The sequence below is a fragment of the Xenopus laevis genome, chromosome 8L (assembly GCF_017654675.1).
Source record: "Xenopus laevis strain J_2021 chromosome 8L, Xenopus_laevis_v10.1, whole genome shotgun sequence".
Lineage (NCBI taxonomy): Eukaryota > Metazoa > Chordata > Amphibia > Anura > Pipidae > Xenopus > Xenopus laevis.
In genome coordinates, this window is record NC_054385.1 from 123,194,706 (window position 1) to 123,266,794 (window position 72,089).

The 72,089-nt window shown below is 39.6% G+C and overlaps 3 protein-coding genes across 5 annotated transcripts; all 3 read left to right on the top strand.

The window, feature by feature from the left end:
• Positions 1 to 448: 448 nt before the first annotated feature.
• Positions 449 to 16,167, top strand: LOC108699117 (high affinity immunoglobulin gamma Fc receptor I). Of its 3 annotated transcripts, none has more exons than XM_041573539.1 (9): positions 449 to 520; positions 3,011 to 3,031; positions 3,719 to 3,979; positions 5,271 to 5,552; positions 8,238 to 8,513; positions 8,976 to 9,251; positions 9,798 to 10,073; positions 13,072 to 13,356; positions 15,553 to 16,167. In XM_041573539.1, the coding sequence occupies exons 1-9, from the start codon at positions 466 to 468 to the stop codon at positions 15,645 to 15,647; spliced, it is 1,827 nt and encodes a 608-aa protein (XP_041429473.1). In that variant the 5' UTR covers positions 449 to 465; the 3' UTR covers positions 15,648 to 16,167. The 3 variants fall into 3 exon arrangements, with proteins under 3 accessions (XP_041429473.1, XP_041429474.1, XP_018086466.2); XM_041573540.1 differs by having other exon boundaries at positions 3,719 to 3,949; XM_018230977.2 differs by lacking the exons at positions 13,072 to 13,356; positions 15,553 to 16,167 and adding an exon at positions 11,277 to 11,488.
• A 6,912-nt stretch (positions 16,168 to 23,079) lies between these two features.
• On the top strand, positions 23,080 to 26,669 carry LOC108699586 (Fc receptor-like protein 4). Its single transcript, XM_018231669.2, has 3 exons — positions 23,080 to 23,489; positions 25,042 to 25,314; positions 26,361 to 26,669. The coding sequence occupies exons 1-3, from the start codon at positions 23,276 to 23,278 to the stop codon at positions 26,522 to 26,524; spliced, it is 651 nt and encodes a 216-aa protein (XP_018087158.2). The 5' UTR covers positions 23,080 to 23,275; the 3' UTR covers positions 26,525 to 26,669.
• A 17,782-nt stretch (positions 26,670 to 44,451) lies between these two features.
• On the top strand, positions 44,452 to 56,122 carry XB17329856.L (Fc receptor-like protein 4 L homeolog). Its single transcript, XM_018231670.2, has 6 exons — positions 44,452 to 44,560; positions 47,801 to 47,845; positions 49,451 to 49,726; positions 50,199 to 50,519; positions 53,122 to 53,403; positions 55,729 to 56,122. The coding sequence occupies exons 3-6, from the start codon at positions 49,510 to 49,512 to the stop codon at positions 55,854 to 55,856; spliced, it is 948 nt and encodes a 315-aa protein (XP_018087159.1). The 5' UTR covers positions 44,452 to 44,560; positions 47,801 to 47,845; positions 49,451 to 49,509; the 3' UTR covers positions 55,857 to 56,122.
• The last annotated feature ends 15,967 nt before the right edge of the window (positions 56,123 to 72,089 follow it).

Genomic DNA, 72,089 nt, shown 5'->3' on the forward strand with positions numbered 1-72,089 from the left:
AATGAAATGCTAGGCAACTTACCGATATACATTCATTAAAAATGATCAGTTATATAGATGTAAGTTATTAGTAAAAACAATTGCATTTGACTAACTCCTGCTTGTTACATTATAAATAATTTTGCAAAAGTCTGAGTTCCCCATTAAAGACCGGTCTGCTAATCAGCTGCTTTGTTGTACATTGTATCGATACATATACACATAACTTTAAAACCATGGAAAATATGTCATGAATGTATATTGCAAAGTTGCTCAGAATTGTTTTCCTTTGGGGTTGACTTGCCCTTTAAAGGTATATGTGCCTAAACGTGCTCCATTCAGTAACTGGGAAGACTTATAGTAACAACATGAAACAGAAATAAATGCAACGGTCAAATAAAACAATAGTTACGTAATGATGTTCTCAGAAAGAGGAAGAAGGTGAGATTGAAATAAGGACGTGAAGACATTTATTCTGCAGTCACAATGTCAGCTCTGGACCCCATTAAGCTCCCGGCTCTGGTCTATGTGATCCTATTCCGTAAGTACCCGGCTGCTCAGATTTTCTGTACGTCCTTCCTACTGACGCTTCTTGTACCCACAATATGTCCAGTCTATTCAACTTCTGTCTCATTTCTACTGTCTCATTCTGCACCTCTAGCTGATCCTCCCCAGTAACAGCACCCAGCTCTCTTGTATTGGGGCTTTCTAAAAGGTAAAGGCAGTTTCCCTCAACCACCTCTGTTACTGCTGAATGTATTTTACCCTCCTGTCATGGTAGCAGCCATTCAAGCACAGGATACACAGTAGATAACAGATAAGTACTACTATAGTTTATATAAACAAACTGCTGTGTAGCCATGGGGGCAGCCATTCAAGCACAGGATACACAGTAGATAATCTGTTCTGAAGAATCCCATTGAATACTACAGAGCTTATCTGTTATCTGCTGTGTATCCTTTGCCTTTTCTCCCTTTTCAGCTTTGAATGGCTGCCCCCATGGCTACACAGCAGCTTGTTTATATAAACTATAGTAGTACTTATCTGTTATCTACTGTGTATCCTGTGCTTGAATGGCTGCCCCCATGGCTACACAGCAGCTTGTTTATATAAACTATAGTAGTACTTATCTGTTATCTACTGTGTATCCTGTGCTTGAATGGCTGCCCCCATGGCTACACAGCAGCTTGTTTGTCTAAACAATAATAGTGTTTCTGAAGCAAACACACAGTTTTACCAGTGCAGGGCAATAGTAAATTAGCAAACCATTCCCTGCAGGCGGCTTTATCCAATGTATGGCACACAAGGTCCTGTTGAATTACAATCCCCAAATCTGACAGTCACCATATTGTTTCACTGTTGCCACTTTGCCCTACTGCTGCCAACTTTCTGTATTGCTTTATGCTTATCCTACTGTACCTGCTTGTCCTTCTACTGTTTCTACTAACTTTAGTTACTCCTCATAATTAAGTCTGTACATTGAAAAATGATGGATCTAAATGAGCTTATTGCTTTCTATGTTCCTTTGACTGAGTTATTAGAAAAATACCTTTCCCAAATAAACTGTATCTAGTAGGGATGCACCGAATCCAGGATTCGGTTCGGGATTTGGCCAGGATTCAGATTCCGGCCGAATCCTTCCGCCCGGCCGAACCGAATCCTAATTTGCATATGCAAATTAGGGATTGTGAGGGAAATCCCGTGACTTTTTGTCACAAAACAAGGAAGTAAAAAATGTTTTCCCCTTCCCACAGATTCAGTACGGTATTCGCCTGAATCTTTCGTGAAGGATTCGGGGTTCAGCCGAATCCAAAATAGTGGATTAGGTGCATCCCTAGTATCTAGTAAAGGGATATGAGACACTGGCTATTGGTGCCCATTGTACAAACACTGTTTCAGAAGGTTTTCATGTAGGAAGGAAACTGACTCTTCACTTGTTACACGGGATGTTTCACTGAAATCTCTGATTCAGGCTATGAAAGAAACATATTTAATAAACAGGCTGCTCAGTGGCACCAGAATGCACTTAATTCAGTACCAATGCACAATTCAGTAACAAACGTTGTTATTAAAGGGGAAGTATACACCCATATTCAACACGGGCTCAGTAAATTGTAGGTATGTACTTTTCTGATATGGCTGAATCCTAAATCCTTCATCCAGGATTCGGCCGAATCACGACCGTATCCGAACTCCTGCAATTGTACAGATTCAGTTGCTCAGATTCAGTTCGACAAGAAGCTTGGATTGAGACGAGTCGGAATCCTGCTGGAGAAGGATCGATTTCCAAACTGAATCCTGGATTTGGTGCATCGCTAGTCTGTCTGAAGTGCATTGCCTCATTTTCATTAGTACACTGAGGATCATTATCAGTTTATTCTGGATCCCGGCTCTTTGGTGTGTTGGATCAAGTGTGAACCCTGTATTTAATCAGATTGCCCTTTATAGTTACTGTAAGACAAATGCAACCATTTATAGAAATGAAGGGGGGGAGTCAGTGAGAGGTAGGAAGATCTTTTTATTTGGCTTATGATGCCAATATATTCTACTGTATGAACATACAGATGTAAAACAATTTATAGGAGAAGGAAAGCTATCAAGGCAGTTTATTACCAATAGATTAGCCACAATAGTGCAAACTAGAATGCTTTAGAACGTCTCTCTGTTTGTTTAATATAGCAGCTGCCATATTAGCTTGGTGTGACTTCACTTCCTGTCTGAGTCTCTTCCTGCTCACTCATAGCTCTGGGCTCAGATCACAACAGGGAGGGGGAGGAAGGAGGAGAGGTGCAAACTGAGCATGCTCAAGCCCTAGCCCTGGAGGTTTAAGTTGAAAACAGGAAGTCTGATACAGAAGCCCATGAGTACACAATAGAAGGAAAGAAATGCTGTATTTCTTTTGACAGAGGACTCCGAGCAGCATTACTTTGAGGGTTTACTGTATTTATATACAGTAGACCTTTCTGATAAAGCTTACTTACTTTTAACCTTTCTTTCTCCTTTAATTATCTTTATTTTCTCTAATCTGCAGTTGGGGTCATTAGCATTTCAGGTAAGAACTTTTTTTCATCATCTGTGTTGTATGAGTCATTAAGGGGTTATTTATCAATGGTCAAGTTATTCTTTCCAAGAAAAAGTTTTTAATGGTATTTTTTAATCAAAATCATTTTTTTGGGGGTTTAAAAAAAAACCTTGAATTTTTCGAGATTTATTATATCCCGGAGTAGGAAATCCAGTAGCTTGAATCTGAAAATCCACCATCTAAAACCTGTCGAGGTCATGTAGAAGTCAATGACAGAGGTCCCTTGAACCATTTGAAGTTAATAGCCTTCATGATGTTCAAGTTTATTTCGGTGGGTTTCGCTGGAAAACTCAATCAATTCGAGCGTTTTGAGTTTTTTTTCTGCCAAAAACTCGATCAATTCTAGGGTTTCTCACCTCAAATTCACTGAATTCAAGATTTTTACATTCGAGTTTTTTCTTAAAGTTGTGAGTTTATTTGGGGTTTAAAAAAGCTCACAAAGATCTAAAACTTGACCTTTGATAAATAACCCCCCAGGTGTTGCTCACTGCTGCCATATTTTTTTATATTTTCTGTTTGACTAAGCAAATTATGGTTCAGATTCAAACCAGCATGCACCTAAATCTTTTGTGTTTGCATTACTGATGATGGAGATGGTTGTGGTACCTCCCTAAATAAGTGTTTGGGAAAGATTGAGCACCTTCCTTTGCTTTATAGGATTTGCAGTTGGATCTCATGTGACCGTCACACCGCTGCGGCCCAGGGTACTCGCAGGAGAAAATGTCACTCTGACGTGCCATGGGGTTGCCAGTGTCCAAGTCAAGCAGAGTTATTTCTGGTACAAGGACGAGGAGAAGTTAAATAGATATGAACAGAACTTCACAATGAATGAAGCTACAAGAGAAGACAGTGGGAGATACCAGTGCCAAACGAGTACCAGCAACATAAGTGAGGTGGTCTCTCTGAACGTTACCGATGGTAAATTCCCCAGCATGGCCAATAGCAGATTAATATAAGGGAAGTTGGAGAAATTGATCGATGAGACCACAGTTGCTACTCAAATATGAAATTAAAAAAACAGAGAGTTTAAAGGAGAAGAAAAGATACCGAGAGTTTATTGCCAATAGATTAGCCACAATGGTGAAAGCTAGAACACTATATTTATTATGAAGAATACTTTACCATACCCGGGTAAACAGCTCTAGAAATTCTCTCTCTTTGTTTAATATAGCAGCTGCCATATTAGCTTTCTGCCTGAGTCTCATCTTGCTCACTCGTAGTTCTGGGCTCAGATTACAGCAGATTAGAGAGGAGGGAGAGGAGCAAACTGAGCATGCTCAGATTACAGCAGAGAAGGGGGGAGGGAGAGGAGCAAACTGAGCATGCTCAAGCCCTAGCCCTGGAGGTTTAAGCTGAAAACAGGAAGTCTGATACAGAAGCCCATGAGTACACAATAGATGGAAAGAAATGTGGTGTTTCTTTTGACAGAGGACTCAGATCAGCATTACTTTGATCTATTTATCTAGACCCTTCTTATAAAGTTTACTTAGTTTTAACCTTTCCTTCTCCTTTAAGGCAAGGAGAGCTAAAGTGAGCTACAAAGGCCTCCATCATGGCACTGTGGAATTATGGCCAACGGTGCACCGACAATCTTATGTTTAATAGCACAGATACATTGCATTATATTTTTATTACTTTAAAACACTTTCATTTTTTTGATGTTACTGTTCCTTTAAAGGGTTTGTTCACCTTTAACTTTTAGTAGGACTAGACATCGATATTCCGAGACAATTTGTAATTGGTTTTGATTTTTTTTTATTATTTGTGGTTTTTCCAGTTATTTCGTTTTTTGTTCAGCAGCTCTGCAGTTTGCAATATCAGCAGCTATCTGGTTGCTAGGGTCGTCTTTAGCTTAGCAACCAGGCTGAATGTTAGGCTGAAATATGAATAGGAGAGAGAGTGAATAGAACGATAAGTTATAAAAAGTAATAATAATAATAATAATAAAATTGTAAGCTTATAGAGCAATAGTTTTTTGGCTCCCGATGTCAGTGATCCCCATGTGAAAGCTGGAAAGATGTAGAAGAGGGAGGCAAATAATTAAAAGCAACTATAAAAAAATAAATAATAAAGACCAATTGCAAAGTTGCTCTAAATGGGGCATTCTATGACATACTAAAAGTTAACAGAAAATGTGAACTATCCAATTAAATCAAAAGATATTGGAACGTGTTTTTTTCCCTCTAATAATGTTTATTTTCTCTCCCAGAGCCATTCTCTCTTCCAAAAATTAAAGTGACCCCAGATCCACCATTAGAAGGATATGATGTGACCATAATGTGTGACACCAACCTCAGTCTGGTGCTGGGTCCTACGGAGCTGCAGTTTGCTTTCTACCTTAAAGGCAAAATTGTACGTGGCTTTAACACTTCCGACCAATACAAAATCCCCGTGGCTCAGCTGTGGGACTCCGGAGATTACAGTTGTGAAGTGAAAACATCAGACAGCGTCTGGAGGAAATTAAGCAATGAGACATTTATTGAGATAGAGGGTGATTATATCCAATATTACTGTTCCATGGCAAAGCAAATGCAAGATACAGATGTGAGTTGTGGCATGCATAAAATAATAAAGAAGATCACATTTACTCCAGAACTCCCCAGGTTTTGGAAAGCACACCCAAACATGTCTTAATGGGGTCATTTGCCTTTAAATGAACTTAATATAGATATACTGTAGGTGTGTGAGTCAGGTAGATTGCCTTTAAATAAACTTAATATAGCTATAGGTATGCTAGTGGCGTAGTTTGCCTTTATATAAACTTAATATAGCTACAGGTATGTAAGTGGGCTAGTTTTCTTTTAAATGAAATTAATAAAGCTATAGGTATGTTAGTGGGGTAGTTTGCCTTTAAATGAATTTAATATAGCTACAGGTATGTTAGTGGGGTAGTTTGCCTTTAAATTAACTTAATATAGCTACAGATATGTTAGTGGGGTAGTTTGCCTTTAAATTAACTTAATATAGCTACAGGTATGTTAGTGGGGTAGTTTGCCTTTAAATTAACTTAATATAGCTACAGGTATGTTAGTGGGGTAGTTTGCCTTTAAATTAACTTAATATAGCTACAGGTATGTTAGTGGGGTAGTTTGCCTTTAAATTAACTTAATATAGCTATAGGCATGGTAGTGGGGTAGTTTGCCTTTAAATTAAATTAATATAGCTATAGGCATGTTAGTGGGGTAGTTTGCCTTTAAATAAACTTAATATAGCTACAGGTATGTTAGTGGGTAGTTTGCCTTTAAATAAACTTAATATAGCTACAGGTATGTTAGTGGGGTAGTTTGCCTTTAAATTAACTTAATATAGATAAATGCTATCTGGTTGTCAGGGTCACTGACCCCCAGCAACCAAAAAGAAAACATATTGATAGAGCTCATTTTAATGGTTATTTGTATGTTTTGTATCACTTATATTCCTTTCTGGTCTCTGTCCTTTTTATTTAGTATTTTGGCAATGTTGCACTTTGTAATTGCTCCAAACATTGTCCATTTCATTAACCCCTAATTCTCTTACCTGTCTGGTTCTTGTCATGTGACCCACCTCCTTGTTGTTGAGTGTGGAACATATTTGTCCACATTAAGCCACAATAGCAGCATCTTATAAATACGGAAGTCATTTTTATTGCAAAAGAGATGTTATTAGGCAAGACTGTTAAAATTCTTTGAGCTCTAGAGGAAATTAGTTTTTTTATTTCACAATGTGTATGGCTTTAGAAATATTAAAGGAGAACTAAATCTTAAAAATGAATATGGCTCCAAATGCCATATTTTATATACTGAACTTATTGCACGAGGCTAAAGTTTCAGCTTGTCAATAGCAGCAATGATCCAGGACTTCAAACTTGTCACAGGGGGTCACCATCTTGGAAAGTGTCTGTGACACTCACATGCTCAGTGGGCTCTGATTGGCTGTTGAGAAGCTAAGCTTAGGGCTCGTCACTAATTATCCAGCACAAAATGAGCTTCCCTGGCTGTAATATAAGCTGATGCTACAGGTTTGCTGATTATTAAATTCTGATGCTAATTGCACTGGTTTCTGTGCTGCCATGTAGTAATTATGTGTATTAATTACTAATCAGCCTTATATTGTGACATTTCTATTCTATGTGTACTGTATATTGTGAGTGGATCCCTAAGCTCAATAAGTGACAGCAGCACAGAGCATGTGCAGTGAATCAGCAGAAAAGAAGATGGGGAGCTACTGGGGCATCTTTGGAGACACAGATCTTTATTGCTAAAGGGCTGTGGTTGCCTTGGGCTGGTACAGAAGCACAAAACATCATGTACAACATTTCTAGCTACTTCTTTAGTTAGGCTTTAGTTCTCCTTTAAATGAGAAGCAGAGCAAATCTGTTACATTTGGCCCATTTATTTGTATCCCACCTCTCTCCAGAACCACTGAGTCCCAAGGCCACATTTAGAGACCACTTTGCCGCAATGTTTGCTTATCCAGCAGAGTGTTTTGCTTCTCCAAAATATTAGCGCTTTGTTTATAAGGGGTGGGGGTGGCACATGGCCCCCTTTTGGATGTCCTCCATACTTGTACATGGTTCAGCTAACTATATGAAAAATATTAAGCACAGAGCTGCCTTACATCCCTGGTTTGCACCTCCAGCTCAAGTTCTGTGCCTGCGGGTAGACTTTTTGGATGTGGATTGATGGGTCTTATCTATAGCAGATTTTACTCCTTTGCCCTTGTGCAACTGCATGGAGCAGAGGGAGCCTGTGACCATGATGTGACCATGGATGTTACTCTGGCCTGTCTAAGAAAGTGAGGGAGCCGGGAGGCTGAACACTTTACAAACAGGAGTACTGTGAGTACAGGAGTGAGCCCAAACTTGTTTTGTTTTTGCTGGTTGTCTACAAGGGGCCAAGTCAAGTGAGGGACCTCTTCAAGTTTGTGAGGGTTGTGCCCAGTGGGCAGGAGTTTATATTATTATTTTTGTTTTGTGCTGAAATGGTCAGACCTGGGCTGGAATGTACAGTGTATGTTGGAAACTTGAAAAAATAAACCCGTGTTTACTCTGAGGAGCTGCAGTGCCATTGTCTTATTGCTTCTCTTTTCCTATGATGCTTGCCTGCCTACCATTTACTAATTCCCTTAGAATATACTTGCGCAAGCTACCAGTCACTATATATATATGTCTATATGTAAGGATTGTGTCTTGTTCCAGAACTGTTCTCCTACCCAGGGATAAACTTCAGTCCACATCAAGTGACCGAAGGTGAAGTCCTGATGGTGATGTGCGACGCCAGCCCTTTCGCCAAGCCTACGGAGCTGCTGTTTGAGTTCTACGCCAATGGAAAGAGAGTGCGGGAATTCAGCCCTTTAAATTCATATACAGTTCAAGAAGTTCAGTTGGAGGATTCCGGACCCTATTTGTGTGTGGCCAAAACTGTGACCGGTAGTGTACAGAAGATGGGCACCGCCTCATTTATAGCTATACAAGGTGAGAATACAAATGTACACATACTGCACTATTGACTGGGGAGTGCCCTGTTTAACTTACCTATGGGAGGGAAACAATTGAATGTCTTTTGAATGTTAGTTCTTAAGAACATTCTTCACACCAGAAACGACTGGGGTTTTTCTTGAGCTGCATAGGCGATACCCTCATTCATCCAAATACTGAAAGATGTGGAGCCTTTATTGGCCAACGTATGTGGCCACATCTGTCATTGGCCAAAAAGGCTAGATCTGACCCAAGCGGACAGTTACAGCTACTGACTAGCCAAGTGAATGTCTAGTTTTCACTTGCCATCAATCAGCTTTGACCTTAGACAAGTCACTTTTTGTATTTGTGGATGTCAACGAATATATATACAAAATATTAGGTGGAGGTCATATCAATGATCCATTGTACATTATATAACATAAGGAGTTCTGTACATTGAGTTTTTTTTTCTACTAGAGCTCTTTCCTACTCCATCAATATCAGTCAGTCCAAGGGAGGTGCTAGAGGGTTCCATCATGACAGTTTCTTGTGACATTAACTCTAAGTGGAGAGGACCAGGGAACCCAAGCTATATTTTCTACAAAGATGGGCGCCTTGTACAGAGTCTCTCGGGACAAAGGGGATACAAAGTGACTGCTGCACAGCTGCACAATGCTGGAAGCTATGAATGTGAAGCAAAATACCCCAGTGGGGAGGCGAAAATGAGCAAACATTTAAAAATTAACGTCCAAGGTGAGCATTGAACTGTAACTGCACATCCTGCTTCTCCTTTAAAGATGTAAATTGTTGGTGTTGTCTTTTCATGATCTTTAAGGTTAAGTCAGACCCACCAAGGGTAGGACAGCCAGTACATGGGAATTAAAGCCTAACAAACAATATGGCTAAAAATTGTGTTTTATATGTACCAGTCCAGAGGTTCAGCAGCCCTATAACAGTAATGATCCAGGCCTTCAATGTTGTCAATAGTAGCTCCACACTTGGATCAAGGCAATGTTCTGTGTGCCAGTGGCACTGCACATGCTCAGTGTGCTCTGGGCAACTGTTGAGAAGATAAGTTTAGCTGTGAATTAACAAAAAAGAAAATGCATATCTACTGGAGGCATCTTCAGACAGCTGATGGCCCCAAATATGGGTTGTTGGGATTCATTGGGTCAACTTTATGGTCTTCCATACCCAATCCCCACTTCATAGTAAATCAAGTTTTCTCTTGTTTATTGTTTTTTCTCATCCTTATTACACAGAGGACTAGTGTAACACTGACTTGTTTTATTTTTCTAGAGCTTTACCTCTCTATAACTGTGGCACCGACTGCAGTCACAGAAGGCGACAGCATGAGAATAACATGTTATATGAAACCATCTACTCCGAAAATGGCTACAAACCCTCAGTTTGCATTTTACAGAGATGGGTTGAAGGTGCAGGAATTCAGTCCATCTAATATATACAGAGTTCCCTTGGCTCAGGTTCAGCATTCTGGAGGCTATACTTGTGAACTGAGAATTTCAACTGTCATAGGGAAGAAGATGAGACGGCACTTATATGTCCACATACAAGGTGAGTATAATATATGGGCCTCTTCTTTTTTAAACTGTTTAATATTGGATTGTCCTGAAGACTTTGTCGGTTCTTTGGGACAACAGCACACGGTGCATAGTGATGATCCATGGAACTGGGGGGGCATAAGGTAAAAAAATATATCCACTGCCATCATTGTTTCATCGAGAGCAATTGTTCCTAAACTGTAGTGCTGGGCCTCCTAGGCCCCCAGTCTAAAAGCCAGTTGTAGTATTATGAGTTGGGCGAAATGCCTACTTCAACACTAGATACCCTTTGAAGCTCAGTCTGAGCTCAGTTCTTTTAGGGTGATATTTGGAGTGAACACTCACTTGCACTCCTGTAAATATTTTTGGAACTATGACTAAATGACTTATTCAGCAACCTTTTTATATGTTTGTGAATTTGATGTGAGCTAATGGGGACCTCATGGGGAACTTCAATCAAAAAAATCCAAGAATACCGATCTATGATACAATGTCACACAAGAGTACATTGTTAACAACAGAGAACCGGAAAGGGGATCATGCAATAAACTCTCTGATGCTTTATTCACCAGTAGGACCTTTGAGCAGACATGGGCAATCAAAGAGATTAGTTCCATCTTTATACCCAAGGGTTTTTGACAGTGAGAACTGTCAAGTTTTGAAATTCTCTCCCTGAAGAGGGTGACTTGTTAGAAAGAGAGGAAATACATGGCTACTGTATAAAGTTCATTTGGGGGGCTGATCAGATTGGCATCTTGGAGTGAGGAAGACATTTTTTCCCCTTTGTAAAAAAATGAAGAGATTTCAGATGAGGATTTTTCATGTCCTCTAGATCAACAAGGAGATAGGTGAAACGGTTGAACTCAATGGAACTCAATTTTCTATGTTGCTATATTAGATTTGGAACCTAGGGTGTGAACTGCTATGGCTTCTCAGGGCTCACATTTGATACATAGAGAAAGCACTTAATAGTACACCAGTAGACCCATAACCTTTTTTAGAGATATTGTTGATCCCTCTTTATGTATAGATACATAAATACCCACTGTTGCAAAATATGAGGATATTAGAAGTCACTTTGTTTATAAAGACACTCAGCCTTCTGTCTCATGTTTTTATATGGTCATGAAACTCCTTGGTAACTTATAATATCCTTATATTTTACAAAAGGGGGGACTTTATACCTATATCATTTATTCACATTCCTTTTTTCCAGGCTCTGACCTTAACACAAGGAAGGAGACATCTCATGAGTCTATGACCAGAGACAATTAAAGTAATGGTGTACCAACATTAGTTAACATGTACCTTTCTTGCAAGCTTGGCTGCATCAGAAACACATTTTGGATCACATTTGCTGCCATCTAGATAATCATGTTATACCTGAGATATCGCTTGGCTTCCAACAAATAAATAGTTTATGGATTATCCAAATAGTGTGTATTTTTCTTTTTCCACTGGCAAAGCTCCACATCTACAAGAAAGGATGGTTGTCCCCAAACCAGTTCCTTCAAGAAGAATTGAGATATAATAGAATAATTGGTAGACCGATGCACAGTTGTGGTGCTTCCCTGTTAAAGAAAGGAAAATGGTAGATTAATTATATGATTCATGGTTTAGAACCCAGTACAGTCTGATCCTCAATGAATGCTCCAGGCTATATCTAATACTGTACATCTACAATCAGTGAAGGACAAATGTTTGTGAGACACATCAAGATATTGGCCTTTTGTGAGTTGGAAATAAGTGCATCAAGTGTATCATACTTGGGTTGGAAAAGACCATAGGACCTTCTCTCAGTATTTTATATGATATATTCAAAGGTAATTTTTTTCACGAGTCACCCAGTACCTCCCCTCATGTACAGGGTCTGAGGTTGGGAGTGCTGGGTTCAGCTGTAGCTTCTACTTCTATGACAGATGTAACCTCAAGTTCCAGTAATGGCCATGATCATTATGACTTAGTCCTGATATCCTCCTGGTGTGTTTTTTCTTTTTATTATACTGATAAATTGTACAGTGCTGCCTGTTAGTGATGAGTGAATACTGTATGTCCTGCCCCACTCCGCCGAAAAATTTGCTAAACAGCGAAAAATTTGGGTCAATGAGTGAAGGCACACAGAGCTACTAGTAGCAGCTATGTGTTGTGGCTACAAAATGCTAAATAAAATACTGAGAATTGTCTCTGCTAAAACACACACAGGGGGTTATTTATTAAAGTCCGAATGGCAAAAAGTCGAAAAACTCAAGTTTTTTTAATATAAAATTTTAGTGAAAGAAAATAATTTTTTCAGGATTTATTATACCCCGAGGATGGAAAATGTCAGAATATGAAAATCTCAGACCTTCCAAGGTTGTATAAAAGTCAATGGGAGATGTCCCGGAGATATCCTGATCAGTGCTGTGTTTCGTGTAAAAATATGAAGATTTTCATGCAAAAATCCTAATTTTTGAATTTTCTGACAATTGTCACAGTTTTTTTGAGTTTTTTCCTGAACTTGAATTTTTCGGGAAAATGTATTGATAAATAACGGGAAATATACCGTGCGGAGTATATTTCAGAAAATAATGGGATAAATTATCACTATTGTCTATTTTGTACCTGTGTTTGTCTTCACCTTTAAAGTCAATGGGCGCTTTTCCTTATGGCGACTTTTTTTAATCAAATGCATTAAAATTAACAGGCGTTTTTTCTTATGGCGACTTTTTTGTCCAATTGCATTAAAGTCAATGGACGTTTTTTATTACGGCAAATTTTTTATTATCTCAACTACAATTTTGTTGCGGCAACTTTTTTGTCGCAATGAATTTTTGCCGCAGTTTCGTGAAAAAATTTGCAGATGGCAAAATGCTGAATTTCCCCACAAATCCATGGCTGCCACTCATCACTACTGCCTATCCTATTAGCACTCAATATTAGTTCACCAACTGTAGATGTGTAAATGGTGGGAATTTGTTTTTGGGACATAGAAATGGTTTGGAAATGATATTCCCTGATGTTTTCTGTTTTAGAGTTGGTCTCCTGTCCAAATATCACGGTTGTTCCTTACCCACAGTTAGTCCAAGGCTCTGCCATGACTTTAACTTGTGACACAGCCCTTAATCCATTGGCAGAGATGACAGAGCTGCAGTTTGCTTTCTACAGAGATGGGTTGAATGTGCGGGACTTTAGTTTCTCTGACACATACCATGTTCCTTGTGTCCAGCAAGAGAATTCTGGGAATTACAGCTGTGAAGTTAGAAGTTCAACCAGTGATGTAAGGAAAATGAGCAGAGGGATCTGTGTGCAGATAAAAGGTACGGTAATACAGATGGAGTCAAATGTATTTTGGTGATACAGATGTTGGCATCAGTTAGACATGAAACATCTCATTCCTCATTCCTCTCTGACAATAACCTGCTGGACCCCCTACAATCTGGTTTTAAGCCACAACACTCCACGGAAACTGCCCTGACTCGACTAACTAATGACCTTTTAACCGCTAAAGCCAACAATCACTTCTCACTACTAATACTGCTTGATCTCTCAGCTGCATTTGACACTCTAGATCACCCTCTCCTCCTCCAGTCCCTCCAGTCGCTTGGCCTTCGTGACACAGCCCTGTCCTGGTTCTCTTCTTACATCACCAATCGTTCCTTCAGTGTCTCCTACAATGGAGTATCATCTTCTCCCCAACCTCTTTCTGTTGGAGTTCCCCAAGGCTCTGTCCTGGGACCATTACTATTCTCCCTCTATACTTCCTCCCTTGGCAAATTAATAAATTCTTATGGTTTCCACTACCACCTCTATGCTGACGATACTCAGATCTATCTCTCATCTCCTGATCTCAACCCAGAACTCCTAACTCGCGTCTCCTCTTGCCTGTCCGCTATCTCTACCTGGATGTCGCAACGCTACCTTAAATTAAACCTCTCTAAAACTGAAATGGTTCTCTTTCCTCCAACTAACACCAGTAGCATCCCCGAAGTATCCATCATAGTTAACAATTCCACTATCACCCCCTCTCCCCAGGCCCGGTGCCTTGGGGTTATCCTAGATTCTGCCCTGTCATTCACTCCTCATATCCAGTCACTTATTAAATCATGTCAGTTCCACCTAAGGAACATATCCAAAATACGATCATTTATCACCCAAGACGCTGCCAAAATTCTTATTCACTCTCTCATCATATCGCGTCTAGACTACTGTAACTCTCTATTAATTGGCCTCCCCCTCCAGAGACTGTCACCTCTCCAGTCCATAATGAACACTGCTGCGAGGCTCATACACCTCAGCAACCGCTCCTCCTCTGCCTCGCCATTCTGTCAATCCCTGCACTGGCTTCCGTTACCTTTCAGAATCAAATTCAAATTAATGACACTGACTTTCATAGCACTTCATAACTCTGCCCCACCCTACATCTCTGAACTCATCTCTATATACTCACCCACTCGATTACTACGCTCCTCTACCGACCTACTACTCAACTCTTCTCTCATTACCTCCTCACATGCTCGCATTCAGGACTTTGCAAGGGCTGCACCCCTCCTCTGGAACGCTCTCCCACGGTCTGTCCGACTTTCTCCCAACCTTTCTGCTTTCAAGAAATCTCTGAAAACGCACTTCTTTCGAGAAGCCTACCCTCACTCTGCTTAACTACCAAATGCAACAGCACATACAATACCACATTTCTCACCCACTTAATTCAATCTTGCCCACTCCCACACCTTGTGTATTACTCCCTTCCCTTTAGACTGTATGCCTATGCATAGGGCCTTCCTCACCTTTTTGTACCTGTATTGATTGTGATGTTTGTTACTCCATATATTCTATGTTTGTAATTCATGTGATGTAGTTGTATAATCACATTTACTTTACAGTGCTACGCAATATGTTGGCGCTATATAAATACATGTTAATAATAATAATAATAATCTCTAATCTCTAATCTCACCTGATTCTTCAGGCTGTTCAGATTCCTTTACATTCCCAAAAACATTTACTGACAGATTATCTGGCTCAATTTTAATACACCATCACCTTTATTATAGGGCTCTCTATTTGCTTTGCCCCTTATGCTTGTGCCAAATAGGGATGCACCGAATCCAGGATTCGGTTCGGGATTCGGCCAGGATTCGGCCTTTTTCAGCAGGATTCGGATTCGGATTGCAAATTAGGGGCAGGGAGGGATATTGCGTGACTTTTTGTCAGAAAACAAGGAAGTAAAAAATGTTTTCTCCTTCCCACCCCTAATTTGCATATGCAAATTAGGTTCGGATTCGGTTCGGTATTCGGCCGAATCCTTCGTGAAGGATTCGGGGGTTCGGCCGAATCCAAAAAAAATCCCTAGTCCCAAATAAGCAGTGGGATGCACCTCGGAAACCCATACACAGGAGCCATTTACAGGGCTCATTGCGCTCTCTGTATGGCTGCAGATTTTGGTAACTGGTGTGACAGTTTTTATAGAGGAACAATTAGTGATTGATTATACATGAATTTTCTTTTTCTTTTAGAGTGGAGTCAGAGATACCGCTACAGACAATTTGCTGCAAGTGTGCTGCTTCTTGTGCTTGTTGCCCTTATCCTGTACATGCGCAGAAATAAATGAAAAAGATTAGACGGCTCATTTATGAAAAGCTGGTGCAGAGCAATGCATGAAAATTAATGACACCCATTTATATGCCGTAAAGCAAGTACTTTTGGCTACCTGTGCTCATCCATACAATCACCATGCTCCACTCCATTATTTATATCTGCATTTACCTGTTGAAACATTGGAGGTAGAGTCCTGCACGGAAATAATTTTTGAGACCCGGGCTGAACCCACATCTACAACCCACTTGTATTCGCTACCCGACCCTGGTCCGCAACCCGCTGACCACCATTAAACAGGTGCTGGGAGCGAAGACAGAAAAAAATTCCTTTTACATTTTAAAAGGTGTAAAATATAAACAATATAACATAAGATAAGAAATATAGATGAGACTTGCAATGCAACCCGCAACCACAGACCCGCGACCCTCATCCAAAGACCCTTATCCCGCTGCAAGACTCTAACTGGAGGTTTTGTGAGCTTGGCCTTGTAAATAGCTGTAATAAGCCTTTCAATACAGATTATTTCTCTTTTATTACCCTGACTCATGCCACTACCAGTCAATGTGCTCACTAGAGTAATTGATTCAGCTCAGTGGCAAGGCTGGGTTTGCTGCAGGTATGACACATACAAGGTGATACCCCACACCCATTCCTACCTGTTATGTACTTGCAGCAACCAACACTGTCAGGAACCCCCAGGGTTTGCTCTGTGCTAGATACACCATGGGGCCAGCTGGTTATTTCTAAATTCTTCTTCACTCCCTACCCTGCCTTGCTCCTAGTCCAGGTTCTTCTTTTCCTTACCCAATTCCTGTGGATTCCATGGTTCTGACATTTAGCTTGTATAGTGAACTCTACTTGTGCTGGACACGTGCCCTGGCCTCTGGCATGTATATTGGACTCCGCATTTACCTGCCTGGCTCCTGAGTCCTTGCCTTGTTTCTGTCCCAGTTCCTGTGTTCCTTACCCAATTCCTGTGGGTTTCCAGGTTCTAATCTGTAATCCTACCTCTTAAAGAATTAGAACTGTATCTATTTCCATATGGGCACATATGGCGACTTTGTATTCCCCTTTTTCCATAGACTCAGGTTTCTTAGAGAAAGAGGAAGATGAAAGCCACATATCAAACAGAAAGTGCTTAATGGAGAAAGACTTGCATAAAAAGCATTTCCAATAATGAGATACAAATCACAAATATTCAGAGATACAGAGTCATTTCACCCAGGAAATACTGTACCCTGTTAGTCATTTAGGCCAGGCCTGGGCCTAGGGCAGCAGGATTTTAGGGTAAAAATGCCATTCGGCAGCATCCACATTGGTTTGAAGCACTGGGGAAATGCAGGAGATAATTTGTTTTTTAAATTTCCCAAAGGTCAATCTTCAGTGTTAACACTGAGAAACTAAATGATGTTTGGCATAAACATATACCGTATATACTTGAGTATAAGCCGTCCCGAGTATAAGCCGAGGTACCTAATTTTACCTCCAAAAACTGGGAAAGCTTATTGACTCGAGTATAAGCCTAGGGTGAGAAATGCAGCAGCTTCTGGTAAGCTTCAATCAAAAAATTGAGGGTTTCTGCTCCCATTGGAGGTGCCGGTGTCTCATTTTTGGATGCTGGCGACCATTATTGGTTGCCGGCGAATATTCTTGGAGATTATTCTTGGACGCCGTTTTTGCGCTTGACCCGAGTATAAGCCGAGGTAGAGTTTTTCAGCATGTTTCGGGGGCTGAAAAACTCGGCTTATACTCGAGTATATGTTTGGATTTTGTGCGGGCGATAACACAAGTAGCCAATCAATTAAGTAACAAATTAATGTAGAAAACATAACCAAGGTGTATAAGTGTAAGGGCTAACTTTACATGTACATTAATATTATATAGGGCACTCTGAATGAATTACTGCTCTGATGTGAAACAATACAAAAACAGAGCACAAGACTTAGAATAAATTATTAGATACAGGTTATTCATAGTGATCTTTAAAGAAACGTATGGAGAAGCAAATTAAGTCAAAAAATGGAAATGCGATTGGAAAGTATCACAATTAACAATAAGTATTGCTTCTGTTCTCTTGGTGGGGATGCGGGAAACTCATCAATAAGTATTAGCTAGTTTATTAAATGATGAGACTTTATTACAATGTCTCCCACCAAAAATCAGCTACTGTTACAGAGGATGGAAATTGTGGCCTGAGATCCAAGAGTGGGACTATTTAGGATAAACAATGTTGACCACAGAGACTAAATGTTTGCTGAATGCATATAATATTGGGTAATTGAGAAGATCTGTAAAGGGACAAGAGGCTATAGTAGATATAGTAGAACATTTCTCCTGATTTTTTGGGTTTTCCAGCTCAAAATGAGGTAGTGTCAGTCTTGCTAAAGCAAGTTAAAGAGTTTGTTAAAGGATGTTGGGTTTCAAAAACAGGAAACAAAAATTAGCTTTAACGTTTAAATATACGTACAGTAGATACATCAGTCAATTTGTTCTGCAGTCACAATGCCAGCCTGTTGCACCCTCAACCAGTCCCTGCTGGTGTTACCCATCCTATTATGTAAGTACACTGAGCTTTTTTTTTACAGTAGTTCGTCAAATCTTACCCTTTACATAAGAAATACCCCTTTTCCCATTTAGAAAGTTATCAAGGACCAGTTTTGTTTTAGAATTTGCCAGCTTTCAAGCATTTTGTTTTTGCCAACAATTTCTCTAATATTTGTGGGCAGTTAATAAAAAGGTGATGGGGGAAATGGAATCAAAAGTATGCCACTAATTTGGATATGGCATGATGGGTTGATGAATATGGGATTGCAGTTAAACAGCTGAAGGGTTGTTTGTGGATCAACTTTAGGACAAATACGGTCATTTTTTCTGTAGAAGGACTATCCAACTGGGTGCCCTAAAAATATGGCACCAAGTATGTCCAGGATCCCTATAGATTCATTTGTATCATATCTTTTTTTTATATCAATCAGATTGGCAAACATGGTAAATAACAAGCAACTGGCCTGTGGCATGGCACGTCTTGGGCAGCATTGCTGTACATTTATAAGTTTAAGTCAGGACGAAGGGAGGGTGGTACCCCCTCGAAACGTTGATACATTGGTGATACAATAATAGGGGTAAGCTCCCCAACTACATATAAATGAGTGTATGCGGCTCCATATGTTTAAATTCACCATTTCACAGACTGTAGAGTTGGAGTTGGGACTTAAAATAAAGCTGACGCTGTAGAACAGGCAGGATTACCATTTGAATTGAAAACTAGGTATCCAATGGTTAAAATATCCTCGTAGTCAGGATTTAGTGACGTAGTGGCCACGGCCACCTTGGAAGACTGAACTTGAGCCTTTGGTTTCCTTTCATTTTAAATTTTGCACCAAGACATGGATTGTTGGAGTCACATGCGCTACATTTTGAATATTTTTGCCAAGTTCCAGGCATGAGGGTCACACAGAAGGGGCATGGTGGATCTTGTTGCCTGGGGAACATCACAAAGCCCAGTTTAAAGGTCAATAAGGTATAAATAAAATGTTATTTGCTGTCCGAGATGTTCTTTGAACTATGGCTAAATGACTGATTCACTAAAATTGTTCTATGCAAGTGGGTTATGAGCTAAAACTTTTTTATGGCCAAACGTTGGACCTCACAAGGGCCCTTGAACTGATATAATAAAATATAAAAATATTTTTATGGTCTACTTCCTTTTTTTTCACGTGCCCCATGCCAGAAATGGGAGAAGCTTTAATAAGGAAGTGGTTATGAATTACAAGAAGGCAAGGACACTGACGCAAGAGGAGTAGACAACCTTTCCAGTCAAAATAACTGTTTATAAGTCATAATAACTCAAAAGAAGGTATCCTGGAAACTATTATACTGTATATAAAAAGTCAAACATTTATTAAATACACATTGGGAACTGGGGCAAAATCCTAGAGCTATTGAGACCCTATATGGACTGGCAGTTTGGACTCCCCCAACTCATTAATAGGTCAACCAGGTTTTAGAAATACCAATAACAATATGGCTGGCAGACTGGCACGTAGGTAATGCCAACCCAGTGATTTATTGTTCTGACGTCTTCTCCAAATGAAGAAGGTGAAAAAACTGCTTAGATAACCTAAATGGCTGAAACATGACATTCCCTATGAAAGATTTTTTAAAACCCACATACATTATGTCTCCCTGCGTTGCCACTTAACTTCTTGTAGCTTTGTACAAGCCAAGTGACCTTCTTCAGTATCAGGCACCAAACTGTAAGCTGCAAAAAATCTCCAGGGTCCAGCATTGTATACACTCTGGGGCAAATTCACTAACCTGCGGAGTTGCACTAGCCACACTTCGCAGCACTTCGCCAAGTGAAGTTTCGTCAGGGCGCCACTAATTCACTAAAATCTGAAGTTGCGCTCAGGGAGGCGAACGGTATCGAAGTTGCGCTAGCGTTAATTCGTCAAGGAAAGTGAAGTTACGCTAGTGATGCCTGATTTGCATACGGCGCCAAGTTAAAGTAAAATGGATGTATATGTAACAGCAAATACATTACACTACACAAGCCTGGGAAAGCTTCATAAGATAAAATAGATTTGTTATATTGCCCTATACATGTGCCCAGTGGATAGTTTATGTGCCATATGTTAGGAAATGTAGGGGAGAAGGAGGGTACCTTAAAAAAGAAAAAGACGCCAGCATTTTTTGGGACTTAGAAAAAATGTCAACTTTTTTTGAAGCAATCCCTCCCTATCTACTCTATTGCACTTCGCCTGGTCTGAGGTGGCGAAGGCAAGTCTGGCGCAAGAGGTAACTTTCAGTAAAATGCGCAAGTTAGTGAATTAGCGTAGTTACGTCCCTTCGCCATAGCGCAACTTCGTCTGGTGTAAGGGTGCGAAGTAGCACTAGAGTAGGTCCACTTCGCTAGTGAATTTACGCCAGCACCCATTAGTAAATCGGCAAAGTAACTAAATTACATCACGCTGGCGAATCTGCGCTAGCGTTGGGCGATTCGCACTTTAGTGAATTTGCCCCTATATATATATATATATATATATATATATATATATATATATATATATATATATATATATATATATATATATATATATATATATATATACTATTGTATATCAAAGGACCCACACCCCAAAATCTGTAAAATATTCATTATTTTGCGCTAATTTGCATACGGCGGGAAGTTAAAGTACAATGGACGTATATGTTGCAGCAAATACATTACATTACACAAGCCCAGGGAAACATTAATAAAATAAAATAGAGTTGTTATATTGCCCTACACATGAGCCCAGTGTATAGTTTATGTGCCATATGTTAGGAAATGTAGGGGGGAAGCCGGATACCCACTGTTTTTTGGGACTTAGAAAAATGTTCAACTTTTTTTTGAGGAAGTCCTATCTACTCTATTGCACTTCGCCTGGTCTGAGGTGGTGAAGGCAAGTCTGGCGCAAGAGGTAACGTTCAGTAAAATCCGCATATTAGTGAATTTGTGGAGTAATGTCCATTCGCCAGAGCGAAAATTTGGCTGGTGATAGAGTGCGAATGACCAAAGACGTCTGTCTCTTTCGCTAGTGAAGTTCCGCCTGCACCCGTTAGTAAATCGGCAAAGTGCCTGAAAGCGGTAACGCTGGAAAATCGTTGCCAGCATTAGTCACTGCGCCCTTTAGTAAATCTGCCCCTAGGGGTGGTGGGGAAGGAAGGGTGGCCAGAATAAGAACTGTACAGGAGAACTGATAATGTTATGAACAGCCATGTGTCTAGGAAAGGGTAACTAGAAGACAGAAAGAATGTGGCTTATAATTTTAATGCGTTTTCCACTTAGTATTTAATATTCTATTTTTTATTACATTACAAGTACTTTACATGTAAAAATCAACATGGGGGGCACCTTAAATGTCCTGAATTTTTATGCTGGAAAATGAACATGTTATAGCATTGCCTTACCTTGTCATCCAACTACAGGACATGGATTATATTTAATACTTTCTTTATTCTCCTCTGCAGCAGCAATAATGGGACAGACGGGTGAGTTCACGACTATTCCATTCCCTCTTTCTGTTTATACATATTTGTTAACTTATAGATCCATTCTAAGCAGCAGGAAGAATGAACCATCTGCTCTGCATGCAGAAAAGTTGGGAAAATTACCTTATACCTTATACAGGTATGGGACCCGTTATCTGGAAACCCATTGTCCAGAAAGCTCCGAATTACAGAAAGGCCAACTGCCATATTCCACATTTCAAAAAATGATTTCCCTTTTCTCTGTAATAATAAAACAGTAGCTTGTACTTGATCCCAACTAAGATATAATTAATCCTTATTGGAAGCAGAACCAGCCTATTGGCTTTATTTAATGTTTATATGATTTTCTAGTAGACTAGTGATGGGCGATTTTATTAGGCTGGTGTGAATCCGCTGCGAATTCCCAAGATTCACCTGGCTGGCGCAATTTTGCCAAAAACAGATGCTGGCGTCCAAAAAAACACTGTTTTGCAAATTTTTTGCCATTTTGCACATTTAGCAGGAAATTCGCAAATTTTTCGGCGAAGCAAAACACCACAAATTCGCCCATCACTATAGTAGAATTAAGGTATGAAGATCCATTATCCATTATCTGGGAAACTCCCAGGTCCCCAAAATTCTGGATAACAGGTCCCATACCTGTACTATTACCAGTTGACAATCCATTTCCATTTTTAAAAATATTTATCAAACTCTGCAGTCTGCCACTAGGTGGAGTTTGCAATGAAGAGCCAGTTTTCTTATAAAATCTTCAGAAAATGTCACAGCTGCGAAGGCTTCAGAGAATACAGAAACCAGCCCTCTCAGCTTCCTCATCTAATCCTTGATCTAATATAAACCAAATATAACATTTTGTAATAATGAGAGGCAATGTAGTGCTAAAGAACTTTCCAATATACATTCTATAAATTTCAATGATTTTAAAAGTATTTGTCATTTAAAGATGCAGGCTTCTATTCCCTGCACTGCTCCTCCTGACTGCCTGTACCACTGAAGCAATGTAGCAGAAGTCGCGTCCCCCTATCCAAGACTCCCTGCCACATAATGCCAAAAGTTAGGCACCTCCAAGTGATTGTATTTACTTACCTATCAGCAAAAAACGGCACCAGTCCGAGGTTATTCCAACGAGCACCACGGAGTGATCCTCTTTGTTCTTCTTCTTTCTTCTCACGGGAGCGCATGCGCAATAGAGATCGAGAAGCTGAACTTTAATGAAGAAGTTGTCTATTTCGCTCTGGGAAATTTGAAGAAAAAAGAAGTGGGAAGAGGATCGCTCCATGGTGCTCACTAGAAGAACCCCCAGACCGGTGCAGTTTTCTCATAGGTGCACTGACCCTGGGTGTCAGGTAAGTAAATGCGATCACTTGGGGTGTCTAAATTTTGGCACCCCAAAGTAAATATGGCTTTCCTTCTCCTTTAATTGTTGCAGATCAACCCTTCCGCTCCAAGGGGAGACACCAGCAGATAACATAGGCTGAGTGAACCCATATTTAGAGACTAGAGCTGGACTTGATCCTTTAAGTGTTCAACTAACCTCATTGTTTTGTAGAGTTTTTCACAGATCCAGATATAAAGGTGAGCGCAGGTCGGATTGCGGAAGGCTCTGATATGTCCATATCCTGTCATTCTATCCCATCTCCACCATCAGTACCAATACTGTACGCACTGTATAAGAATGGAGCATTGGTGCAGGGATTCAGTTATTCCAATGGATGGAAATACACCTCGGCTCAGAAGAAGGACTCCGGAGATTATACATGTGCCGCAAAGACAATGATTTCCGAGGCAAAGATGAGCCATGTGTTACAAATACAAATACAGGGTAAGAATTGTCATTTATAAGGTAACAACAGGCTAAATATTTCACCCAAGCAACTTCATTTCATTGCTCAAAGCCTTCTGTTAAGCTCTTTTCTAACGGCTCTGTCCATTTGGCCAGCCACACACAATATGGTAGAGTTGTAATCCCATAGATGTAGAGAACGTAGAACTCACCAGTAGATAAGTTGGGTTTGGGTGTCAGGCCCAGTGGTGGATTAATGACATGGTGGGACCCTAGGCGACATCCACACTGGCCCCCTTCTAGGCTACCGCTGGGTCCAGATGTGTATAGATTCAGGCACATGTGCAGCCAAGCTCCTCACACTGGGTCTGCCTTCTTCTCTCAGCAGGTGCCTTGGAACAGACTCAGCAATGTAGGAAAAGAAAATAGAAATAATATTATAAAAGAGCTAGATAGGCCCCTGATCCCACTGGGCCCCTAAGCTACAAGATAAGCCTTTGCATTAATCCACTCATGTTCATGCACCAAACCTAACCTTTTATATTTAATTTTGAAATCTGACATGGGGCTAGACATATTGTCAATTTCCCAGGTGCCCCCCAGTCATGTGACTTGTGCTCTGATAAACTTCAGTCACTCTTTGCTGCTGTACTGCACGTTGGAGTGATATCACCCCCTCCCTTCCCCCCAGCAGCACATCAGCAAAACAATGGGAAGGTAACGAGAGTTCTCTGGTAGATATAAGAACAACTCTCAATAGTAAAAATCCATGTGCCACTGCAACTCCTTCAGTTACATTGAGTAGGAGAAACAACAGCCTGCCAGAAAGCAGTTCCATCCTTAAGTGCTGGCTCTTTCTGAAATCACACGACCAGGCAAAATGACCTGAGATGCACCTACACCAATATTTCATATAAAAAAATTTACTTATTGGGCTAGGAATGAAATTTTATATAGTAGAGTGAATTATTTACAGTATATTTAGTTTCAGTTTACTAACTTAGGTTCTGGCAGGTCAGCCAGTTGGACAGGACAGCAGGGACACTCCTGTTGCAAATCATTATATTAGCACTATAAAACTCTTAATATCATGAAATTAAAAAAAAAATGATAGTTTCTACAGCTAAAGAACTTCATTCATAAAAATGATTGTACGGACCAGCTGGTGAGGGATGTACAGATGGAGCATCTTCAACTGAACACCAGCCATGACCCTGCACAACCACACTTTGGGGCAGATTTATCAAAGTTCGAATTTCGAAGTTATGTGAATTTTTTTCAACTCTAATAAATTAGAAAGTACCCAAAACTCGTATGGGAGGTTATATATAAAATGAACTCGGCAGGTTTTAGGTGGCGAATATTCAGATTCGAACAGTTTCCAGGGTCGAGTTGTGATAAATCTCACATTCAAATTTAGATTAAAATTTGTGAGTTTTCACCAACAAAAAAAAAACGAAAATTTTAATTCTAATGTACCATTTGAACCTTAATAAATCTGCCCCTTCATACGTTTTTACATCAATATGATCTGATACACTCAAGCCAATGGAGTTGGGTTCCTTTCTAATATCAGTGTATTCTCTTGTAGACCTCTTCTCTAAACCAGATATAACAGTGAGCCCAGATTGGATTCCCGAAGGATCAGCTATGTCTATATTCTGCCATTCTCTGCCAAAATCAGAGACATTCCCCTTACAGTATGCTTTATATAAAAATGGGGAGATGGTGAGGGGCTTCAGTCATTCAAATGAATGGAAATTTTCCTCAGCTCGGAGTGAGGACTCAGGAGATTATACTTGTGGGGCAAAGACACCAACGCTAGAAAAAAAGATGAGCCACGTGTTAAAAATCCAAATTGCAGGTAAAATTGCATATTGATATATATACAGTATTAGTGATATATTTTTTGCAATATGTTCCTTCCCTGGTCAGCATTAACATTCGCGTTAGCCCCACCCCCATAACCCCGTGCAGACGAGTCCCCTAGCAATCCTTAAATATCCCTCCTCCTCTACCCAACGCATCTTTTTTTTTAGCTCCTTGCGAGTGTCTCCCTTAGGGGAAATTTTTTTGGTGACTCACTTGGTCCTTCTGGGCTGGATTTCAGGCATAGTTGTAGCTCTCTCTGCCGGAGGCTCAGCCAGTGTGGTCGCCATAGCGCTTCCTCAGGCTGGGGTCCCTCGTAGCGTCCGGGGACATAGTGTCAGCTTAGCTGGCTTCGGATTTGCTTCAGGCGCATTCCGTTTATCTTCATACCTTAAGTCTACTAGAAAATCATGTAAACATTAAATAAACCCAATAGGCTGGTTTTGTTTCCAATAAGGATTAATTATATCTTAGTTGGGATCAAGTACAAGCTACTGTTTTATTATTACAGAGAAAAAGGGAATCATTTTTTAAAATTTTGATTATTTTGATAAAATGAAGTCTAAAGGAGATGGAACGTTCTCGATAATGGGTTTCCAAATAATGGATCCCATACCTGAATTAGAGCTTTTTGAAAGCACAAATTCATTTCCATGAATGTCAGTCATTTATCAAAAGATCAAAACTGAAAACGCAAGAATGGGAAAAAAACGTAGAAAAGTCGTGAAGACCGCAAATTTTTTCAGTGTCAAAAACATCTGAAAAGCTTAAAAAATCATAAAGCAAAGAATGTTCTCCCAGTTGTAAATGGGACGCCTGCCGTTGACTTTTATGTGATTTCTACAGGTTTTAGCAGGAGTATTTTCCAATTCAGAATTGTTGCAGTTATGATGCATAATAAATCCCGGAAAAGTTGCAGGTTTTTTTCCACAACTTTTTGGGATCTTTGGCAACAATCTGTGGCCCGCACATCACTATTAGGGCAGCATGCCCATTCATGCTATGCAGATAATTGTGCATTTCCACTTCTCACCAATCCAGGTAGAAATTACACAGTACAGAATACAGTGAGACTGATGGTGTCGGCCTTCATATTCCTTCTGGCTTCATGTCTTGTCTTCCACCACTTGAAGAGCCACCAGCAGATGGAACCAACGTCTGTAGAAACAACAGACTATTTTTACTTCCAAATCTCTGATTTGTAACTGCACTCCCTGAATGGAATCATTTATTTATTTATTTATTTATTTCTGCCAGTGTTGTCACAGCCACCTGCTCTAAAGCAACACTGGGGGGCCCATTTACTTAGCTCGAGTGAAGGAATAGAATAAAAAAAAAACTTCGAATTTCGAATGATTTTTTTGGCTACTTCGACCATCGAACCTTTGACTACGACTTCGAATAGAACGATTCGAACTAAAAATCGTTCGACTATTCGATCATTTCATAGTCGAAGTACTGTCTCTTTAAAAAAAACTTCGACCCCCTACTTCGCCACCTAAAACCTACCGAAGTGCAATGTTAGCCTATGGGGAAGGTCCCCATAGGCTTTCTAATGTTTTTTTTTTTTTTTGTAACTTATTCTTTATTTGCTTCACATAAGTCATACATCAATATAACTGCTGTTTCAGTCATTCAACCAACATCAGTATATAAGCACGCACAAAGATAAGAATATCAGATTGAGAATACAGTCAAAAGAAAGAGGTAACATGCTCAACCCAGATCTTCCCATGCTTAACTGACAGGTGGAGGGTGGAAACCCTGTGGGGCGGAAGTAGCCAAGCAACTCAATATCCATATGTCCCAAATCCTCATGAACCGATCCATTTTGTCGGTTATGTGGGCTATGCCCATTTCAAAAGCCCGATTTGCGTTCACTCTGTTAAGTATTTCGGTAAGAATCGGTGGCTTGGTGCTCTTCCATTTAGATGATATCGCTAGACGAGTGGCCGTCAGGATCTGATTAACTAAAGCTTGCCCACATTTATGTAGCCTGGGCAAAGGTTTGCCTAGAACCAGGGTTACGGGATCCATTGCAATGGGTCGCTTCAGCAGCTGGCTTAAAAGATGCGCCACCTCACTCCATAGCGGTTGAATTATTGGGCAGTCCCAGAAAGTGTGTAGCATAGTCCCATGAGATCTACAGTTCCTCCAGCACAGAGGTGATAGTTGTGGGAATAACTTGTGTGACCTTACAGGCGTATAATACCAGCAGGTCAATACTTTGTATATCTGTTCCTTTTGACGGGCACACGTGACCATTCGTTTTGCGTTGTCCCATATCAGGGGCCAGTCATCAGCCTGTACCGGTTGTGGGAGAGCTTGGTCCCACTTATCCATATAGTTATGTCTGGGCTGCGAACCTTCCGGGGAAACCATCAGTAAATTGTAAATTTTGGAAATGAGGCCTTTTTGGGGTAGTCCTTTAGCTGCAATTATTTCGAAAGCCATGGGAGAGTTAGCCTTGGCATATGAGACGTATGGTGCGAGGAAGTGGCGAACTTGGAAGTATTCAAACAACTTAATGTCAGTCTGGGGTTGTTTGTCTCTGATTGTTTGGAAGGGTAAAATCAAGCGGGTTTGTGGGTCGAGAAGGTCTCTGATCGTGAAGAGACGGAGTTGAGACCATTTAGCACAGAATGAAGGATCAGTCCCCGGTTGAAATGCCGGATTATTCAAGTAAGTAATCAACAGGGACCTAGCAGAAATCAACTTGTGTTTGTGTCTGGCCTTGAGCCATATTGAGTAAGTCAGTCTCGTGGCTGATAAGGCTTTCGGGGAGATCCGAGTAGGAGAATCAGAGTCCCATATAAGAGCATTGAGGTGACACTCATCTGCCACAGAACTTTCAATACGTCCCCAAGTAGTATATGGAAGGTGACTTGACCACACTAAAAGTTGTCTCAGCTGTGCAGCTTTATAATACTTTTGATGATTAGGAACCCCTAGGCCACCCCTCGTGCTTGCAGTCATCATCACTGATTTTGCCACCCTGTGACCCTGATAGGACCATACAAAGTTGTGAAATAGAGTTTGAATTTCTTTAAGAGCTTTAGGTGAGATAGGGATTGGCAGAGTTTCAAACAAATAGAGATACTTTGGTAGAATGGACATTTTTATAACTGCTATCCTCCCAAGCCAAGAAATAGTGTATTTAGTCCATTTAAAAAAAAAAGGTCTTCATCTGTTGTATGAGCGGCTTAAAATTCAGATTGAAAAGTTGGTCATGAGAGGCTGCAATTTGGGTCCCCAGATAGGATAAGGAGTCCACCCTCCACCTGTAATTAAATTTTGGTTTTAAAGCTTCCAAGACCCTAGAAGACATATTAAGAGGAAGTGCCTCCGTCTTGCTAATGTTCAGTTTATAGCCTGAGATATTGCTGTATGTGTTAAGGACCTGATGAAGGTTCGGGAGGGAGATAGACGGGTTAGTCAATGTGAGCAGGACATCGTCCGCAAAAAGGGCTATTTTGTATTGCGCAGAGCCTACTGAGACCCCCATATGTCCGGATGAATACGTATAGCCGCTGCCAGAGGTTCTATGCTAAGGGCATGGAGTAAGGGGGAAAGGGGACAACCCTGTCTGGTACCATTATGGATCGGGATGGGTCTGCGTGACTGCCCTGGGAGTTTAAGGTAAGTAGAAGGGGAGCTGTATAGACTCTGTAGAGCAACCAAGGAAGGACCCGAGAAATTTAAGTGTCTCAATAGGTCAAACAGGTACGACCAATCCAGCCTATCGAATGCCTTTTCGGCGTCTAAACTAAGCACTAAAGAGCTTTCCTTACGTCTCTGAAGTAGTTCAATAAGGTCAATGGTACGTCTCGTGTTGTCCCCTGCTTGCCGACCCAGTATAAAACCAACTTGGTCTTTGTTGATAAGTTTTGGCAGTATTGGGGCTAAGCGGTTTGCCAGGATTTTAGTGAATAATTTAAGGTCGGAGTTTAAAAGGCTATTGGCCTGTAGTTTGTACACAGCGTGTGGTCTTTCCCTTCCTTAGGTATTAAGGTCAAGTAGGAAGTCAGATTGGAGGGGGGAATAGGCTCACCATGGAGATATTGGTTAAAAAGCTGCAATAAGTATGGCAGTAAAATATGCTGGTAAAGATGGTAGTACTTGTAAGACAGACCATCCGGGCCAGGGGTTTTGCCACTGTTTAAGTGTGGTGGATAGTTCCTCTATGGAGATGTCTTTATTAAGTATTTCTAAGTCATCCTCCGTAAGACCTGGAAGGTTGAGGTTTACTAGAAATTGAGCTATAAGATCTGAGTGGCGTTTTTTATCATCCGTAGGGGGGGTCAGATTGTATAATTTGTGATAAAAGTCATGAAATTGAGAGCCAATTTGGTCCGGGTTGTAAGTAAGTATCCCAGAGGGTAGCGTAAGAGAAGTAATTCTGGATTGGACTTGCTGGTCTTTAAGTTTTCTCGCCAATAGGGTGTGCTGTTTATCGGCCTTCTCATAAAATAGCTGTCTCGTCCAGATTATAGCTTTTTCAGCCTGATGCTGTCGTAGGGCTGCCAATTCCTTACGGATTTTGTTAATTTTCATCAGTAAAGGATCGGTTTGCCCATGGTTGAGTTGCGTTTCTAGGTCCCTCAACTGCCAATGAAGTTTAAGATAACTGTCATTAGCTACTCTCTTTTTATGTGCCGTTAGACCTATCAGTCGGCCCCTTATTGTAGCTTTATGAGCTTCCCATAAAGTGGTCAGAGAGTCAACTGTGCCCTCATTAATTTGGAAGTATTCCTTCAAGTTGCCCTCTATTTGAGAAAACACTTCTGTGTCATTTAGGAATGACTCATTGAGGCGCCAATGAGCTTCCCGGGGTGGAGGGTTAAATAATTCCAGAACTAGGACTATCGGAGCATGATCCGACCAGGTAATCGGCATAATTTCAGAATCATATGGTAAATGAAGGCAAGGGTAAGATATGAAAAAGTAATCAATACGTGAGTGTAATTTATAAGTAGGCGAATAGAATGTGTACTGTCTGTCCGTAGGATATTTAGTGCGCCAAGCATCAAAAAGTTGGGACTGTCGTATAATTTGTCTAAAAGACACGGATGTGTTATGGGCCGCTTGGTCAGGGGAGGGCTCTGATCTATCTGTCGCCTGAGAGAATGTCAGATTGAAGTCTCCCTCAATGATCACATATGAGGAACTGAGCTGTTGGGACTTAGAAATCACTCTACGTAAAAAGCCAATTTGTTTTTTGTTAGGTGAATACACATTAACTAATAACAATTGTACGTTAGCATACATCCCTTTTAGTATCAAATAATGTCCATGTGGGTCAACAAGAGTCTGGTCGACCAAAAAAGGGCAATCCTTATGTATAAGGACAGCAACCCCTGTCTTCTTGTAGGGGCCCGAGGAGTAGTAGGCTCTAGGATACAGTTTAGAAGTAAGTTTACTGGGGTTGTCCTTATGAAAGTGAGTTTCTTGAATGAAGGCAATGTCAGCTCGCAAGTTTTTGAGCTCCTTTAAGGCTAAGTACCTCTTATGAATGCTATTAAGGCCTTTTACATTTATGGATACAAATTTAGCCATATTTGTCTAAGGGTAAAATAAGCTCATCTATCTCATAGCTTCTTGGATTTTGGAAACCTAGGATTAGTCGACCAGAGGCCCCTGTCTCCCCACAGTGGAAAAAGAACATCTGGAGTCCTCCATAAGCAAGGAATCGGAAGTGGGTAAACATGTAATAAATCAGGATAGTATGCAGAATAAATTGAAGTAGCAGTTGCAGGAACCAGCTCTTAAGAAACAGTTTCATTATAGAACACATATAAAATAAATCAAACAAAAGTTAAAAAAAAAAAAAAATAACAATTAAAGGCAAACTTAGTAAAGCAATTTAAACAACTAAAGGGTGATTCTCTTTTCGCCCTTATGGCAATAGCCAAATATAATAGTAGCAACTTACAGAATCAGTGAAAATAAGGCACTGACACTAGGGGGCAGATTCACTAAGCTCGAGTGAAGGATTCGAATGAAAAATACTTTGAATTTCGAAGTATTTTTTTGGTACTTCGACCATCGAATTGGTTAAATTCGTTCGAATTCGAACGAAATCGAACGAATCGAAGTAAAAATCGTTCGACTATTCGACCATTCGATAGTCGAAGTACTTTCCCTTTAAAAAAAACTTCGACCCCCTACTTCGGCAGGTAAAACCTACCGAAGTCAATGTTAGCCTATGGGGAAGGTCCCCATAGGTTTGCTAACCTTTTTTTGATCGAAGGATTTTCCTTCGATCGTTGGATTAAAATCCTTCGAATCGTTCGATTCGAAGGATTTAATCGATCGATCGAAGGATTGGCGCTAAATCCTTCGACTTCGATATTCGAAGTCGAAGGATTTCAATTCGAGGGTCGAATTTCGAAGTATTTTTAACTTCGAAATTCGACCCTTAATGAATCTGCCCCTAAGTCTAGAACCTGTGAGAGGTAGAACGTATACCTCCGATGAGGGGTGAAGATCCGTAGCCCTGTGGGATCCGTGGCAGGCCAAGTAGGTAGAGAGTATGGTGGTAAAGTAACCAAAAAAAAATAGGAAAGTCTCTACTCCAGAGGATCCACTCGTGCCTAATTCGTGACAGATAAGAATCCCCACCTTCTTCGTGTCGTAGGGAAAGCATATCGAAGTGAGTGATCAGGTATCTCGAGGAGGTGAAGGGCTTAAGGCCAGTCTTGGTGATGAATCCTGTCGTTGGACTTTGGTCCACTGGGGGGCAAGTGGTGTCAGTGGCCCCTCTAGCGTGGAGTCCTTGCGTGGAGATGCCGCCTCTTTAAGCGATAAGCCAAGCACTTTCAAAAAACGAGCTCCATTTCTCGGATTGTGCAAGGTATAGTTCTGGCCCGCTCGCGTGACAACTAATTTAAATGGAAAACCCCATCTGTAAAGTATTCCATGTTCCTTCAGTGTCTGCGTAACGGGCCTTAGCTCCCTTCTTTTGCTCAGAGTGATTGGAGAAAGATCCGTAAAGATCTGGATTTTGTGGTTACGAATAGTGATGGGCGAATTTGCGCCATTTTGCTTCGCCGAAAAATTTGCGAAATTCGCGAAACGGCGGAAAATTCGCGAAACGGCGCCGGCGTCTCGTTTTTGACGCCGGCGCCCGTTTTTTTCGACGCCGGCGTCAAAAAACGGCTGTCGTTTTTTCGAAAAAAAATTTTTTGACGCTGGCGAATTTTTGCCGCGAATTTTCGCGGGCGTTTCACAAATTTATTCGCTGGCGGCGAAACACGCAAATTCGCCTCAAATTCGCCCATCACTAGTTACGAAACCCCAGAATCTGCGTTGCTCTTGCCAGAATGGCTTTCCTGCCCTGGAAATAGTGAAAACAGGCGATGATGTCACGTGGAGGCTTCGGCGCCAAAGGTTTGGGGCCTAGCGACCTGTGCGCCCTGTCAAATTGCCAGATATCGGTTGGTGAGTCCGGGCAAATATGGGAGCAGAGATCTTTAAGGTAGCCTGATATGTCTGGCGGGGTGACTTCTTCAGGAATCCCCCTGAACCTTAAGTTTTGTCTCCTCGACCTGTTTTCCAGGTCTTCACACATGTCGCGTAATTGGAGAACTTCCCCTTTAAGAGCAGCGTTGTCTTCCTCTACATACATCAGGCGCTGTGCTATGTCGTCTGTATAATTTTCCAGTTTGTCAGTACAGTCCCTCGGTGACTTCTTTCTGAACCTTCTTCATTGCCGCATTAACAGCCGCAGCTACAGTCTGCGTAATGGTGGAAGTTAAGGCATTCTGTAGATGCGCCAACTGATCCGCCAGTATTTGTGGCGTCACTGGCTGGCCCTCCGTATGTTGTCAGGCAGCTAGATCAGAAGGGGATCTTTGTGGGGAGTCGTGTAGAGGAGTGAGTGAAGGAGACATACTCACTGATTGCGAGGGGGAAGCGTCGGTGCGCGGTGAGCCCTGAGGTGCAGTGTCAGAGTCAGCGCCATCTTGGGATTTAGTCTGCGCGCCACGGCCCGAAGTTTTCTGTAAGAATGGTGACATAGTGTGGCGTTTCAATCTAGTTCCACACTTTCCCATAGTGTAAAGTCACTCAGAGATATCCCGATATCTGTTAATCAGCTCTGCAGGTTGCTTATAGTCGGGTTTGCAGGGATCCCTTCACGGAGCTCCTAAGATCTGCGTCCGGTCTCCACCATGGCTAAGGACCGCCCCCTTTCTAATGTTTTTTAGGTCGAAGAAAAATCGTTCGATTGATGGATTAAAATCCTTCGAAACGAACGATTCGAAGGATTTAATCGTCCGATCGAACTATTTGCTCTAAATCCTTCAACTTCGATATTCGAAGTCGAAGGATTTACATTCGGCAGTCGAATACCGAGGGTTAATTAACCCTCGATATTCGACCGTATGTAAATCTGCCCCAATATGTTGTAAAATGTGTTTCTATCTTTGTACCAGGTGTATATGAAACCATTCTATAAGCAGGTTTGGACTGGACTGCTGGGACACCAGTAAAAAACCCAGAGAGCCCCTGCCCCAGACCTGTTCCCCTCACCTGCCTAAAACTATGCGCTCCCTGACCTCCCCCTACCCTGATTGATAGAAGAAAACCAGGTACGCACTGGCAGGTAGGGAGGGGGCAGGGGGCCCCACTAAGTCCGACACTGCCTATTAGTCATTATATAGTTAGTCTTATAGGAGTTAAGGTTGTATAAACCCAAGTACATCGGGAGGCACATTTATCAAGGGTCAACGTTGAAACTCCCATAAATTCGAAATTCGACCAGTTGAAATTTATTAATGAAATCGAATTATTCCAACTCGGACTAATATAAACGACCCGAAAACTCGAATTGAATTCGATTAGAATTCGATCATACTCGATTCGAGGTCGAAAAAACTCAAATGTCAGGAGGGCTGCAAACATCTCCAAATTGATCCCTGGACCTCTCCCATTGACTTAAACAGCAATTCGGCAGGTTTTAGGCGACGAATAGTTGAATTTGAATTCTTAAAGGGCCAGATGATAAATCCCGAAAATCAAATTCAATTTTTTTTAAAAAAAAAGCTCAAATCGAGTTTGGATAACTCCCTAGTCGAATTCGACAGTTTTGACCATAATAAAAAAATTCAAAAATTCTAATTCAGTTTTTCAATTCGACCCTTAATAAATCTGCCCCCAAATGTACCATCTAGTTCATTCAGAGGAAGATGAGAAACCCATCTAAAGTTTTTATTCAGAATTACAAAAATTCTTTTGTAAATCCTAAAGAACAACTCCCTGAAACAATATTGTACAAAAAGTATTAAAACGTATAGAAAGCCTTTTTTTAAACTTTTTAAACCTTTATGAAGCTATCTAATGTATCAGCCAGTACTTCAGGGCAGTGTCGGACTGGGGTACCAAGGGCCCACCAGAGAACCTAATATGAAGGGCCCACCAATCATTAGCGAGCCTTTGAAGCATTTTTTGTTGATTATGCCTATGATTGAGAGATGTGTTGTCTTTACAGCCTGATACAAGCAAGTACAAACATATGGACAGTCAGTGTACATAAAACAGGCTGCACCTCTCTATTTCCATGCTTGTTATAGCCCAGACTATATGGTTGTTTAGGGGAATTTATTAGTGCTTGCTTACCCATTTACACTGAGCCAATTCTTCTTTAGACACTATAATGGGGTGATGTAATTAAAGGCACTAAGTTTGCCCAGGGGCAGTAACCTACAGCAACCAATCAGCAGGTAGCATTTCCTGGTCACATGTTTAAAAGCAAACATCTTATTGGTTGCTACTGGTTACTGCTCCTGGGCAAACTTAGTGCATTTTATTACATGTGGGGGCAACACTGCCAGTCTTGTGTAATTAATTGCCTCCCAAGTCCCTGCTTATCTGGGGCAATATATTATGCCTATGTCTTTTTTTCTGACCAGGACACCCCAGTCCTAAATAAACTCTTTCCTATCTTTTTAACATTATTTTCTGATGCTTTGGATTCCCCACCTTTTATGAAACATTTATTTTTAAAGAAACACTTCACACATCTTTCATTTTGAGGAAGAAACTAGGAATACAAGAAGAAATAAATCAAATGCACGGAAATCAGTTAACACTTAAGAATCTGTGCTCTAGAAAGGAGTAAGGTTAGCTGCATGGGCTTCCTCCAGTTAACTAATTGCTGTACACATGAGCGCTAATAGAGTTTTAGAGTCTTTGTATTCCAATAAAACTCCCAGGATCTGCATTAACTTACCCTTTTGCTTGTGTTCTGCTACGTGTAGTCGTGTCGGCTTTGTCTGGTAACTTTTACATCCCATTGACCTGTGCTTTATACTCCCATTCGCTCCTCAATTTTTAAATTTTTGCCCTGCAAATGTAGTTTCATAGCTATTTTGCATTTCAGCAATCTCTATTCTGCATTCATTCCTCATTCTACTAACCTCCGTAGCTGAACTTTAACGTCTTTTTTTAACGCTGCTGCTCCTTATCTCCCGCTCGTCATGTAACTGCACCTTTTGACCCTTATCTCCTCCACTAGCCTGCATGTTCCAGCTGGTCTGCCGCTCGCTCAATTAATATCTGTCGGTGCCGTTTGTTTTCAGCGTAGAGCGAGGCTCTCTTTCCTGCTGTCTATTCAAATAATGGTTTGAATAGTGCAGAATAGCTGTGGACACTCAAATCGTCAGCGCACAGGCCAGAACTTTATTAAGATTTAAGGGAAAATGGGAAAAACTGGCACACAACTGATGGGCCTGGAGGGGCCCACTAGGACTGGGGCCCACCGGGATTTTCCCCGGTATCCCGGTGGGCCAGTCCGACCCTGCTTCAGGGAGAGAATTCTACAACTTTACAGCTCTCACTGTAACAAACCTGTCTGACACCTCAGAATGGAACCTCCATCCTTCTAATCTCAAGTGGTGTAACAATGTGCCTTTTGCCCCACACCTAGCAACACACAGGTTGAGGCTTAGATAAACTACTGTATATATTTTATGAAACTGACAGGGGTACCTATAAACTGATACAAAAATAAAATATATCTTAAAATTCCACTTTGGTCCAATTTTGTTTCCATTTCTGACACTGGTGATTGTTTTATGCCACTGAAGTCAAACCCATTGTGTATGTAAAACCACTTCCCCAAAGTACAGAATGAAACCAGTGCTTTATCCAGTACACCAATATGATAAAGACCCTTGAATGTAAATTATGAACGACCAGGTATGGGACTTGTTATCCGGAATACACAGGACCTGGGGGTTTTCAGATAAAAAACTCCACAGTGTAAAAAACCTTTAAATTAACTTTTAGATGCCTATTTATTAAAGGTCGTTTTATTTTTTAGAGTTTTTTGAAACCACGACTAAACTCACTTTCTCTAAAACCACAAATGTCATGACATTTATTAAAAGTTCCAAATAAAAAAAGAACGACCGGAAAATCACGTTGAACGATCTGGGAAAAAAAAAAAAATACGAATGAGTTTTTCTGACAATTCCTAGAGAAACCCCCCCAAGAATCTAAAATGCTGAATTGATTAAAAATGGTCCAATAGCTCCCATTGACTTCTATAGAACCTTGACAGCTTTCACCTGGCAAAGATTTGCATTAGAAGTTTTTGTGGTTTTACACACAAATCAAGGGTCGAATTTCGAATTGAAAATACTTCGAAATTTGAATTTAAAAAGACCAACCGAAGTTAAGTGAAAGGTTTTTTTGGGTTGAAGAGGTCAGTATTCGGCCGACTTTGAATCGTACGATCGAAGGAATAGCGCATTTGATCGAATTCGATTTGAAGTTTTTTCAAAGTCCCCCAATTGACTCCAAGTAGGTTCTAGGAGGCCCCCATAGGCTGAAACAGCAATTCGGCAGGTTTTAGATGGCAAATGGTCGAAGTCGAATTTTTGAAGAGACAGTACATGATAAATTTTGAATTTCTAAGTTTTTTTCAAATTCGAATCGAATTTGGACTATTCCCTAGTCGAAGTACACAAAAAATAGCTTGAAATTCAAATTTTTTAACTTCGAAAATTCACCTCGACTTTGATAAATATTACCCCTAGGAGGCACATACTGTGTATCGAAGGTCGAATTTCGAATTCATGTGAGTTTTTAAAAACTCCCATAAACTCCCATTAACTCGAAATTCCACCAATAAAAATTTATTTAAAAAAATCTAATTTGTAAACTTGAGTGAATAGGATCGACCCGAAAATTTGAATCAAATTCAAATCAAATTTGATTTGAGTTTTAAACACTCGATTCAAGTTTTTTCTCCGAAAAAAAGTGAACGTCAGAAAGGGTGCAAACAGCTACCAGGATGTCTCCCATTGACTAAAATAGCAATTCGGCAGGTTTTAGGTGGTGGATAGTAAAATACAAGTTCTTAAAGGGCCAGAGTATGATAAATCTCAAAAATCGAATTTGGGTTTTTAAAAAAAACTTTGAACAATTCCCTGGTGGAATTTGACAGTTTTGGCCATAAAAAAATTTGATCCTTGATAAATCTGCCCTGAAATAAATCTCACAGGAAAACCACACCTTTTTTGAGATTAGTGGACAAATCCACAAAATTGTTAGTAAATAGGCCCCTACCTGTATGTATGATGTAGAGAGTGATATTCTGTGACAATTTACAGTTGATTTTACTTTTTTATTATTTGTGGTTTTTGAGTTATTTCGCTTTTTATTCAGCAGCTCTCCAGTTTCAAATGTCAGCAGTCTGGTTGCTAGGATTCAATTTAACCCCTAGCAACCATGCATTGATTTAAATAAGAGACTAGAATATGAATAGGAGAGGCCTGAATAGAAAGATGAGTAATAAAAAGTAGCAATAACAATAAACATGTGTAGCCTTACAGAGCATTTGTTTTTTAGATGGGGTCAGAAGAAGGAGGCAAACAATTAAAAAACTATAAAAAATAAATATTGAAGACCAATTATAAAGCTGCTTAGATTTAGCTATTCTATAACATACTGAAAGTTAACTTAAAGGTGAACCACCTGCTAAAAAAAAATATTTAAACATTAAATAAACCTAATAGAATTGTTTTGCCTCCAATAAGGATATACAGTAGAACTACTCACTGGGTCTCCTACATTGGTTTGGACTCTTCTGAGGCTTACTACCGTATATAGCCGAGTATAAGCCGAGTTTTTCAGCATCCAAAATGTGCTGAAAAAGTCTACCGCGGCTTATACTCGGGTCACCCGACCTGAGTAGCTGAGATTGCAGTCACTTTTAATCATTCCTATACCAACAGTAGGGATGTAGCGAACTAGTTCGCGCGAACTTCGACCGTTCGCGTCCGCCGAATTTTCGCGAACATTTGGGAACGTTCGCATTTTGAGTTAGCGTTCGATTAGAATACAAGTCGCTCGACCATTCGACCATTCGAATTCCTTCGACCGCTAAAAATCGAACGATTTCCATTCGTTAGAACGATTGTAAGCATTCGATCGAATGAAAAGCATTCGATCGAATGGCTTCGATCGTTTGATTCGAATGAAAATCCTTCGATCGAATGATTAAAATCCTTCGATCGTTCGAAGTTCGCGAACTGTCCGCGAACGTTCGCATTCGTTCGCGAACACCAAATCGGCAGTTCGCTACATCCCTAACCAACAGTACACTTGGGGAGAGACTGCAATATCCCACAATGCCCTCTTTTGGTTATATGAAAGAATAACAGTGCGCCCTCTGTTGGTTATATGAAAGATTAACAGTGACTGCAATATCACACAGTGCCATCTGTTGGTTATATGAAAGAATAACAGTGACTGCAATATCACACAGCGCCATCTGTTGGTTATATGAAAGAATAACAGTGCGCCCTCTGTTGGTTATATTAAAGAATAACAGTGACTGCAATATCACACAGCACCCTCTGTTGGTTATATGAAAGAATAAGAGTGCGCCCTCTGTTGGTTATATGAATGAATAACAGTGACTGCAATATCACACAGCACCCTCTGTTGGTTATATGAAAGAATAACAGTGACTGCAATATCACACAGCGCCATCTGTTGGTTATATGAAAGAATAACAGTGACTGCAATATCACACAGCACCCTCTGTTGGTTATATGAAAGAATAACAGTGACTGCAATATCACACAGCGCCCTCTGTTGGTTATACGAAAGATTAACAGTGATGGCAATATCAAACAGCGCCCTCTGTTGGTTATATGAAAGATTAACAGTGATGGCAATATCACACAGCACCCTCTGTTGGTTATATGAAAGAATAACAGTGACTGCAATATCACACAGCGCCCTCTGTTGGTTATATGTAAGAATAACAGTGACTGCAATATCACACAGCGCCCTCTGTTGGTTATATGAAAGAATAACAGTGACTGCAATATCACACAGCGCCCTCTGTTGGTTATACGAAAGATTAACAGTGATGGCAATATCAAACAGCACCCTCTGCACATGGTAGTGGGACAGTGGGACAATGCACACAGTAATCCGTTTGGCAATTCTCTGTCACCATCAACTTTGCAAAGAAGTCCGGTTGATCGCTGGGGGTGGGGTCGGTTTGGCAGAATGTGTGCTGCTGGGAGACAGGGCTATAGTTGTGTCTAGGCTTATACTAGAGTCAATAAGTTTTCCCAGTTTTCGTAGGTAAAATTAGGTACCTCGGCTTATACTCGGTCGGCTTATACTCGAGTATATACGGTATACCTCTGGGTAAGGGTATGCTTCCACTGACAAAGAATGGGTAGAATGGGTAACTGAATGTGATGAGTGAGTATTCTACAGCAACTTTGTAAGTACAGGTATGGACAGGGGTGATTCTGGCCTTTCTGCTGCCTAAGGCCACGCCCCATGTCACGCACCAAGCCACACCCCATGTCACGCCAAAACCACGCCCAATGTTACGCCCAAGCCACGCCCCCACACACCATGCCTTTCTCATACAGGATAGGTAAATTACCCTTAATGTGTTACCATGCTGTCCTTAAAGTTAATAAAGTATATGGATACTTTATAGATAAATACTTTGTACTGTCTTTTTTAACCTAGAGTCATTAAAAAACCTTAAAATAATTTTTCTACTATTAGGCAGTTATCACACAAGAAATGTACAGGAAATAAAACTCCCATAGTCATTACTAACATAGGGCTAGACATATTGTCAGTTTCCCAGCTGCCCCCAGTCATGTGACTTGTGCTCTGATAAACTTCAGTCACTCCTTACTGCTGTTCTACAAATTGGAGTGATATATCCCCCTCCCTTACCCCCCCCAGCAGCCTAACAACAGAACAATGGGAAGGTAACCAGATAGCAGCTCCCTAACACAAGATAACAGCTGCCTGGTAGATCTAAGAACAGCACTCAATAGTAAAATCCAGGTCCCACTGAGACACATTCAGTTACATTGACTAGGTAGCATTAATGTTACACTGTAGATTATATAGTGAATAAAGTACCCCCTCTTGTAAAATATAAGGATATTATATGTTACCGAGGAGTTTCATGACCATATAAAAACGCGAGGCCGAAGGCCGAGTGTTTTTATACAGGTCATGGAACTCCGAGGTAAGTTATAATATCCTCATATTTTACAACTGGGGGTAGTTTATTAATTATAATACACAAATTTTAGTGAGTCATGTGACAGAAATTACATCACTACTCACCGTTTATAACTGATGACATCACTAAGAACCGTTTATAAGGATATCATTTACAAGATATTCATGGCTTTTGTGTATTATAACTGCATTATAACTTATTGGGGCCACAAGAAAATTAATTAAATGCTGAACAAACTTATATTAAGGAGATGTAAAATTGAGGTATCACAGTGCATGTCAAGGGGGTCGATAACCTTCAAGTTCACTTTTAGTATGTTATAGAATGAGCAATTATAAAAAAAAAATCAATTGGTCTTCATTATTTTTTTCATAGTTTTTAAATTATTAGCCTTTTTCTTCTGATTCTTTCCAGCTTTCAAATGGGGGTCATTGATCACCTCCATCTAAAAAGCATAGTATGATATAGAGAGACAATTTGCAATTGTTTTTCATGTTTTATTATTTATTGCTTTTAAGTTATTTAGTCAGGCTACAAAGGTACAAAGGTAAATTCAAAGACCCTGACAAGCAGACGGCTGAAATTGCAAACTGGAGAGCTGCTGAATAAAAAGCTAAATAACTTAAAAACAATAAATAATAAAACATGAAAAACAATTGCAAATTGTCTCTCTATATCATACTAAATGTTAAGTCAAAGGTGCACAACCACTTTAAAAATTTCCAGAATTTTTGTAAAATATGAAAATATGTGGATTTGAGTCTGAAAAGCTGCAATATAAATACAAGCAACACAGTATCAATAAACTGGATAATTGAATAAATGAGTCAAAAAATGTCACCTGTCTGAGGCTTTTCAATTATTGATCAACTAGTTAGGCAGGGCTTGACGTCACGTAATTTCCACAAAAACTTTGAACTTTGTCTTTATGCATTAACCAGGGAACATACATCTTTTTTTTAAACTTTTTCTTTAACTTTTTCTAACTAAAGCCACTATTATTTACTAATTAATTGTCAACAATTTTATATTGGTAATTTGTATATACAGTAACAGGCATTGAGGGCACCTGGGCAAGTGACTTTTATAAATAACTGGTGGTAGTGGAGAAATAACAGGCAGACAGGCAGCACTACTATTATTTATTCCAAATATTCATTCTGTAGTACAGTACAGACGCAGTACCTGATGATCGGTTCTTGTGAATAAACTCTGGCTCTGCCTCACACAGTGCCTGCTGCCCTAGACATTCGCAGCAGCAAGCCACCACGGCACCACCAGACCGGTCCAGTCCAAACTCCAAAACCAACACTGTACACACCCAGCCCTGGAGATACGGTATGCGATAATGCAGGAAGCAGAGGAGAGATGTGCAGCCTGGTACAACACACGTGACACTGACGCACTGACTGGCACCGCACAGGACAAGTCAGGGCGGCAGCCGGGCAGCAGCAGGACTGAGGGAACTGACTGAACTGAAGGCACATTATGCGCGGCGCATATTTACATTTGGCAAGCAAATTTATATTTCTCAACCGCAACAGAGATATTCAGCAGTCTATTACACCAGCCAAAATGCCACCTCTTGTACTGACCCACATTTTGCCGCCTGAGGCGAGATTCTCAGGCTGCCTCATTATAGAAGCGCCCCTGGGTATGGAATCTGTTATCCAGAAAGCCTCAAATTATAGAAAGGCAGTCTCTCATAGATTCCATTTTATCCAAATAATCCAGATTTTTTTTCAAACATATCTTTTTTCTTTGTAACTAGGGGGCAAAGCACCCTCTGGCCCCCCTCCCTGAGCCGCTATCCCACCCCCTGGCCCCACATGCTTACCTTCATTTTCATTCAGCTGCGCAGGGGGCCACGGAGGGAAGTCGGAAGATGTTTCTGTGTTTTTTCCCAGGGTCTCACTGGCTCACTCTGACACTAAAAACAATACCCTGTATCTTAACTTGCATATAATTAATACTTTGATCACAAACAAAAATATAGTTGTAATTAATGTTCACTCACTTGTATTACCCAATTTCAGGCTGTGTAGAGGTATATAAAGCAGAATAGGGATACTAAAAACAAGAGAAAGCAGTAAAACCCCACACTACCTTACTAAAATTAATTGAGATCTAATTATATAAGTGCTTAGTGCTATTATCAACATATGCTTAGTTCTCAATCAGTTTAGCACCAACATACAATTAATGGTATTTCAATCGAATGTGTTAATACAAATAATTATGATTAAAGTGCTTAAGTGCTATAAATTAGGTGCTGTGACCTTCAACAAAATGTATCTACACACAATTGATGAATAATCTAAAAGTTCATGGTTCTTATATGAATTAAATAAGGTGCTAGTGCTGTAGTTATAATTTTAAAGTGAGTTCATGGTATCAAACAATTAAAAATAAAGCATCAGCAATTCTTGAATAAAAGTTAGAAATGAGAAAATAGTATAGAGGTGGAGTTGTCCCGAAGAAACTAGCTGCGTTGTTCTGAGCCCTGGGACACCACACGTGGGAGGAAGGCAGAACACTGAGGACTGTGGTCTCGTTACTACGTTTAACTGTCTTGTAAGGAGAGCTAACTTTACTATAAAACCAACAAATCCTCAGTGCCTTAGAGGTAAAAGAGAATAAAAGGAATGAATGCTGCGCTAATAGCGCTACAATTCCATTAAATTTCTCTGGATCCGAGATTCAATTAAAGTTTAAAAAGGTAAGATTTCAATAATGAGCTTTTTTTTTAAAAAAAAAAAGGGGCTTGAAGGCTCGCCGACGTACTTTTCGCTTACGCTTTACCATTTGCCTTGACGTAGCAGTTAAACGTAGTAACGAGACCACAGTCCTCAGTGTTCTGCCTTCCTCCCACGTGTGGTGTCCCAGGGCTCAGAACAACGCAGCTAGTTTCTTCGGGACAACTCCGCCTCTATACTATTTTCTAATTTCTAACTTTTATTCAAGAATTGCTGACGCTTTATTTTTAATTGTTTGATACCATGAACTCACTTTAAAATTATAACTACAGCACTAGCACCTTATTTAATTCATATAAGAACCATGAACTTTTACATTATTCATCAATTGTGTGTAGATACATTTTGTTGAAGGTCACAGCACCTAATTTATAGCACTTAAGCACTTTAATCATAATTATTTGTATTAACACAAACATACCATTAATTGTATGTTGGTGCTAAATTGATTGAGAACTAAGCATATGTTTATAATAGCACTAAGCACTTATATAATTAGATCTCAATTAATTTTAGTAAGGTAGTGTGGGGTTTTACTGCTTTCTCTTGTTTTTAGTATATAATTAATACTTATCGGAAACAAAATATGTTTATCGCTACAGAGAAATGTTTCTTTCTTCAAAGAAAAATGGCTTTTAATTTCAGCCACTGAAGTATTGTAATCCAGGTAGAAATAAAAACACATTTTTTGATCAGCCAGATATTCCAGAATAAAAACAGCTAAGCAGTAAAACGTATGTAGGTTAGTCAGTTAACAAGACTCTGTTTTCTGTCAGCGCTCAGCTCTGTGATTCTGTAATAGTGAAACTGACCAATCAGATCCATCTAGTCAACCTGTGGCTTTTTAGTTTGTTACAGATGGGCTGGAACCTTGTCCCACTAACTCTTGTACCAACTTGAAACCACACGAAGGAGATCAGATAAAGGGACAGTGGTCACTGATACAGGAAGGAACATAAGTGGTAAGTTTGGGTGGAAACTTCTAAGTACAGTATTTACTATAGAGTGTCAGTGTCAGTGCCCCAGTCTCAGGCAACATGTTAGTCCTGCTGTTTGGGATCCTGTTCAGTAAGTACCTGTGTCTCTCTGTCTTTTACTCCAGTCTTTCCTCTAGTGACAATTCTTAGACAACATTCAGAACCCCGACTTCTTCAATCAAACTATAATGAAAATGATAATATACACTGTACTGTTACAGACTGGTAATTTTGCAATCCATTTTCCTTCTGTATATTATTGGTTGTGTATGTGCTACTGTAAATCTCCCTACTGTGTTATGAAGTCTTCCAAGTCCTCTTAAAGGAGAACTAAAGCTTAACTAAAGAAGTAGGCTAGAAATGCTGTACATGATGTTTTGTGCTTCTGTACCAGCCCAAGGCAACCACAGCCCTTTAGCAGTAAAGATCTGTGTCTCCAAAGATGCCCCAGTAGCTCCCCATCTTCTTTTCTGCTGATTCACTGCACATGCTCTGTGCTGCTGTCACTTACTGAGCTTAGGGACCCACTCACAATATACAGTACACATAGAATAGAAATGTCACAATATAAGGCTGATTAGTAATTAATACAGATAATTCCTACATGGCAGCACAGAAACCAGTGCAATTAGCATCAGAATTTAATAATCAGCAAACCTATAGCATCAGCTTATATTACAGGGGAAGCTCATTTTCTGCTGGATAATTAGTGACGAGCCCTAAGCTTAGCTTCTCAACAGCCAATCAGAGCCCACTGAGCATGTGAGTGTCACAGACACTTTCCAAGATGGTGACCCCCTGTAACAAGTTTGAAGTCCTGGATCATTGCTGCTATTGACAAGCTGAAACTTTAGGCTGGTGCACTATATAAAATGTGATATTTTTAGCCATATTAATGTTTATGGTTTAGTTCTCTTTAAAAGGCACTAACAGAATCTGCCATAATCCAGTAGAGTATTCTACAGCCCCACTGCCCTCACAGTGAAGAACCATTTGCATCTTCGGGTACAAATTCTGTTCCTTAAATCTTAAGGTTCATGCTTCTTATCCATTGTTCTTTTCTATGTGAAAATATGCCCCTGCTATCCTCTATATTTGTAAGGAGTAACCATATCTCCTTGCAAGTGCCTTTTTTTTTTTTAATCTCCTGCACTGAACAGACATAAAAAGATACGACGTTTCTAACTTAATTAGCTTTTGGCTGAGATCCCAGAATATGTGGCAGGTGCACTTAGATACTTTAGTAACAATTTAAGATAAGCAAAGAAGCAATTGTAACAATTTAAGATAAGCAGGTCTCTTGGGGAAACTGATTTGCAGCTGAAAAGGCAATTCATCTTCATTAGCAAAACTGTAATAACACATAAAAACTTTCAATCTTTCATAACCTGTCAAATTTTGTAAAATGAACAGGGTAATTGGGGGGTGTGGGTGTGGTCTTTTTTTATTTTATTTGTAGTCCCTATTTCTATTTCCAAAATGTTGGGAGGCATGCTTGATCTCCTTTAGTTGTTACAGAAACCCTTCTCTCTCCCACCAATCCCCCTACATATTTCTTTACTTCACTTAGATCATTAATGTTAGTATATAGGGGTGGTCATACAGAATAATATAATGTATACATGTGGAGAACTGCAGTTCTGCCAGTGCCAGTAAATCACTTGTGGGGGAATGTAATAAAAGTCGGTAAAGGAAAAACTATTCGCAATGAGAAAAGCTATGACTTTGCATGAACAAATTTTAATATAGCTTTTGCGAACCCGGAAACTACTTATGCTCGAATATCGAGGGTTAATTAACCCTCGATATTCGACTGTCGAAGTTAAATCCTTCGACTTCGGATATCGAAGTCGAAGGATTTACCGCAATTCATTCGATTCGATGGATTTTAATTCGACCATAAAAAGATTGCAAGCCTATTGGGACCTTCCCCATAGGCTAACATTGACTTCGATAGGTTTTAGGTTGCGAACTAGGGGGTCGAAGTTTTTTTTTAAAGAGACAGTACTTCGACTATCGAATGGTCGAATAGTCGAATAGTTCGAATAGTTCGAATAGTTCGAATAGTTCGAATAGTTCGATTCGAAGTCAAAGTCGTAGTTGAAGGTCGAAGTAGCCCATTCGATGGTCAAAGTCGCCAAAAAAAAATGTGAAGTTTTTTTTATTAAGTAAATGGGCCCCTTAATGTAATAAAACTTCTTACTGAAAAAGATGTTAAGTTTTCTCCAAAAGATTACGACACCTTCAAGTACTTCTTAAAAGTGCGCAATCAAAATTTGCAGTGCAATAACAGTTTAAGGAAGAATATTACATTGCGAGATGTGAATTTGAATTGTTATTGGTGCGAATTGTTTTGCTCTTTGCGACTTTTATTACATTCCCCCTTTGGTGTCTAAAGTAGAAGTACAGGTATAGGATCCCTTATCCGGAAACCCAATATCCAGAAAGCTCCGAATTACGGAATGGCTGTCTCCCATAGACTCCATTTTATCCAAATAATCCAAATTTTTAAAATAATTTCCTTTTTCTCTGTAATAATAAAACAGTAGCTTGTACTTGATCCCAACTACGATATAATTAATCCTTATTGGAAGCAAAACCAGCCTATTGGGTTTATTTAATGTTTTAATGAATTTCTAGTAGACTAAAGGCATAAAGACCCAGATTAAGGAAAGATCCGTTATCCGGAAAACCCCAGGTCCCGAGCATTCTGGATAACAGGTCCCATACCTGTACTACCGCTTGGTTTTGAATAGCAGAATGAAGCAGCCCAAATTGCATTACTATATGGGGATGCTGATTTGTTGAAGACGGATTTTAAGAGCATAATTTCCAATTTTATAAATGGAAATGAAACTCTTATGCAAAGAGAGTTTTAACACTCTTTACACTACGCAGCCCCCTTTGACTTGCTTCAACGTTAAAGTTGTAAAAGCTCAGCAGGAGGGCAGCAGCATCGAGGTCACTGTCTGAAGTGACAACAACCCCAGAATCACCGCTGTAGGAAAAGGTAAGTGAAAAAATGCCCGATACCTACATTAATAGTATTTCTATGGATCTCTCTTGCAGGTAGTGGCTGCCCGAGCTTTTACAGTATTGATAAACTCATCTCCCTTCCCAGATTATAACAAAACAAACCAGTCCATGTAACCCACTTTGCTTTGGATAATACAGTTCTAATGTAAATTCTGTTTCAGTGATGTTCTTTTCTTTTTTTTTGTCTAGCTCCCTCTCTCTTCTACTATTTAACAGCATTCGAGGAGGGCACAGGTAAGTTCATTTTTTTTCACTGGAAATTTGGAAGAGCTTGGGTTCTGAGAGGTCTATAATAGATATAATAGGTGAGAGAGCAGTGCTGGGCCAAGCTGGATGGGAACCTTAGGCAAGCCAACCCAAGACGAGACTTGGCTGCTGTGTTTCAAAATGGAAGACAAGCCAGTCGCTTACGTATTGAAGGGAGGAGCCAGTAAATAGGGAACCAGGGCCTCTCTTGCCATGAAGCAAGTGAGAACCTTATTTTAGGTGGCAGTAAGTGGCCAGTTATCAGGGGCACCAAAAATACACCTCTGGTAACTTTTAAAGAATTGTTCAGTATAAAAATAAAAACGGGGTAAATAAATAGGCTGTGCAAAATAAAAAATGTTTCTAATATAGTTAGTTAGGCAAAAATGTAATGTATAAAGGCTGGAGTGACTGGATGTGTAACATAATAGCCAGAACACTACTTCCTGCTTTTCAGCTCTCTTGCTTTCCACTGATTGGTTACCAGGCAGTAACCAATCATTGACTTGAGAGGGAGCCACATGGGTCATACCTGTTGCTTTTGAATCTGAGCTGAATGCTGAGGATCAATTGCAAACTCACTGAACAGTTATGACCCATGTGGTAAGTCACTGATTCACTCAGAGTTAGAGAGCTGAAAAGCAGGAAGTAGTGTTCTGGCTATTATGTTACACATCAAGTCACTCCAGCCTTTATACATTACATTTTTGCCTCACTAACTATATCAGAAACATTTTTTATTTTGCACAGCCTATCTATTCATCCAGTTTTAATGTTTACACTGAACTGTTCCTTTAAGAGCATAATTTCCATATTTATAAATGGAAATTAAACTCTTTTAATGCAAAGAGAGCAGTAACACTCTCTACACTACGCAGCCCCTTGACCTGCTCCGACGCTAACGTTGTAAGAGTTGGACAATAAGGGGCCCATTTACTTAGCTCGAGTGAAGGAATAGAATAAAAAAAACTTCGAATTTAGAATGATTTTTTTAGCTACTTCGACCATCGAATTGGCTACTTGGACCTTTCGACTACGACTTCGAATTGAACAATTCGAACTAAAAATCGTTCGACTATTCGGTAGTCGAAGTACTGTCTCTTTAAAAAAAACTTAGACCCCCTACTTCGCCACCCAAAACCTACCGAGGTGCCATGTTAGCCTATGGGGAAGGTCCCCATAGGCTTTCTATCAATTTTTAGGTCGAAGCAAAATCGTTCGATCGATGGATCAGAATCGATCGATGGATTTTTCGTTCGATCGTTCAATCAAACTATTTGCAGTAAATCCTTCGACTTCGATATTCGAAGTCGAAGGATTTACATTCGGCAGTCAAATATCGAGGGTTAATTAACCCTCGATATTCGACCCTATGTAACTCTGCCCCTAACTGTCAGTAAGAAGAAATAAAATTATGTTTCATAAATTGGTCTGGGATAAAAATGTTTGCATTTATACAAAATCCATTAGTTTTCAGCCCAACTGAATCCAAGGCTCAGGACAACCGAAACAAACTCTTTTATAGATTGGTGCCAGGATTGTGCATTTTCCATGTTCTTGCTGCTCTTGCCAAGTTCTTCTTTTCACTTTTAGAACTGATCTCTGATCCAGAAATAAGAGTGAGCCCAGATGTGATCATTGAAGGTTCTGATATGTCCATATTCTGTCATTATACTCCAACCTCACCAGGAGAGAGTTCAGACCTACAATTTGCATTATACAGAGATGAAACAATATTGTACCAATTCAGTTCTACCAGTGAGTGGGAATTTTCCCCGGCTAAAGCTGAGCACTCGGGATATTATTCATGTGCAGTTAGAACCTGGAATCGAGAACAGAGAAGTGATGCTGTCTATATTGAAATACCAGGTAGGAATCTACAACCTGCCGTATAGCAGAACATAATTCTAAACCAACTTTTTGTATTGTTATTAGTTTAGATTTCCCTAACATGTTCGTGTTGTATTGAAAAATATAACAGCCCTGCAAACAGCAGTCCTGACTTGCTTTATGGCAGGGATTCTAGATGTACTCTCAGGATCAGAGCTATAGTGTAACAAAAATGATGGCAGGATCAATCTTTTTAAACGTTTTATTTAGGCCAATTTTCTCAGGAAGAGGTGTGGGTGATGTAAACATTGATCCAATCATCAGTCCCCAAGCTTTGTGATTTCCCTGCCTTTATAATAAGACTATATAAAATTATTTTTCAGTATTGCTTTAGGGTGTTACATTTATTACAAAGGACTAATGGAAAGATCTACTGCATATAAATAACTTAATTGTATTTTCTGCTGATAATACATACTGTGCATGTTAACTGGATGATCTATTCTTGCAGATCTCTTTTTAGAACCTGTAATAAAAGTCAAGCAAAACCCAATAACCGAAGGGGATCCCTTGTCCTTAACATGCTACACACTGAAACACAAGTATGGAAATAATGCTGACTTGGAGTTTTCTTTCTACAAAATGACACATGGAGCCATGCAGAGCAGTTCCATAAGTGACCTAAATGCTTGGCTTCTACAGCTCAGTCTCTCCAATGAATACGAAGTTCCGTTTGTTCAGCTGCAACACTCTGGGAATTATTTCTGTGACGCAGAAACATCAGATAACAGAGTTTATAAAAGGAGTTCTACTGTAACTATCCAGATAACTGGTGAGTAGGAACAGGGACACCTGTCAGATTCCTCTAGCTAGCAGGAACTATTAATATTAATACATTTATATGAAGCCAACATATTTTGCTTTGTGTACCCCGAACATACCAGTTGCATACATAACACAACTGGTAAGCCATACAAGAGTTAAAGAGGGCCTTGCTTAACACAACTTCCAATCTAAACTCCCAGCTATCATGGAGGCTGCTAAAAGAAGCTCTACAATGTTCTCTACATTATATAATGTTTCATATTTTACGGCCACTGCTCTTTTTTTCTCAGAATACAAAATGCCAATAATTTCTACAAATTACTGCTAAGCAGTCTGCTTTTGTGCCTCGTGTATCTTGCGAAGGATTATTGCTCCATGGAACTGCAGATGATATATATTACAGTATATGTAACCATATCTTGGTCCAGAATAAAATTTACAGTTTAGCTTGGCACAATGTCAGTCATATTGGACTGCCTCTCCCTTAGGGGTCCATATTCAATACAGAGGTCCCTCCATTTATGCATAAGGGAGAGTTACCTCCATCTATCAGTCCTTAGCTGGAGCACAGGACTGCTCTTTCAAGCTAAACTATCTAACCGACTTTCTCCCAACCTTTCAAGAAATCTCTTAAAACGCACTTATTTAGAGAAGCCTACCCTCACTCTGCTTAACTACCAAATGCAATATTATTATTATTATTATTATTAACATGTATTTATATAGCACCAACATATTGAGTAGCACTGTAAAATAAATGTGATTATACAACTAAATGACATGAATTATATACATAGAACATATGGAGTTAAATACATCACAATCAATACAGGTACAAAAAGGTGAGGAAGGCCCTATGCATAGGCATACAGTCTAAAGGGAAGGGAGTAATACACAAGGTGTGGGAGTGGGCAAGATCGAATTAAGTGGGTGAGAAATGTGGTACTGTATGTGGTGTTGCGTTTGGTAGTGAAAGCAGAAAGGTTGGGAGAAAGTCGGACAGACTGTGGGAGAGAAATTCAGAGGAGGGGTGCAGCCATTGCAAAGTCTTGAATGCGAGCATGTGAGGAGGTAATGAGAGAAGAGTTGAGTAGCAGGTCAGTAGAGGAGCGTAGTAAGCGGTTGGGTGAGTATATAGAGATGAGTTCAGAGATGTAGGGTGGGGCAGAGTTATGAAGTGCTTTGAAAGTCAGTGTCATTAATTTGAATTTGATTCTGAAAGGTAACGGAAGCCAGTGCAGGGATTGACAGAATGGCGAGGCAGAGGAGGAGCGGTGGCTGAGGTGTATGAGCCTCGCAGCAGTGTTCATTATGGACTGGAGAGGTGACAGTCTCTGGAGGGGGAGGCCAATTAAAAGAGAGTTACAGTAGCCTAGAAGTGATATGATGAGAGAGTGAATAAGAATTTTGGCAGCATCTTGGGTGATAAATGATCGTATATTAGATACAGTATGTTCCTTAGGTGGAAGTGACATGATTTAATAAGTGACTGGATATGAGGAGTGAATGACAGGGCAGAATCTAGGATACAGTACCACATCTCTCACCCACTTAATTCTCATCTTGCCCACTCCCACACTTTGTGTCTAATTCCCTTCCCTTTAGATTGTAAGCCCTTTTGCACAGGGCCTTCCTCACCATTTATACCTGTATTGATTGTGATGTATGGAACTTCATATGTTCTACATATGTAATTCATGTGATGTAGTTGTATAAACACATTTACTTTACAGCGCTGCAAAATATGTTGGCGCTATATAAATACATGTTAATAATAATAATAATAATAACAATAATAATATTAATAATAATTATATAGTGAATAAAGTACCACCTCTTGTAAAATATAAAGATATTAGAAGTTACTGAGGAGTTTCATGACCATATAAAAGTACGAGGCCGAAGGCCAAGTTTTTTTATACAGGTCATGGAACTCCGAGGTAACTTCTAATATCCTCATGTTTTGCAATTGGGGGTACTTTATTTATTATAATACACAAGTTTCAGTGAGTCATGTGACAGAAATGACATCAGAACTCACCGTTTATAACTGATGACATCAGAACTCACCGTTTATAAGGATATAATTTTTTGTGTATTATATAATAATAATAACTTACATTCCTAGAACATGCTATAACAGTGCTATCCCATTGCTGTCTAACTTCATTCATGGGGTATTGATTCTGGACTTCTCTAAGTGTTTGGTCCCCTTAGGACAGAACTATTTACTGGGACCTTGTTGCCCCAGGCTCCCCAGCAGACATCCAGCTTGTAGAACAGATGGAGGCCAAAGAGGAAAAACCAGGTCTTCCCAATCAATATATTGAGCATAGCAGGAAGTTGTCATACACCTCTCTGCGCCAATGGAGAATGCCAACCCACACAGGTGACGGGGATTCAAAAATAAAGGAAATAATAAGCCATAGTGAGAATTATTCATCTGGGTCCCCAGTCTTGTCAAATGTCACTTAGCTGTTAATTTAGTGCTTTTCTGCCAAACACTCCATTAAAGGAATGTGATTATGGCACGCTTGTTTAATTGAGAGATATTTCAGTTTCAGCCACTATCCCCATTTAAATAAAGTTCAATTTGGTTCCTTTTCCAGAGTTGTTCTCCAGACCAGAAGTAAAAGTGAGTCCAAGTCCCCTGGCAGAAGGCAGTAACATGACCATAACCTGTGATACAGCCCTTCATCCATCCAGAAGAAGCACACAGCTGCAATTTGCCTTTTATGTAAATGGGAGTACTGTGCAGAAATTCAGTTTGTCCAAAAAATACCAAGTTTATTCAGTTGTGCCCAAAGATTTAGGAGATTATTCTTGTGCTGCAGCAACTCCTACTGTTTCTATACTGAAAATCAGCAAAGTGATGAAAATCCAGATCCAAGGTAAGTGTGAAATGAGTCACGGCACAAATGTCCCTTTTATAAACTCAGTCATTTTAGCCTGACTATAGGGGGCAGATTTATCAGGGGTCGAATCGAAAATTCTAATTTTTGAATTTTTTTTATGATCAAAATTGTCAAATTCGACTAAGGCGTCATCCAAATTCGATTTGAGCATTTTAAAAAATTCTAATTAGATTTTCAAGATTCATACTCTGGCCCTTTAGAGATTCATACTCTGGCCCTTTAAAAATTAGAATTCGACTATTCACCACCTAAAACCTGCCGAATTGCTGTTTAAGTCAATAGGAGAGGACCAGTGATCAATTTGGAGATGTTTGCAGCCTTCGGAGAAAAAACTCGAATGGAATTTGAATGAATTTGATTTGAATTCCATTGAATTTTCAGGTCATTTCAATTAGTCCGAGTTTTAAAAATTCAATTTAATAATACATTTTGATTGGTCGAATTTATGGGAGTGTAGGGGCGTTTTAAAAAACTCACGTGAATTCGAAATTCGACCTTTGATAAATGTGCCTCCCCGTGTAAATCCAGTTGGGGGCAGATTTATCAGTTTTTATAAAAACTCCCATAAACTCTTTTTCAAGTTAAAAACAACATTTATTAAAAAAAAAAAAAAATCAAATTTTTTCAATTCGGGTGAATAGGATCAACCTGCAAATTCGATTAGAGTTTTTTCTCCGAAAAAAATTAGATTATCAGGATGCCACCAAACGACTCCAAATTGATTCTAGGACATCCCTCATAGGCTAAAACAACAATTCGTCAGGTTTTAGGTGGCTAATAGTCGAATTCTAATTCTTAAAGGGACAGTACATGATACATTTTGAAATTCAAATTTTTTTAAAAACTCAAATCGAATTTGGACTATTCCCTAGTTAAATTTGAATTTTCACTTCGACCCTTGAAAAATCTGCCTCTAGGTCTCATTTACTTAGTAAGAAGCAGCAGCATTCACTGAATGTTTTTTCCAGTTTTTGTTTATTAGGGAATATCCTTCATTTCTAGTCACTGCATATTTTCTTCTCCAGGCTGCTTCTCTTCTGTTTTTTCTTCCTCATTTTTTACTTTTCAAGTAGCTCTTTCTGATTATACTCTTACACTATCAGTATCTCTCAGCCTTCATTTCCTCCTCTGCAGTCTTTCACTCCTTTATTCTCTCATGCTTTTCCTACTTTCTCTCTCCCAAGTGCCATTATCTCCTCCTTTCCCCTCTTTAAGGTGCCATATTCTCCTCTTCCTCTCCACCGAGTGCCATTATCTCCTCCTTACCCCTTCCCAAGTGCTCTTCTCTCTTTATTTCCTTTCTGCTTTCTTCCTGGGGTACTTCCAAGTTTCATTCTCTCCTCCTTTCACCTCTCACAAGTAACGTGTCTTTCTCTTCTCCTTCACCCTCTCCCAGTTACCATTCTCTTCTTCTTTCCGTTCTACCTAGCACAATTTTATTCTCATCCCCTTTTACCTTATTTCCCTCTGCCAAGTGCCATTCTCTCCTCCTTTCCTTTCTCTCAAGTGACACTTTCTCCTCTATTGACCTCTACCAAGTGCCATTCTTTTCTTCTTTCATTTCTCTCAAATGCCAATCTCCCCTCTTTCTTCCCTCTCCCAAGTGCCATTCTATCCTACTTTCCCCAAGCGCCAAGGTATCATTTACTTCTCATTTCTCTCTGTCTCCCTATGTGACATTCTTTTCTCCTTTCTATTTTTTCTCTCATACACCACATTGATTTACTCCATGTATATATGTAATAGTGTAATATCTGGCATTCCTCCTATGTTTCTAACTGATTTGACATGTCAGTCAAACCACTCGTATATATATCCCAGCTTTCCTTAGGGTGGAGGTGCCTCTTGGCTGTTCATTGATGATCAGAGAGCTCCCCTCAGAGAGCTGTCAGTCAGTGTTTAGATCCTGTATACAAAGCTAGTAATACGCAGCCTTGTAAGCAGTTTTATTCAGGCGCAGTATTCTATCCAATGGATGCTAAAGGATAAGTAAACGTTTAAAATAAGTAAATGCAAAATTAATAAGGATACTATTCTAAGCACTTTTTTAATTTACATTGATTCATTTTTTTATTACTCCAAGATATTAAGGGACATGTGTACTGTTAATAAGAATGAGTTTTGCTACAACAGCACCTTTACCTTTATCCTTTAAGAGACAAGAAAAGTTTGGCTATGCAGGGATATAACCTATGCTAAAACCTAAATTTATTTACGGTAAAAAGTACAATTATCTTAATAACTAAAGGAAAATGGGATGATGATGACAGTGTATTTATTCGTCTTTATTTATCAATCCAGACAGAAATTACACAGTGCAGAATAAAGTGAGACTGGCAGTGTCGGCCTTCATATTCCTTCTGGCTTCATGTCTTCTGTTCTATGGCTTCAAGAGGGACCAGCAGATGGAGCCAAAGTCTCGTCTGTAGAAAGAATTGACTATTAGCTTTCCAAAGATCTGCTTAGTCAAATGCTTTCATAGAATGTTGTGCGATTTGAGTGTGTTTTCATGTCTGTACCCAGTGATGTGACAAACCACCTGATCTAAAGCATTTGATATGTCACCTGAGCCCTCTGTATATAAAATACTCTCAATGCATGGTGGATTGTTAGTCAACTGGACTGCACAGTAGAGATTAAGAAAGAGAAATGTCCTTTAAGGTCAACCTTTTGCCTATATAAATCCTACCTATTTTTGTATTGAATTTTTAATATCCAATAAAACATTTACAATCACATGAATGACATAGCATTTTCATTTTCCAATATATTAGTTTTAGTGTTAACTGACAGTTAGCTGATTCCTTTATTAAAGGAAGTGGGGGGGGTAAGGATAGGAAGGAGGGTTGGAGGAAAGTAAATAACAAACACACATTTTTCATATATTATAATACAGTAACAGTAGGGTGACTTTACCAATATGATAGTTTACCCTTAGGCAGTAAAGTATTATGGATAACATTACCCATTGGTGTATTATCTAAAGGAAGTAATTTCAACCATATTTTATAAATATATCTGTTCAGTTAGTTTGCTTTTGAATTTGAGCTGAATGCTTTGCCAAAAGCAAACTAACTGAACAGTTATTTCCCATGTGGCCCCCCTTATAGTCGCTCACTAACTCAGAGTTAGAGAGCTGAAAAGCAGGAAGTAGTGTTCTGGCTATTATGTTACACATGCAGTCACTCCAGCCTTTATACATTACATTTTTGGCTAACTAACTATTAGAAACATTATTTATTTTGCACAGCCTATCTATTTACCCAGCAGTTCTTCTTCTTTTAATTTGACGTGCTCAGAGTGAGCACGTGGTGGGGGGTTTTGGCAGGCAAGAACGCTTATGTGCGTAGGGTCCTCTGAAAAGTTTTTCTGGTGGGGAAGGCAGAGAACTCTTTTAACCCCCTACAATTATAACAAACTATGCTTATGGTGTGCTGAGCTTTATATAATTTAGTGATGCTGCTGAATGTATATTCATTAATGGTATTCGCATCAAAATAAGTTATTTGCACAGCATCGCTCAATTGTTCATGCCTCCTGTTCTGAATTGAGCGCAGCTGCACCTACTGAAGCAGAGGAATCCTGGAGCTCCCATCAACTCCGCAGCATGTATGAATAGGTGCAGTACTCCTCTGTCAGAAGAACTGGGCATGCATCTCACTCTCATGCTGAACTCCACAAATGACACCAACAGGAAAACTTTCAGCACAGTTGAGTCTGATTTATGGTGAAGTGCAAGTGCAATTCCTTAAAAAGGATCTTAATGAGCTGTAGAGAATACAGAGATGTCTGTGCAACTAAACTGGTTAGAGGGATGGAAGATTTAAATTATGAGGGTAGGCGGTTAAGGTTGAGGTTGTTTTCTCTGGAAAAAAGGTGCTTGAGGGGACATGATTACTATTTATAAGTATATTAGAGGACATTATAGACAAATACTAGGAGATCTACTCAGGATTTATGACTGCTCAGTATATTCTGGACCCCTACAGTTGAGTCCTTCTTGTCAGTGCAACATAGAAAAAGCTTTGTTTGTTATTTACTTAAGTTATAGCTAAAATGGGATTGGGACTCTTTACTTAAACCCTAAGCTCCAAGGCAATGTATGGAATAACCTACAGCAGCCCCATTGTATTGAGGCATACTGTAGCTGTCTGCAGGCAGGGACCACTCACACTATTGCTGGTGGCAGAGAGTAAGAGAACACCCAAGGAGAGTGGCAGGAGAAATGTCAAACAAAAAAAAAGCAATTTAGGAGGGCTAGTCAGGTCATAGACAGAAATCAGAGACACACATTACCAGGGATTTGGCTGAGAACAGAATGACAAAACAGGGACAGAGCTGGGTCATACACGGAGGGACAGAGCTGGGTCATACATGGAGGGACAGATTAGGGGGCAGATTCACTAACTTCGAGTGAAGGATTCGAATGAAAAAAATTCAAATTTTGAAGTATTTTTTGGGTACTTCGACCATCGAATTGGTTAAATTCGTTCGAATTCGAACGAAATCGAACGATTCGAAGTAAAAATCGTTCGACTATTCGACCATTCGATAGTCGAAGTACTTTCCCTTTAAAAAAAACTTCGACCCCCTACTTCGGCAGATAAAACCTACCGAAGTCAATGTTAGCCTATGGGGAAGGTCCCCATAGGCTTGCTAACCTTTTTTTGATCGAAGGATTTTCCTTCGATCGTTGGATTAAAATCGTTCGAATCGTTCGATTCGAAGGATTTAATCGTTCGATCGAACGAAAAATCCTTCGATCGATCGCAGGATTAGCGCTAAATCCTTCGACTTCGATATTCGAAGTCGAAGGATTTCAATTCGAGGGTCGAATTTCGAAGTATTTTTAACTTCGAAATTCGACCCTTAGTGAATCTGCCCCTTAATGTAGCACTAAAGGGATAAGATTAAGGCCAATTTTCTTCAGCATTACTGCATTACAGGAACACCCAGACTAACTCAAGCTTAATTCCAGTAACACCCTCATTGTAAACTACAGAATCTGTTTGCTCAGTTACACATCAACAGTATAACCATTTTTCATATTAAAAAGTAGCTTTTATTAAAATAAATATTAAAGGGAACCCGTCACCCCAAACAATTATTCAAAATCCTATTTTATCACATTAGTCAAGCAAAATTAACTTTAATTACACTATATAAATTATTTGAATCTTGTTTCCTTCAGTCTGGGATTTCAAAATTATAGCAAGCAGGCAGCAGCCATTTTGTGCACACTGATATTAAGGCAAGTCTTGTATCATCTCAGAATCTTGTTTGTGCACCAGAATGGGGGACCTGATGTCCATCCCCATGCCCTGGCTACACAATTAAATGGTAAAGAGAACGGGGGAATGTGGGGAGAGCAGTGACATGTAGGAAGTGCTGAATGGAAAGTGAAAGTAATTGTCTGCCCGCCTCTATTCCCATGGCATAGAGGAGTGGCAGACAATATTTGATTGACAGCTGAGATTTTTAAATGAGCTTACAACAGCTACGAATGCTTTAATAAAAAATAGAAATTGGATTTCATGTTTAATTTTAAAAGGACTTTTATTATACAGATTTTTGTGTCTGGGTGACAGGTCCACTTTAAATTCAGTAACCAAAGAACCTTACACTTTACTCATTTTGTGGCATCTCACCACTTTATCAGAAGCTTTTGCTTTATTTATGCAAATATAGCTGTAACTTTTATAAAAGATGGAACATTATCGGGTATGTAGCAATGTCCTTGTTCTTACCCAACTTGACCTTGGCCAGCTGCAACACTTGGTAGAGCATTTCTTACATGAGATTCATTATGTCAGGAAGTGCCTTGCTGTACTGGTGGAGGAAGGGTTTAACCACACTGAATTACACACTCAGGACTGATCTCTCAACCAACTTTGGCACCAGTGGTTCTTGAAACAAATACAGTAGATATCGCTTTGTTTGATGGATGTTACACAGTCGCATTGATGCTATATCCAGCTTAACTCTGGCAAAACTCTAAAATATCTCACTGAGAAAAAATCCTATAGGTACAGTCCTATCCATCCACTGTATTTGCTGACTTCAAAGCAAAGGGATCCTCTAGTCTAGATTACAAATTGCTTTATGGGATACTGGGTCTACTTATCAAAGTAGGGGTTGCTATTATCTCAATACCAAACGTATTGTTTATCTCCTGGAATATAAACATTGTAAGAAACAATAGGTGGGCCGCTCCATGCATTGTTGAAAGGCAAGAATAAGGGAGCATAATAGAGCTACTGAGAACAAGGATAGATCCCCAGTAGGTAAACGTTTTGTATTATGTTGCCCATATGGCATTGAGGGCCTGAGTGTAAAAGTTATAGAACATGTTAGGATACCCCTTAGAAGGGGTGATGTTATGTGTCCTTTGAACTTGAGGGAGGCTTTTTGGATCCTAAAGTTAGATACAAGGGTACCTATACAACATATGATATTGCTTACTTGGTTTATTTTTTAATTATAAACCTTTGGTGGTTCCAAACATAAACAGATTCTCAGTTTCCCCATATACCATTTTTGATACTTCTTTAACTGTATATTGTGGTTCAATTTATGTTAAGGGTATAATAATAAGATAAAATCCCCAATATATAACTCGCTTTAATATATAGTTGTGGGTATTAAACATATGGGTGTTCAATATTAACAATTCCTCTTTGTTTTGTTTTTATGATTACTACACATTATTAATTGATAATAAATAGTTTTTTTATGTAATATTATTTATGAGATGTTGTTTATTTAAGGAATCTGTATTACAATGTTGTTAGCCTAGGATTAAGGAGGTTACTCTTGAAATGCATCAGGTGTGTTTGCGTAGCAGCCTGTTGCAATAAACTATTTTGATGCAGAGTGCTGCCTAATTTGTGTTTTGGGCATTGTATTACAGCTAGGATGCTGGAGGCAGAGCACCAGGGGTCTGTACTACGGGGATAATGGAGCGGTCTATTGTTTCTACCATACACATAAGTAGCCTCAGCTGCATTTTAGTTCCGCATCTTTCTGATGCAACATTAAGGGGGTTATTTCCTAAACTCCGAATGCAGAAAATAGGAAAAATTTGTGTTTTTTTTTTGTATAAAATCAGAAGTTTAAGAAAACACACATTTTTCGGAATTTATTATAGGCAGAGGATGGAAAAAGTCTGAATCCGAAAATCTCAGACCTCCTGAGGTTGCATATAAGTCAATGGGAGAAGTCCCAAGGATTTTTTGATCTGCACTGCATTCCATGCAATAACCCGAATATTTCGGGGGTTTTCAGGCAAAAATCAGAAACAATCTGAGTTTTCGGGAGAGAAAAATCCTGAAAATTTGGATTTTTTCCTGCAAACAAAATTTTTAATAAATAAGCTGAAAAAAACCAGTGCGGATTTGAGATAAAAGGGCCTCTAAGCCACCAAATCTTGCCTTTCTTTGCAGTGTTTTCAGATACTAGTGTCCCATGGTGCAGATCAACAGCTTCAATAGCAACAATTTACCATGCTTTAGGCACACTTCTTAGCTGTGTTACTTTAATTTAAAAGGTGCAACTTTGTAACGGGCATTGGTTGATGGTGCCGAGGACACCACTTGACGGGAGGGATCTCTAAGTGGATGAAGGGGTTGGCACGGGGTATTTAATCCTCTAAACTGACCAAGCATGCCCGGATCGCTACCCTAAGAGAAAGGTCTCAAAGGGAAAGCTAGTGGAAGGGGTTGGCACGTGAAGTGGGATCCTCTAATGGTTGTGGATTGTGTCTATTATTAGGACACTTCATATTTGCTATACGCTGTATGCGGGGGGTAGTATGTATCTACCACGCAACTAATTTGTACTGACCGAAAGCACCAACTCATTTTTGCCCTGGTCAATCAGTACTCTGTGGTTAGCCCATTTTTTAAGTGTGGACACTGGACATTAATATTAATACCAATTTTAACATATTTTTCATAATTAAAGTTACGTTTTATTTCTTCTCTTTACACATTAGAAATTTGGATGCTGTGAATGGGATGGTGCAGTTATATGGGTCAGTTCTTTTTCTTCGTAATTTTTTGATTCATTATACATTATCTGACTCTGCACACCATTTTTCCTATAATTGATGGTTGGTGCTCCACATTATCTAATTTTTGGAAGTATAAGATTAACAATGTTTATGGGAATTTTTGGCACCAAGGCGGTTTGTGAACTAAATTGCTTCTCTACTGAGACATAAAAATCTCAGGGACTCGGGAACCCCCCCCCCCATATAACCTGCACCTTGAATTCCCTGGATTTACAGATGTAACAAAACTAGAGAAGACAGGCAGAAGAGGTATATGCGTGGCTTTCCACAAAATGAGTCAGGTGTAGTTTGTATGTGCGCTCTATGATTTTAAAAGTTATTGAATAAAGAGATATTTTTAACTGCCCCACTGGTGCTCCATGTAACAAGAATTTTCATTGAGTTGGTTATGCATTCCGGGGATGGATACATGTATCGCAGCAGATGGGGTGAGCATGGCTCCCTATATTACAGAGTTGTTTCTTTAATCAGAAAACATTCGAGTAATGACTTCATTTGAGGTACAAAAAACCTCACAAACCTCTAAAACTCGACCTTTGATAAATAACCCCCTAAGGGCAGAATCAGATTCGGGGAGATTAGTCGCCCAGCGACAAATATCCTCTTCTCCTGGGCGACTGATCTCCCCCACCTGCCTTCCTCTGCTTTCCTGCTGGCTAGAATGTAAATCACCGGCGGGATGGCACTTGGACCGCTTCGTTTTCTGAAGTTGCCCGAAGTTTCCTCGTGAGGCGACTTCGGAAAACGAATCGCTCCGAAGGCATTTCAGGGAGATTAGTCGCCCCAAAGAAGAGGAGATTTGTCGCCGGGCAACTAATCTCCCAGAATCTGACTGTGTGTCTTGCCAAGTGTCAAGTTAATTATATGACTGCATACATAATATCCTGATTTAAATAACATCCCATTTGGTTCTCTCTTTCAGAGTTATTCTCCAGGCCAGAAATAAAAGTGAATCCCCTGGCAGAAGGCAGTAACATGACCATAACCTGTGATACAGCCCTTCATCCATTCACGCAACTGCAATTTGCCTTTTATAAAAATGGGAATATTGTGCAGGAATTTGATATATTTAATAGTTACCAGGTTTATTCAATTGGACCTGAGGACCTGGGAGATTATTTCTGTGCTGTCAGAACTCCTACTGGTACTGGGTTGACACTCAGCAAAGAGACCCAAATCCAGATACAAGGTAAGTGTGAAATGAGTAAATATTACTTACCAGGAACCTATAAAGAGGCAAAAAAATTTTTTCATCCTTCAAGTTAATGTCTTTGTGATGCAAGACAGATCTTTATTTGCTTTAGTAGCCATGGAATGACACTGCCTGGCAGAACCAGATTTACATAGCCCCTATGCCCCTAGGCCCGATGCCGTTCATCGCCCCCATCCCCTCCCCTTCCTTTGTGCACATGTACACATTTTCAGCATGGGGTCCGGAGTACTGGGGATTGGTGCACAGGACATTTTAAAAAGTATTGTATCTCCTGTGAATTCCCAGTGCTTCTGAACCAATACAGGTGTGGTTGGGCGGCATGCCGCCCCCCAAAATTCTGCGACCCTAGGGCCGGGCATTTGTGGCTTTACCACAAATCTGGACCTGCTGCCTGGAATTAGACAACTTGTTATCTACAAAACTGACCAGATTTCCCAGGTCTCCTGAAGGATGTTTTTTAGTACTCACTTACTGTTTCTTGCCTTGCATTATAGAGCATCTACTTTCTAAAAACCGCACATGACTTGTATCAACCACACACAGTGGCTTAAAGTCTAAGATTCAAACTCTAGACTGCAGTTAATATATCATTTAATAAAAGTAACCGGCTAAAGAACAAATTGTGGATCTGGTATAACAAAATTTGATGAACATTCTGTTGTTTTCTTATTAAATACATTGGTTGCCCATGAGCTCCACTGCCTTATCCATATGATATCATCATTTTATCACAGTCTGGCCCCAAACACAGTATGTGGGAATGAGTTGAACAGCTGCTAAGGAAGGATAAACTTTTGGGCAAAATAAGATTGTCATTAACTAAACACAGTAATGTTTCCATATCTGAAAAGCAGTTCTACTTTCTTTTAAGACTAAAATGATCTGAATAACCAAGGAAAATACCTTCCTGTACATTGCCCAGTTTGTGTCCATTCATACTGTGATGGAAACAGTGTATTTCCACTTCTCTCCAATCCAGGTAGAAATTACACAGTGCAGAATACACTGAGACTGATGGTGTCGGCCTTCATATTCCTTCTGGCTTCATGTCTTGTCTTCCACCACTTGAAGATCCACCGGCAGATGGAAAAAGAAAGGAAAAGAAGGAAAGCTACCAAAGCAGTTTATTGTCAATAGATTAGCCACAATAGTGCAAGTTATAGCGCTATATTTATTATGCAGAATGCTTTACGATACCTGAGTAAACAGCTTTAGAAGCGCTCTCTGTTTGTTTATGATAGAAGCTGCCATATTAGCTTGGTGTGACGTCACTTCCTGCCTGAGTCTCTCCCTGTTCTTTCATACTATAGCTCTAGGCTCAGATTACAGCAGGGAGGTAAGGAGGGATGGGGAGAGAGGAGCAAACTGAGCATGCTCAAGCCCCGAAAACAGGAAGTCTGATACAGAAGCCCATGTGTACACAATAGAAGGAAATGTTTCTTTTGACAGAGGACTCAGAGCAGCATTACATTTTTAGGGTTTACTGGTGTATTTATATAGACCTTTCTGATAAAGCTTACTTAGTTTTAGCCTTTCCTTCTCCTTTACGTCTGTAGAGACAACAGAAAATGCCTCTTTCCAACTTTGTGATTTGTAACTGAACTCATAAAAAGTGACTTTATTTTAATCTATTGTAATATGCTATCATATTTATAACAGGCAATGTCACAAGACACATCTAAAGCATCATGATATGTCCTAAATAATGTTACTGCCTCATCTCTCTAGGGTACATAGAAAATAATGTGAACTTACGGATAATTAGTTAATTACATTTTAGTTAAAGGGGACCTGTCACCCTAAAAAAGTATTCCAAATCCTGTTTTAAGATGTTATTCATGCAAAATAAACTTCAGTTATACCATATCCATGATTTCAATTTTATTTCTTTTAATCTTGTAATTCACAATCATATCAAGCAGGCAGCAGCCATTTTGTGGACACTGTTATTAAGGTAAGTTAAAATCTTGCCAAAATCGACACCATAATGGGGCGCCTGGCTACAAAATTAAATGTTGGAGACAGAGGGGAATGTAAGGAGAGCAGTGACATCTAGGAATTGTAGAATGGAAAGTGAAAGTAATTGTCTGCCCGGCCTCTATGCCTAAGGCATATAGGAGGGGCAGGCAATATATGATTGACAGCTGAAAGTTTTAAATGAGTTTATAACCAGTATGGTTGTTTTAAAAGGACTTTTATTATACAAATTTTCATGAGTGGGTGACAGGTCCCCTTTAAAGAGTACTTAAAGAAACGGTAACACTAAAAACATTTTAGTAGAAAATCTACTCTACCCTGCACTAATAAGTCGATGGGGCGACATTCACTCTGCAAGATCCATCATGTGGCACTCAACATCCTCTCCTTGCCTGGACTCTGCTCAAACCAGACTCAATTGTTACAGTTGTACAGAGAATTTTTCATCGACGTTGTTTCTTGCGTCAGACTGATTTATTGCTGTAGCGCCGCAGGTCAGCGCAGTGTTTGCTGCTTTTACAAAAATAAATTACAGAAGTAGAAACACTGCCCACACGCACCCTCTTCCAGTACCTAAATTAAATGAAGACAGAGATATATTACAATGCAGCTGAAAAAAATCCTTCGTACAGCAGTGACAATGAACTTCCAGTTGTGGCAGAAGTTGTCTAGGAGGAGATTTTGAGTGCTTGGTAGCTCAGTTATATTGAGGTATTTTTAATAAAGCATTTATAATAGTAAACTTTGTGCAGGCAACAGTTTTTATTAGTGCAGGGGAGAATGGATTTGTGACTTAATATGTTTTATTGTCACAGTTCCTTTAAGGGTGAAAGCAAGAGATACATAAATAAAATTCAACTTTTGGTTCATTCAGAAGAAAATAAAAATCTCATCTGAAAGTTAATCTTCTTTTCCTCATTCATTCTTCCACTGTATAGAGCACTGGTAAGGCCCCATCTAGAATATGCCGTACAGTTTTGGTCTCCATCACTCAAACAGGACATTATTGTATTAGAGAGGGTACAGAGAAGGACAACTAAGCTGGTAAAGGGAAAATCTTAGCTATGAGGAAAGACTGGCCAAATTGGGGATGTTCACGCTGGAGAAGAGGCGCTTAAGGGAAGATATGATAACTATGTATAAATATATAAGGGGATCATATAATAATCTCTCTAATGATTTATTTACCAGTAGGTCTTTCCAGCTGACACAAGGTCACCCATTCCGATTAGAAGAAAAGAGGTTCCAGCTAAATATTGGGAAGGGGTTTGTTACAGTGAGAGCTGTGAAGATGTGGAATTGTCTCCCTGAATCAGGGGTACAGGCTGATACATTAGATAGGTATAAGAAGGGGTTGGATGGTGTTTAGCAAGTGAGGGAATACAGGGATATGGGAGATAGCTCATAGTACAAGTTGATCAAGGGACTGGTCCCATTGCCATTTTGGAGTCAGGAAGGAATTTTTCCCCCTCTGAGGCAAATTGGAGAGGCTTCAGATGGCGTATTTTGCCTTCCTCTGGATCAACTGGCAGTTAGGCAGGTTAAAGTTTTAATCAAAAGGTTGAACTTGATGGACGTGTGCATTTTTCAACTTAACTTACTATGTATATCTTTCAACTCCATGGATCAGTATTGTACTAAAACTATTAATAATAATAAAATAGCATCTGACAATGAAGCTATCACATGCATCTGCCTGTACGACTGATTCAGGTAGAGAATCCTTTGACGGAATCTCCTTTCTTCTAATTGAAATTGGATGCCTCTGTGTCTGTTGGAAGGACCTACTGGTAAATTAAGTATAAGAAATGTGCCCCCCACCTGCCGTCAGTGCTGTAATAGTGATTGGGCTTTTTTTTTTTTTTGCACTTTACACAGTGTGGTCTGCATTATAAATAAACCATTGGGAATCTTTCTCCAGATTCAAACTTCCATTAATCTTAAATCTGCCTTGGTTTTGTTTTTTGCAGTAGACAAAGATGACATGTTTTGCAATGTTTGAATTTTGTTTATGCAGCAACTTTCCGCATGTTTATTCAGCAAGGAACATCTAACTGAACATGCCAAACATCAGGGTGTAATCCTGCTGTATAAAAGCGATAGAGAGAGACATTGCAGAACAGGTACTGGAGAGAAACTACTGCAGCACAAGGGCCACTTCTCTCCAGTTGTAAAGTCACAGACAAATACAATACAACATATCTGAGGGTACACTGTTGTTGGGTTCCATAAAAACAAATAAATGAGATTCACAGCGGGTTATGTGCAGTTTACCCAAATCTAGTAGCTCACTGCAATCAACATGTAATGTGTTCTAAATAGGACCACATTACTACATATAGGTATGGGATCTGTTATCTGGAAGCCTGTTATCCAGAAAGCTCATCTCCCATAGACTCCATTTTATCCAAATAACCCACATTTTTAAAAATGATTTCCTTTTTCTGTGTAATAATAAAGCAGTAGCTTGTACTTGATCCCAACTAAGATATAATTAATCCTTATTGGAAGCAAAACCAGCCTATTGGGTTTGTTTAATGTTTATATGATTTTCTAGTAGACTCAAGGTATGAAGATCCAAATCATGGAAAGATCTGTTTCCCCAGATACCAGGCTTTCTGGATGACAGGTGTGTGTATATAGTCAATGCAGAAATAAAATATATCCTACAATCCACTGTATATCCATTTTATTTTCATTTGTGACAGCTATAATTGTTTGATAAACACTTCCCCCAAAATAGGGGCAGTTTTGTATCAGGGATTCCCTGCTCATTGCAAGGGAAATTGGTGGGCTGGAGCCAAATTGAGGCAGCCTTCAAATTACCATTTTTGTCCGATGTTGAACCGAGAGTACAAAAATGTTGAAATGAGAAGCAAATGTGCCTTTATATTAAATGACCCCTACTATGCATAATATGAGTTATTGTACTTGTATTGTTCCCAGTGGTATAAGAGCAAGAACTGCTGGCTGGCTCATTGTAATGCAATATATTGGGCTGACCTACTATGTGGCAACAACATGTTTTGGTGAATCTAGTGTGGGGCCTGACATACTCTCAGTTACCTAAATACACAAAAGGTGTGTGCAGGAGTACTCTAAGGCTAAGTACAATGGAAGTGCAACTGGTCTGGCCAAAGTAGCTACAAACATACAAAAGGCAAGAAATTGATCAATGCACATTCCCCAGACTCCTCTTTCACTAGTATTTGGTATGTATGAAGGTGGGTATACAATCAAAATCAGAGGGTTTCAGTTACATTTACCACCATTTAATGTGTTGGTGCCAAATTTTGTAATAAATGGCCAAATTAACCACTGTGACAGAGCAAAGGGGACTTGTAGTTGGACACTTGAAGTAAAAATAAACTGGAGGGCCACAGGATCTTGCTGATGAACATAGGAACAGCTTTATTCAGCACTAGCACAGCTTCTCCAATATGGGGGGTGTTGCATAAATCCAGAGGTTATTATTAATAAAACAGAACAAGGATTTTCAGGCCACGCAGCCCCCCCCCCCCATTGCCAATCTTCCTGTCTATTCTCTGCAGGTCAAATGATCAGTAATTCATAGACTATGTACACAGATGCCCTGTATATGGTAACAGAACCTATCTAGTCCTAGTTCCCAATTCACTGGACCACTGTTGGCTCTTTACTTACACCTCATTGGAACCTTAGGTGCACAACTACTGTAGCTAGCCTATCATTAATTTATCACCATCTACAGTGAGATCCAAGGGACTGAGCTCTTACTAGTTAAAGGGATCCTGTCATCGGAAAACATGTTTTTTTCAAAACGCATCAGTTAATAGTGCTACTCCAGCAGAATTCTGCACTGAAATCCATTTCTCAAAAGAGCAAACAGATTTTTTTTATATTCAATTTTGAAATCTGACATGGGGCTAGACATTTTGTCAGTTTCCCAGCTGCCCCTGGTCATGTGACTTGTGCCTGCACTTTAGGAGAGAAATGCTTTCTGGCAGGCTGCTCTTTTTCCTTCTCAATGTAACTGAATGTGTCTCAGTGGGACATGGGTTTTTACTATTGAGTGTTGTTCTTAGATCTACCAGGCAGCTGTTATCTTGTGTTAGGGAGCTGTTACCTGGTTACCTTCCCATTGTTCTTTTGTTAGGCTGCTGGGGGGGGGAAGGGAGGGGGTGATATCACTCCAACTTGCAGTACAGCAGTAAAGAGTGATTGAAGTTTATCAGAGCACAAGTCCCATGACTTGGGGTAGCTGGGAAATTGACAATATGTCTAGCCCCATGTCAGATTTCAAAATTGAATATAAAAAAAATCTGTTTGCTCTTTTGAGAAATGGATTTCAGTGCAGAATTCTGCTGGAGCAGCACTATTAACTGATTCATTTTGAAAAAAATGTTTTTTCCCATGACAGTATCCCTTTAACCTTACTGTTTGGCTGAGATAGTAAACCACATACTATCTGGCTTCATTCACACTTGTCTTCTCACATCACTCAAAGAGAGGGTGAGCCACTACTCTCTCCTTAATATAAACAAGAAAGTGAATTCCTCTTTAAAGTGTCACAGAGATAAACTTGCTCTAGAACCTCTTCAAAGGGTGTTCCCTGCTGAGCAGCACCAGTGATTGGAATAATTATTTACAGATATATACATATAAACAGTTTCAGCCCCATACAACTAGTGAGGGTTGAATCTGACCCGTTTCTCTTCGCCAAAAATGTGCTGAAATGCATTGAAGTCTATAGACTCCATTTTATCCCAATAATCCACATTTTTAAAAAATATTTTTTTCCTAAAAGAGTTTCTTGTACTTGATCCAAACTAAGATATAATTAATCTGTATTGGAAGCAAAACCAGCCTATTGGGTTTATTTAATGTTTACATTATTTTCAAGTAGACTTAAAGGACCAGTAACATCAAAAAATGAAATTGTTTTAAAGTAATAAAATTATAATGCAGTGTTGCCCTGCACTAGTAAAACTGCTGTGTTTGCTTCAGAAACACTACTATTGTTTATATAAATAAGCTGCTGTGTAGCCATGGGGGCAGCCATTCAAAGGAGAAAAGGCTCAGGTTACACAGCAGATAGAAGATAAGCTCTGTAGAACATAATGTTATCTGTTATCCACTATTTATCCTGTGCCATTTAGTCATTTTTCAATTTCCGCCATTGCTACTCAGCAGCTTATATATATAAACTATAGTAGTGTTTCTGAAGCAAACAGATCAGTTTTACCAGTGCAGGGCAATACTACATGATATTTTCATTACTTTAAAACACTTTTAGTTTTTGGTGTTACTGTTCCTTTAAGGTATGAAGATCCAAATTACAGAAAGATCCTTTATCTGGAAACCCACAGGTCCTCAGCATTCTGGATAACAGGTCCCATACCTGTAATAATGCATGATGGAGGCATTCCTCTTACCTTATTTTTTAGTCTTTCTGCTTGTACACTCCACCCTTATTGGTCAGAGGGCTGCTAATCAAATTGTTTAGATCCTGCATACACAGTATCGTATTTTCCCTTTTTCAGGCACAGGATGTATTTTAGTACTTTCAGACTACTGCCATGAGTTATTAAATCGCTTTATAAAGATGTAGGGTAAAGAACAAATTATGAACCCCTTGTAACAGAATTTGATGAACATGTTATTCTCTTTTCTTAGCAAATATACTGGGCTGACCATGAGCTCCACAGAATTATTTGTCTGACATCATAATTGTGTCACAGTCTGGCCCCAAACATATAATATAGTATAATATAGTGGCTAACTGACCCATTTCAGGGAAAGAGTTGGACTCTTAAACTTACATTTTTTAAGACTAAAATTATTTAAATAACTAAGGAAAACGCTAAGGAAACTAAGGAAAACGTAACAGTGTATTTGCTCTTCTCACCAATCCAGGTAGAAATTACACAGTACAGAATACAGTGAGACTGACGATGTCGGCCTTCATATTCCTTCTGGCTTCATGTCTTGTCTTCCACCACTTGAAGACCCACCAGCAGATGGAATCAAAGTCTCGTAAATAAAAACAATGGACATTGTTCTGATATAGAGTATAGCCCAGCACTGAGAAGATCATGGCACATTTGTTTCATGGTTAATGCTATGAGATTGCACATTTGGAAAGAGGCCGATGATCAGGCAACTTCATGGAAATGGGAAGTTGTGCCCACCACAAAAATCTTATTAATAAAGTGGGTTGCCATGAGGATGTGGCTATGTCAACAAAAAAACAGATAATGTTCCTTTACACACCCATACCAATAAAAGTAAAGAATATTTATAAGTATAATATGACCTACTGCACTTACATTGGCCTCAGTGGAATGTCGATTAGTCGTGTAGAGGCAGCGCACTCCTCAGTTTCCGGATAAATTGCTCGTCTCCAGACCAGAATGTAAAATAATATACTTTATTTAAACAACATATTAATCATACTCAGCGTCTGAGGTCTGACGCATTTCGTGATAGAACACTTCCTCAGAGACGCTTACTTCCCTTTATGACACAATGCATTTAAATCCCCCCCACATCTGATTAACAAGGTTCAAAAATTAGTTTTAAAAACGTCAGATATTGAACTTGAAAAAGCAATGAATAAAAACAATTCCATATATCTATTTTATGATTAACAGTAGATATATTTAATATGTCAAGTGAAAAAGGGGTATTTCTGACAGATAAATCACATTTTAATTTGTCATTTAAAAGTTAAACTTAATTCAATATTGTTGTCACTAGCTGGAGACTTGTAATACCTTATAGCTACATTGTTTTGTTTCAAATTGTGAAAATAGCAATTATCTTCGGTACACTTAAAAAATTACTTTTTTATCGGTCATGTAACAATGTTATCTTTTTATCTTTTTATCAGTGGAATGTCAGCTGAAAAAGTCTACCAGTTCACCTTCTACTTTCCAATCCACCAATTTTGGAGCCCCAAATAAATACTGATGTTGGGATGAATCCACCACCATGTCAGATTGGGGACCCTTTGGCCCACTAGAGAACCTGCACTCAAGTACCTGCTTCCTCCACTCACTGGGCTGACTGCTAATATCAGCCTCCCTATCCACCTTGTCAGCACCTCTGTGCTGGTGACATTCACTGCCCCCTTCCACATGTGTAAATCTTCCTGGGGTCTGTGGTGGTACCATTCTTTTTTTTTATTCTTCACATAAGAAGTTAACGGCCCACTGAAACAGCAATCCAGGGTACAGGCAAAACAATGAACGTGTCAGCCAGTGTTGGAGATAGTAAAGTAAAGTGCAATAAGTTATTATCTAAGTCAGGGGTCCCCAACCTTTTTTACCCGTGAACCACATTTAAATGTAAAAAGAGTTGAGGAGCAACACAAGCATGAAAAAAGTTACTGGAGATGCCAAATAAGGTCTTTGATTGGCC

Excerpts from the sequence above, each read along its gene's own strand:
- LOC108699586 (XM_018231669.2), top strand. The coding sequence starts at position 23,276 with ATGTCCATATCCTGTCATTCTATCCCATCTCCACCATCAGTACCAATA. Across the intron at positions 23,490-25,041 it reads GTTACAAATACAAATACAGG|ACCTCTTCTCTAAACCAGAT; the intron begins GTAAGAATTGTC and ends ATTCTCTTGTAG. Across the intron at positions 25,315-26,360 it reads GTTAAAAATCCAAATTGCAG|GTAGAAATTACACAGTACAG; the intron begins GTAAAATTGCAT and ends TCACCAATCCAG.
- XB17329856.L (XM_018231670.2), top strand. The coding sequence starts at position 49,510 with ATGTCCATATTCTGTCATTATACTCCAACCTCACCAGGAGAGAGTTCA. Across the intron at positions 49,727-50,198 it reads TGTCTATATTGAAATACCAG|ATCTCTTTTTAGAACCTGTA; the intron begins GTAGGAATCTAC and ends CTATTCTTGCAG. Across the intron at positions 50,520-53,121 it reads TGTAACTATCCAGATAACTG|AGTTGTTCTCCAGACCAGAA; the intron begins GTGAGTAGGAAC and ends TTCCTTTTCCAG.
- LOC108699117 (XM_041573539.1), top strand. The coding sequence starts at position 466 with ATGTCAGCTCTGGACCCCATTAAGCTCCCGGCTCTGGTCTATGTGATC. Across the intron at positions 521-3,010 it reads GGTCTATGTGATCCTATTCC|TTGGGGTCATTAGCATTTCA; the intron begins GTAAGTACCCGG and ends TCTAATCTGCAG. Across the intron at positions 8,514-8,975 it reads CTCATTTATAGCTATACAAG|AGCTCTTTCCTACTCCATCA; the intron begins GTGAGAATACAA and ends TTTTTCTACTAG.